This window comes from Urocitellus parryii, chromosome 5 (assembly GCF_045843805.1).
Source record: "Urocitellus parryii isolate mUroPar1 chromosome 5, mUroPar1.hap1, whole genome shotgun sequence".
Classification (NCBI taxonomy): domain Eukaryota; kingdom Metazoa; phylum Chordata; class Mammalia; order Rodentia; family Sciuridae; genus Urocitellus; species Urocitellus parryii.
In genome coordinates this window covers 178,605,219-178,677,307 of record NC_135535.1, presented here as the reverse complement: position 1 = coordinate 178,677,307, position 72,089 = coordinate 178,605,219, and the positions used below count along the sequence as shown (strand labels likewise).

The 72,089-nt window shown below is 38.0% G+C and overlaps 1 protein-coding gene and 1 pseudogene across 5 annotated transcripts in view; both read right to left on the bottom strand.

Moving 5' to 3' along the window:
- The window catches only part of LOC113178387 (cytochrome P450 2C5-like), a 21,997-nt gene extending 5,994 nt beyond the window's left edge, over positions 1-16,003 (bottom strand). The window contains exons 1-7 of one of the 4 annotated variants that reach the window (XM_077798509.1): positions 15,836-16,003; positions 14,686-14,848; positions 14,371-14,520; positions 11,218-11,378; positions 10,021-10,197; positions 3,113-3,254; positions 227-414 (exon numbers count right to left, since the gene is read on the bottom strand). In XM_077798509.1, the coding sequence (XP_077654635.1) occupies positions 227-414; positions 3,113-3,254; positions 10,021-10,197; positions 11,218-11,378; positions 14,371-14,520; positions 14,686-14,848; positions 15,836-16,003 (1,149 nt within the window). The remainder of the gene's footprint in view (positions 1-226; positions 415-3,112; positions 3,255-10,020; positions 10,198-11,217; positions 11,379-14,370; positions 14,521-14,685; positions 14,849-15,835) is intronic. The other 3 variants (XM_077798510.1, XM_077798511.1, XM_077798512.1) reach the window with 3 other exon arrangements.
- Positions 16,004-45,031: 29,028 nt separating this feature from the next.
- LOC144254847 (cytochrome P450 2C5-like) lies at positions 45,032-71,388 on the bottom strand (annotated as a pseudogene). The gene is made up of 9 exons (XR_013343606.1): positions 71,221-71,388; positions 70,089-70,251; positions 69,774-69,923; positions 66,564-66,724; positions 65,303-65,479; positions 59,897-60,038; positions 51,192-51,373; positions 46,929-47,068; positions 45,032-45,487 (listed from the first exon to the last, which is right to left on the bottom strand). The product of XR_013343606.1 is annotated as a cytochrome P450 2C5-like (transcript).
- Positions 71,389-72,089: the final 701 nt, after the last annotated feature.

Sequence of the window (72,089 nt, the reverse complement as noted above, 5' to 3'; positions counted from 1 at the left end):
GGAAAAAACAATGTTTAAAATGTAAAACCAATTTGGAAGTTTCACATGGCCAGATACAGCCACCTCTTAGGAAGCTTTATATCCAAACTAGAATCTATACACAGGTCATTAAGTAGCCGAATGTTTTGCAACTTGTCTCATTCTGTGTGTTAGAGAATTACAATCCTGCTATGGATTTGGGACCAGGAAGAACACTAAGGTGCATCCCAGAAAAAAACAAACTTACCTTGGGAATGAGGTAATTTCTGAATTTAACATCACAAGTCACTGCATGGGGCAGGTTGACTGGAAGGAGATCAATGTATCTCTGGATCTCATACAATACAGCATCTGTGTAGGGCATGCGGCTTCTGTCCTGCATGCAGGGGCTGCGGTGTCTGCCAATCACACACTGAATCTCTTCCTGGACTTTAGCTGGTATGACACAAAAAAGAAATGAGGGGATAGGAGAGAAAGGGCACATTTGTCATAGCAACTGAGTATCATGAGAAGCAGGACAAAGATGTCCCAACAGCATTATGAATATAAATGATATGCCCAGAGGCACACTTACATATATAAACAGAGTGCTACTATTTTATATCTATTTATATATATAAATAGATATGTATATATATGACACTCTTCTATAGACTATATTTTAAAGTAGATAGGAGCAAAGAAAGTAAATAAAATAAAAATAGGACCATACTTATAAATTAGCATCCCACAGAATTAATATAAGTAGAACTAAATAATATTTTTGAAAAATTTAACAGAATATAAACACCTCAAGAATTGATGGTTCTAACAGAAGGAAAATGGGAATCAAATACTAAATTTACATGAAAATAATTTATGTTTAATATAAAGTACAATAGATTGATATATATGTATGAAGGTTTTATGTGAGAGCAATTTGCAGTGGAACTCCCATCATATTCCCACATCTTTTTTTTAATATTTTTTTTAGCTGTTGACGCACCTTTATTTTATTCCTTTATTTATATGTGGTACTGAGAATTAAACCCAGTGCCTCACACATGTCAGGCAACCGCTCTGCCACTGAACCAAAATCCCAGCCCTATCCTCCCACATCTTACCAAAGACTCTCAGCACTCTACCACCTGGTTCTAAAATTTAAAGTCATATTCAAATAATGATTCTCTGTTTCTTGTGTGTGCATTATTACACAACACTTAATGATTTCCAGGTATGTGGAAATGAGAGTTTGTATAACTCAATGATTTAAGCACAAAATTGGAAAAGGACACAGACACACACACACACACACACACACACACACACAAACACACACGATTGCCCACCAGACTCTATTCACGAGGATATATTGGACTGCAATTTTTGCTTATATCAACATCCATAAGGTATGACCTTCTGATAATATACACATACTTTCTGTTATATGAAATTATGATTATGTTACATTGTTGGTGCTTTCTTGGTCTTCTCCCAGTTGCTCTATGTGAGCTCATCATTTTCCAATTTTGAGTTAGCATTATTCAAGGTACTCAGGTAGATGTTTTATACTGCAGGAATCATTGTCCAGCTGTTGGAAACCTCAGACTATTCCTCAAATCACTTTGGTTCCTGAGTTCTCTCCTGTGATCTGCATCATCCACCTTCATACTGAAGGCTGCTTCCTAGGTCCAGCACCCAGCAGTCTCCCCAACACTCTCATTTTACAGGAAAAAATTAATTACTTGTGAGAATTCTGGTGCTGCTCTGGTGTTTCACATAAGTCATGGGATATTTCTCTGAATGTTGTAATGAATACTTCATCCCTTGTGATATGCAATGCTACAACCCTGTGTTTTGGGTAGATGCTTTTATTTCACTCTGACGGATGATTGGAAGAATTTTCTACTAAGATGGGAAATTATGAAAGTCTTTACTCAACAGTTCTTCCCTCCCTTGAGAGCACCTGACTTTTCTGATGTTGAAGGAAGAGGTCAGATTCTCCAAGGCTTCCTTTCAGCCCCACAACTCAATCTTTCTTTGACACTACATAAGGTCCCTAAGGAAATGGATTCTCAGGCTCAGTATGTTCCCTTGCAATTCTTTTCCTGCAAAGAAAATATTTGTCACCTGCTGTGTGCAGATGTGAATAGAATGGTTTAATGCTATTAGGTGACAAGTGATTTGCCTGAGCAGAAAAGCCTCCCTTTTCAACCTCACTCTCCCTTCATTGATTCCTGTTATTTCCAAACAAGAGAATCTTGTTGGAATTTTAAAAACAGAATTTGCTTTTCTCTCTTCATAAATTTTCCTCTTCTAATATTCAGGTTACCAGACCATCCTCCTTTTAGATTCCATCACCATCCTTGAATCTGCCTTCTATGATTAAGAAACTTGGTGAAGAATATATAAAGTGTTTATTGTTCCCGTCCTCTCTTGCTTGAAAGAGAATGAGTCTAACAATTAATTGTGTTGTCATCCTTTTAGTGGAATCCTCACACAAGACACAAAAAAAGTATGCTTATTGCTACTGCAGGAACAAAATTCCTTTAAAGGTGATTTTAAAGTGGTATTGATAAAACATCAAATTTTTGACCACCCCTCAAGAAATGTTCTTAATCCATGAAAGACAAGTTTTATGGAAGCAGTCTGTTGAAATGATGAATTAAAAAATTAGGAACAGATCTGCCAAAATTAAAATACCTTTCTGATATATATATACATGAATAGAATACTTCCAAGTGAGGAATCATCTCAGGAAGCTTCATTACATTCTAAGATTTCCACCAAAGCTTCAAGAAGGAGTTTCCTTTTCCCTACCCCAGAATTAGAATTAGCAGAATGAGGAGAGGCATCTTTAAGACTTTATCTGCTGAACCAAGTGGTATTGGGGGATACAAACAGGAGACATTCCCATGCCCGTGGATGCTGGCTCTGCGACCACAAATCACCTCCAATGAAATGCAGACACTGCACCAGGGTTCCACTGCCTCTCCTACTGCCATGCTCTCTTCACTTTCTCAGCCCTCCTCCTGATCACACTTGGTGGCAGAGAAAACTAAACAGTGAAGCTTCTCTAAGACAAACAAGTGAGGACCAAGCACTTCTTCCCAACATCTCTCTCAGTTCACTTGCTCCTCATCTGTGTTCATACCTGTGACCTGTGGGTGCTTCAGCAGGAGCAGGAGAGCATATCTCAGTGTTGTGCTTGTTGTCTCTGTGCCAGCAGCAAACAAATCAAAGGCAGCAGTTATCAAGTTTTCATATGTATACTCCAACCCTTGATTGTCCTTTTCCTAGGAATGATTTGATACTATTACATGTCAGTCATTTGCCAATGGATGAAAATACAGTGAACCATATTAACTCATAATGTTGTAAAGTTGGCCAACACAGACCCTGAAACATGCATTAACTGGTTGTCATGGCAGAGACTGTATATTCCGTGACCTAAACTTCATTTCCTACACTCTATTTCCTACCTGAGATTCTTTGCAGCATGATCTAAGAGCTGTGTAACATGTTTCTTTCCCAAAAACAGAAGGAGCATGTCGGGTGGCTCTCACCCTGGACAGGAAGGCTTAATCATAAAAGTGAAAGCCCCAATCTTAAATAGGGAGTCAAAAATGAAAGGCTTTTTTATTTGTATTACAGAAAATAGGTGAATGAGTACTACATCGTGGTAGATATTATAAGTCTAAACAGAAGTTTTCAGTTCTTTTAAGTCAAAAATTGAAAAAGTCTCAATAGAACCCACAATTTTTATGAAGTACAAATTATGAGAACAGCATGGCAGCAAATCCAAGAGGTTATCAGAGGGAAAGATTACAGGTACACCAAGACAGGATGGGCCAGAACTAATGTAATGAACAAGGGACAGAACAGATATAATGGTCTAGGGGACAAGAATAAGAATGCATTAATTGAAAAGACACTAAATCATAAAGACAAGAAGTTGAGACATTAATTGTCCAAATGGGATATATGACAGCGAATGGGTAATGAGATGCCAAGGATAAAGTTTTGGACTGAAAAGACTATGAAAATGAATTGAAACATCATAGCTGTTTAAATACTGAATAAAGGGGATCATCATTATAAAAAATACATTATTTGACAGCTAGTTCCAGGGCCAGCATGGTACATTCATAATTTCTATGTGGCTATGTTATGCTTCACAAATGTAATTAACACCATCAAAAAAAAACTAACCTCTTTCAACACACACACTGGGTAACCAACTCAGTATATGTCTTGGAAATACCTACTTCATATTGAGCCTGTCAAGTCAAAGTTCATCAATTAAGTCTCAAGTTGACAGTCATAGACCAATGTTAACCGGTGTGCTCTAAAACCAATGTTAATGTTTCTATCACCTAAGATGAATTTGGAGAGTTACTTTTAATAGGCACATATGCAATCACAATTAGCCTTGTATAAACCATATAGAAAATTGTTTTTAATAATTATTTTCATTTTTTTCTATATCTTTATTTATTTTTATGTGGTGCTGAGGATCTAACCCAGTGCCTCACATGTGCAAGGCCGATGCTCTACCACTGAGCTATAGCTCCAGGCCCTAGAAAATTCTTCTAAAGCTAAATAAATGGGCACACATTCCATGCTACACAATCAAATATTAACATTGTTCTGGAAGCATTACTTAGTGATGTCACAAACATCATAGATCAGAACATCCCGGAACTGGCATTTCCAAGAAAGCAACTGTCAACCTCACGTAACCCATTTAATGAAACTTCTAGGGATCTGTGGAGTCTAGGCAAAGATCTTCACCATCCAGCAGTAATTCATAAGGAAAGTGTCTGAAAAATCACAGTAAATTTCCATTTCAAATAGAAGCTGACACTTTCTATTCCCTAATTCTGGGACAAACAGTTGTGGGCATAGTGTAGTGTGTTTCTGTGCAGCCTGCTTGTTCCTCACCAAAACTAGGAACAGGTTCCTCCAATAATCAGTGTTGCATCTTTTGATTGTTGATGGTCCACACAGAGCCTGGCCACTGCTTCAAACATTATGGGCTCCAGTGACATCCCCACTGGCAATACATGAAGAATTTAAACAATGTTTCCTCTTCTTTACATATTGGATCATGGGACTTAGGGAAATCACCATCAGCCTTCTTTTACTGCTTCTGACATAACAGAAATGTGATTTAATTGTCTCCAGAAATATAGATTTTGCAAAAATTATTTGGAACAACTATCAAGTAAATGAATTTCTGTAGCCTTCATCATGCTATTCAGCAAATTCTATAACAGAAAAATGCTCTTGCTTAATGAATCAACCAATTGCAATGGTAAATTCCAATCCTCAACAATAAATTACACAAATTTTTCATTCACATTCTCTACTGACTTCCTTAATTCACACAGCTGTTTTTCTACATTTTCTTGGTATTGACTGATCATATTATAACCATTCATTTTATTTATTTATTAAATATTTCATCCAATTCAGTTTCTTTGGGGTCAGTAGTTAGTGAATTATGAACTTTATGAGCCATGTGTTACCTTGTATTTTCATATATCTTGTATTCTTGTGTTGTTTTACGCATCTGTTCAAGTGGATTTCTTTACCACTCTTATGTGTAGGCCTTTTTAAGGCACAGTCTTCTCTTGCCAAAGTGTCCTGGACTTCTTGGGATTCAGACCCCCTCACAGTTGGAATATAAACAAACTTTATGGTAATTCACTGCTTTTGCTGTAGCAATGAATTTCTATGATTGGGACCTAAAGGCCCACCATTAGCCGTTCCTACTTAGGGCTATTACTGGTTTTTATCTTCTATTTATTGTAATAAACTAGAGATGAACTCTGGTAATTTATGTGTACAGGAAGGTGCCCTTTTCATCATCAGGTTTAGTTCAGCAGCAGAATTTCTATCCCATGAATTTCTACTTCCCTGTATATTACCATCATCTCACACTAAAGAGGGGAACAAACATAGCAATAATCAAAGCAAAAGCAGACAGTAGGAAAATTGGTGCCTGCTGTCTTTCTGTAGAGTAAATGATGCTGAAGACAGATGCTGAAAAAATGGTCAGTCTTGAAAATACAAACATTGTGAAAGAAAAGAAAAGAAGTAGCCATGACCAGAATATACAAAAACTCTGGAACAACACTAAGAAACCAAATTTAAGAATCATTAGAATTGAAGAGGAGTGAGAACTGTGGGCTAATGGAATTGATAGCCTTTTCAGGTAAATAATAACAGAAATTTTCCAAATGCAGAGAGCAAGATGACCATCAAGACACAGGATACATTCAGAAACCAAAATATACAAGATTGGAAAAAGAAACTCTCCACAAAACATTATAATGAAAATACCTATCACATAGACCAAGGATAGAATGTTAAAACACTCAAGAAAAAAAATTCATGTCACATTTAGAAGAAAGGCAATCAAAGTTACTTTTAATTTCTGAGGTCACACTCTAAAATACAGAAGGACTTGGAGTGATGTATTCCAAGGGACTGAAAGAAAATAACTGTCAACCAATATTGCTACATTTAGCAAAAGGATCCAGCAGAATTTTAGCAGAACAAAAACCTTCTGAGATAAGCAGAAACTAAAAAAATTAATGACTACTAAGCTGTTACTAGTAAAAATACAGAAAGAAATACTATACAAAAAAATCAAAAACAAATCCAAGTCTCACAAAAGAATAAATTTCATTTGAAGAACAGCTAAGCAAATGAGGAAAAGGACCAAATTAAACATTATAAATAAAGCAAAATGCCAGGAATGAATAATCAACTCTATACAATAACATTGAGTGTAAATGGTCTCAACTCCCCTAAATAAAACACATAGGTGGCCAGAAGGGATTTTTCCAGAAAGATCAAATTATATATGATTTGCAAGAGATTCAAATTATAGGCAAAGACATCCACAGGCTGAATGTGAAAAGATGGAAATACCATGCAAATAGAGCATAAAAACATGCAGAAATTGCTATTCATATACAGCATCAGAGAATCGAGTGTCGTGTGTTTTCAGTCATATGCAAAAGCTAGATGGGAAAAAGGAAAACATGTTGTGGTGGGATCTCATGAAAATGGAAGGGATATCAGTATAGTAAAGGAAAGTGTTCATGGGGAGGGAAGAGGGGAGGAAAAGGGGAAATACTGGGGAATGTTATTGGCCAAATCATAATGTTATACCGTGTGCATGTGCATATATGAAAAAATGAATCCCACCATTAAATACAACATTATGCAACAATAAAATATGGGAGGAAATAAAAAGCAAAAGAACACTAGATAATAAACCAAGGCCACATTAAGAAATAATTATCATTATTAATAATAACTACATGGTTTAATAGAAAATATGCTCTGATACTCTTTTATTTGTATGTAGTTTATTTTTAGTTTCTATAATAAAGAAATATGCAAAAAAATACAACTGTTTTTTTTTAACTGGGAACCTATTTAAAGATATAGATTGTGACTAATAACAAGAACAATAAAAGATGAGTTTGCATGAGAGTAAGACTATCTGTATGCAATTTGAAGCTTAGAATCAACTCAACCTGGACTATTAACATTGACCATGTTAAGAGAAAACCACATGATAAATAATAAGAAAAAAATTAAAAACAAAGAAAAAGAGAGGAAATTTAAAAGTTTCAATAGAAAAATGTTGATCAGTTAAGACATTATCAAAGATATGTAATGTTATTGTGCACATGCATATCCATCCATCAATAGAGCTCAACTTGTATGAGGTAAACATTGACAAATGAAGAGAAACTAGAAGAATATGCATTCTTCTCAAGAGAAAATAAACCCTTCTATTCTCCAGGACAGTCCAGGTGGTAGGACATACACAATTCTCGATAAATTTTAAAATCACATGATCATAGATAATATCTACCCTGATCCCAATAAAATGCAACTAGAATTCAAGGAGAGAAGGAAAATCTTCCATTACACAACATGCTCTTCTACAACTAATGGGTTAAAGGGGGAATCACTAGGAAAACTAGATAGGACTGCGATGTAAAGGAAACAAAATACTATACAACAAAACACTGACAGGAAGCAAAAACCAGTTCTTAATGGGAAACTTAGAGGGGTAGAACTTACAAAGGGAAGACAAGAGCTCAAGTACAATGTAACCTCTTAACCTGGGACTAGGAAGATAAGAGCAGGCTGAATGCAAAGCCCACAGAAAGGAAAAACAGAGCTTCATTACCTCTTAGAATGACAATGTGATTGTGAGAGGGAAAAAAAGAAATGAAAAACAGAGTGGGAAAACAGCTGAACACTCACTCAAACCAAATACTGCTTCTCAGAAACTGTAGGCAAATGTCCCAAATCATTAGCTGGACTAAGCACAAATAAATTCACACATGATAGCAGGAAACTATTGATTTTACAGAAATAAAAATGGCAACAAGAGATTACCTTAAATTACGGTACAACAGCGAATAAGATAATCTGAATAACAGGAAAATGTAATAGAAACACAAATTACAAACACGGATTCAAGGTCAGTATGCAAAACATGATCGACTGCAACAACTTAAGATAGACAATTTGTAATCAAACTCCCCCAAAAGAAAGGTGGATTGTGTGATATACTGGTGAATTCTATCAAAAATTTTAAATCATAGTATGTCCACAATAAAAAAGATAAGCACTCAGCCACACAAAAGAGCAAAATGGTGATACTTGCTACAACTTAGATGAGTCGCCAATGCATTATATAGAATAAAAGAAGCCAGAAACAAAAGGTTGCATGTGCCACAAGGTCTTACATTATTTATCCATGATGGGAAGACCCATGCAGACAGAAATCAGAGTACAGGAGTGTGGAAGAGGGGTGTGTTCATTTCATGGTACATATACTTTTGAGAAAAAATGAATAGGTTTTGAAACTGGATACAGATACAATCACAGAACACAGTAAATGCTATAAATACCAATAAAGTTAACTTCAAGAAGTTTCACTGTATGGTATGTGAATTTCATCTCAATTTTCTAAATGACAATGAAGAGATACAAATTTATTGAAATTCATGTCAGAGTTCCACAGTGGGTTTTTGCTGAAACTGACAATCTCATCTTGAAATTGATATGGAAATTCAAGGAACCTAGAATTGCCTAAAAGTCCTGAACACCAACAACACAGTTGGAGAACTCACATTCCTATTGCAAAACATGAAACACAGAAATACTGATAGGGACAAGACGTCAGGATGCTGAACCTCCTGGAATAGGGTGGACGTACTCATCGTGGAGCAGCACAAGAGTCCACATACAAAGCCTCACATTTATAGACAACTGATCTTTGACAGGGTGCCAACGAAATTCAATGGGAATAAATAACCTTTTAACTCATGCTGCAGTGACAGCACATTCCTGCTTACAGGTCCCTGACAGACACCATCTCTAACTCTGTATTATATGTGACTTCATTTAGAGCTGCATTCAACAAGGCTTCTCTCGTCTCTGCAACTATTCTTGCCCACACCACCACCTACAAGACTCAAACCATCTGCAATTTGCTCTTCTGTCCATGCTGCACATGTCAAGGTCTGTTTCAGTCCACAGGACATGCAGGTGGTGTACCTGGGGTAAGCTGCTCCTTTCCATGTCCCCAAAACCTGTGCAGAGATGAACTCCATCCTCATGTCATGGCATGGTATTTTATATGTTCTAACTTGATTGGAAATTGTCTCTTCGGCAGCCACAACCTTCCTTTTGTTTCATTATTAATTGGTGTCATTTCTTCTTTCTTTGAGTCAGTCTAACTGACAATTTGTGTATTTATTAACTCTCTCAGTCACCTAGGTGTGCATTCTTTCTCCTCACATAGATTTTTATCTAAAGAATAGAGTCAGCATATTCTAATTATTTAATAATTGCATGTTTTCCATGATGCTTCCTGGAGATTCATGATACACTGGGTCATCAAAGTGCTTCAGAATCACTCTTGTCCTGATCATGTAACATTTCTACAAATTTAAAGGGGCTCAGAAAACCACAACATGATCAAGGAATCAAAAAACTAGGCTGATGTCAACACTTTACCTGAGCCATTTTTATCAGGAAACAGTCAATGAAGTCTCGAGGATCATTAACATCCAGGGATTCTTCATGTTCTTTTACTTTCTCCATAATATAATTTCTAATATAATCAGTATTTTTGAATAAAGTGTGATGACTCCCTGGAAGACATTCAATGAGAGCAGGGAAATTATTGTAGACCTACAAGAGAAAACAATAATATATTTATAAAAAGTACTTAATGAATACATAGGTGACATGTTGCCAGCTTTCATCAGAACTTATTGCTCTATTTGTAAATAGAATTTGGGTCTATCTTGAGGTGTCATTGTTACTGAAAAATATATAATTCAATCATTATTATAGAATGATTTATGGGAGAATTTTCTTACCAGAGCATCACAAGGGATAATCATTCCTGAAATTTATAAAACTTCTTTATTCTAAAACTTAATTTTATACAACTTCACTTGTTTTCTACATCAGTTTTCCCCAAAACATGAAATATGACAGCAGGAATTAGTGTGATTCACATTTCATAGATAACAAAAGACATATAGGGATATGGGGAACATTGATTTAGAACACAACACTAGTCCCTGCTTTTTTATTTCTGTCAATCAGCTTCAGATGTGGAATGAGGTGGCCCAAAAAAACATGGAGCTCAACTGTCCTCTAGAGCAGTCTCTACTAACCCAGTGATCTTTTTAGCTAGGATAGCAGCTGCACACCAAAACCCCTACCCCACTCAGTGATTCCTCAAAGTTTCATTGTCCCTATTATTCTCTTTACTTCCAGAAACTATACTTTTTCTGAATTGAGATATTCCTGCCACATGTTTGGATGAAAAGTCCTCCAAGTGTTGATAGCTGGGGAGGCCTTGTGAGCAATGGGAGCTTTCAAAAAGTCCTAGGATGTCCACTGAGTGACATGGTCATCCTTTGCGCAGTCACCAAGAGCCTTGCAAAAACAAGGCTTTTGATATGTAAAGAAATATCCACTCACTGGAGTGGGCTCAAAGCCAGCTCTATACATGCACCTTCATATTCCTGCATGCCAAATAAAGAATTCAAACCTTTCCCAGATACTTGCTCCATGGCTCTAATCAAGACAGTACAATCCAAGCAATCACATCACCTCATGCACCATATACTATTTTGGATGTGTCTGAAGAAAAAAAGACTAAAGTTTTCTCTAAGGGAGAATGGATCTTGGCCTCACTTGCGCCCATGCAGAGCTCAGAATCCTGATGTTTTCATTGAACTTGTTCACCAAGGTGAGAAAATCTGGATCTTGGTAGTCAAACCGGTTCTTGAAAATAATGGAGCAGATCACATTGCAAGGAGCACGGCCAAGGATGAAGGTGGGATCATAGGGTGAGCCTAAAGAATTGGAAATGAGTCAAAATACATTCTATGATCAAGTATAACTTAAAAGGACAACTATCAAAAAAATTAAAAATTAATAAAAATATTTCAATAAAAAAGAATTGGAAAGGATTTTAAAATATCTTTAAAATTGGCCGTTACAGCCCCCCTACCTAAATAAATGAGTTTAATATACTCAGCTCATATCCACTGCCTTGACTTATACACTTTATACTGCAGCATTCTTCTATTTGGGAAGATAAAGACTTATCTTTCTGGGGCTGGGGTTATGGCTCTGTGGTAGAGTGTTCGCCTAGCATGTAGGAGGCACTGGGTTCGATTCTCAGCACCACATAAAGATAAAAGAAAGATAGTGTGTCCACATAAAACTAAAAAATAAATATTAAAAAAAATGACTTAACTTTTTACTTAACAAGTCCAGTATCCAGAGCAGAAACACAGGTATATATGATGTACACATTTTAAACAGTATATTGTATACAGAGCAGCTGACAGCAAAATGTTCACATGCATGAAAACAAAGAATTGCCAAGTGAAATGGCACATTCCTGTAATCCCAGAGGTGCTGAAAGATGAGGGAGGAGGATTGCAAGTTTGAGGCCAGCCTAGGCAACTTAGTGAGGCCCTAAGGACATAAAAAGCCCTAAGAATTAGCAAGACCCTGTTTCAAAATAAAAAATAAAAGGGGCTGGAGATATGGCTCACTGGTAAAGTGTCCCAGGTTCAATCTTCAGTACCAAAAAGAATAAAGAATCACTTTTACCTAAAGTAATGCAGTTTACAACACTTAGTTCACATCCACTGCTTTTACTTACACCTCTTTAGCCCTTGGGGTTTTCTGGACTGAGTATTGCACCCAAGGGCACTTTAGCACTGAACTAGGTCCCCAATCCTTTTTTCTTTTATATTTTTAGACAGGGTCTTGCTAAGTTTCTTAGGGTCTCCCTAACTTGCCGCTGGCCTTGAACTAGCCATCATCCTGTCTCAGCCTTTCAAGTCACTGCCATTACAAGCTTGCCCAACCATGCCCAGCCAAGGGCTAATTCTTAAAGGCAAAAGACCATCTTAAACATAATATTTCAAGTATTCAGAACATAATCACATCTGTCTGTAAAGCCTATGGAAAATACAGCAAAGAGATACAGAAGGAGGCTATGCTGTGGGCCTGGAAACTTTTTTATGTCTAATGAATGGAAGAAAGAATTCTGTGTTGGACCAGTGGAGAGGAACTAAAGTGAGATTGTGGGTGAGTTCATGCATATAGAGGAAAAAATGAAAACAGCAAAATGTGTGTGATCTTTGAGAAGAAAAATTAATATCAATAAGTGGATTGAATTTCTTTGTAAAATAAACAACTTTTATTCAAAATATAAACCCCAGGTAAGGCAATCATAAATGTAAAACTAATAGAAACATATTATTTCTCATTTAAAAGTTTAAAAAATGAATTTTACTGTGACTCAGTGGTAGAGCGCTTGCCAAACATGTGTGAGGCACTGGGTTCTATTCTCAGAACTGCACATAAATACATAACACAAAGGTCTATCAACAATTAAAAAAGAAAGAAAGAAAAGAACAGTATATTTTAATCACTTTGAAATCTGTCCATCTCATACATTAAGTATATTATTTTATAGGAAATGAAATCAAAATATAGGAAGTGTTCCTTTTTGTGGGGAATCTGTAAGATAAATTGCTATAATCAAATAATAGGTACCAATTTATATGTATGAGCTCGCAAATTCAAACCTGTGGACCTTAAATAAGGGAGACAAGAATCAAAGCCACTTTGAAAAAATAGGAGGGCCTTTGAAAAATAGGAAAACTTTCTGTTAGATGCTGTGTGCAAGTATTTAAAATATTGCAGGGCTCTAAGCTTTTAGAAATGTGTTATTTTCAGCCATGGAGATGGAAAGTAACTTGCAGAGTCTTGGAAATTTGGAGTGTGTATACATGTGTGTTGTGCACTGGTAAAATTGAATTTTTAATCTTTTCTTCCATTTCATTTGAAACAGAAAATGTGAAAACAAGGTCATTTGGTATCCAAGCTGATAATCACATTCAGGATGACAGACACTTCACTGGTGAGTAGAGTTTGGCAGTAGGAGGAAAATAAGGACGATAATTTCTAATACCAAATCCAACGAACAGGGGAAGAAACAATTGGAAAACTGAAAACAGAGTTAACATTCTATTAGGAGAGACTATGTAAGGAGACACTGACAGTCTTCAAAATCTAGTTAAAGAAACCATTTTATAAATGTCTGTGTACTTTGTAGATTTATATGAAAACAGATATTTAAACAAAGTATGTGAATCAAAAAACACTAAATATGGGTAAGAAGATGTAGTTTGTGATTATTTATAAAAAATCATTCTGCATTTAGAGAGAAAAAATTGATGAGAATTTTATGGAGATAAAGCTAATCAATTAAAAGCATACATTACACCATGACTGGCCAAAGCTGCAGCCTGGACCTGGAAGAAATCCTGAGCCATGTTGGTGAAGCTGCTCACACAAGTACCGTCCAACGTAAGGAAAGCAGATGGCAACGAGCTGGGATTCCGTGAAGGAGTGGTGGGGTCACTGCCTCCCCATCACTTACCAAGATTTTCTACAGGCATGATATGGAATAGGTTGCCCTCATTTACACTAAGGGAAAACACTGCTCCTTAACTCTTTAGGGAATAAAATAACCACTCACATACTAAGTTCATAATTTCTGATTGGAAAGAAAAATAAAAATATTCAGAACAGAAACAGATCAAAAGAACTTTTACTCCCCAACTGCAGGCCAAAGCACATCACTACCCAGACAACACTGATAAACAAACATGTCTGGTCCCTTTTTAAAACCATCCCTGTCCCACATGGGGTCACAACCAAGGCCCATCATGACAGCTCTCATTCAACTGAAATGCTTCCAAGAAAGTCACTAGAGAAGAGGGCACTCTGTTAAGGTCAGTGACACAAACAGGCACCCACCATTGGTTTTCCTCAACTCCTCCACAAGGCAGCGGGCTTCCTCTTGAACACGGTCCTCAATACTTCTCTTCCCCATCCCAAAATTCCTCAGGGTCATGAGGGAGAAGCGTCTTATCTCCTTCCATGTCTTTCCATTGTTAAAAACGATACCTACAAGTAGAGGAAAGAGATTAGAAGGGAGATCCAACAAGGCAGGGGAGCTACTGGGTGACACCACAGGGATGGCCAAGCTCTGCCTCAGGAGCCCTGGTCTCTTTTCTTCATGCTACTAATCCCAATGACCACTGCACAACACACACATGCACGTGCACTTACCAAAGTTTTTCTTACTTCTTTTTAAAATTGGGATAGAGTCTCTTCCAGCAAATTCCTCCCCATGATCAACCAGGGCTTCCTTCACAGCTTCATATCCATGCAACACCACAATGGGCTTCATGCCCAAATACAGAGTAAACACAGGGCCATAGACTTTTGACAACTGGAAATGGGAAAAAAATACAAATATTAGCAAACCAAATCACTACCTAAACCATGCATCATGCTGATTCTGGCTGATATTATCATCATTATTTTATGGTTTTATTCTACCACACAGAGATGGAAATATTTCTGCATTTCATATGTAAATGATTGATAGCTGCCATTGATGGATGGCTTCTGATGTGCCATAAAATATCAAGGCTTTTCATACACAGATTAAAATTAATCCTCACATCAATGCATTCAGCAGTCTTATTTGCCCTGTTTCATTAACAAAGAAAATAAGATCAGAGAATTCCAAATTCATTTCCAGGGTTCTACAGCTAAGATAGGCGAACAAAATTGGAACGTCACTGACTCAATATTTGATGCTCGAGCACTTTATCCCACCCCCTATGCCCACCTTGGAATCAATACCCAAGAGACTGCCCAGGATCACCTTCAAAGCTCATTCCAGAAGATGCTGATAGCCCTATGGTGAACCCTAAAAAGTGGTATTTTTAAGTTAGTTCGCTTGATCCTAATGCCCAGCCATGGTTGGGGTCTGAAGCTTATACACAGAGTACGCACTACAGAGGCAGAACAAAGACATGAGTATCCACTGGAAGAACCATTTCTTCTACCCTTCTCCATTCCAGCCCCAGGCAAAGAATTTCTGCAGCAACCAAACGATTCTGATATCATCAATTGGACACTGACTCATTGTGTCTCTTTCATTCCCTTTGCTATATCTAACCTCATGCTATTGCAGAAATCTTTACGCTATTTCTTTGCTTTCAGGCATAATTGTTGATTCTGCAGAGAAGTTCTATACTCATAGCAATTCTGTATAAAACATGCAGCTAATGTGGCAATTGACATCAAGGTTTACAGGGAGTATTTTCATCTGTTAAAATAGTGCGCCTCCAGAAGTATACTATCTTTAAAAACAGTAGTCAACTGACTTGCCTTCACAAGCCACTAAAGAAGCACAAAGCATACTTACATGCCTTAAGGATTTGCTGATGTCCTTAACATCTATCTGCAGGATATTTCCAATAATTGGGAGAGGAGTTGGGCCAGGAGGGAGCTTCCCCCTCCTTGATCTGTGTCTCAAGACTGAGAGGAGAAACAGACAGGAGACACCAAGGACCAGGGCCACCACTGGATCCATTGGAGTCTTCTCTTCCTACTGAGATAACTGTGACCTTGCTATCCAAACTGTTATGGTCTCCTGCTGATCCAATATGTAACTCTTTGACACATAAACAAACAGTAAGCTGAGTGGACTTTCATCTCTCTAGAGGAGGCTTTCTTCCAATTACAGATAAAACAGAAACTATTGATATTTCTTGTTTTCTAGGAAGCACCCTGGAGATTATGATTTAAATGTACTAGGTTGCTGTCCAGTTACCAGGTAGTAGAAAAAAGAAAGAACAAATATTTTCACGTGCTGCTATGATTGAGAAATACTTAAGCTAATAATTTTGTGCAAGAAAATTACTTGTCATGCTAAATTGACACACTTCAGGCCAATTCGGAATCTATGACTTTGAGGAATTCAGTATATTCCATGACTTGTATGTTTTGAAAACATACAGTTGGAGATGCAGTGTCCAGGATAGGACAAGGACACAGAGACTGCTCGTGGTAGACCTGAGCCTAGGAACTACCATCAGTGCATCTTGCACCCTTCCCCACAAGGAGAAACTCACTTCTTATACACTGGTGGTAGGAATTAAAATTAGTAAGGTCATTATAGACAATAGTATAGAAGTTTCTCAAAACACAAACCCCAAAAAAATACTTGATCTACTGCTGTAAAATGTAGATATCTCACCTGTGAGTAAACATAAAAGGAAATGAAATCAGCATATGAAGAGATGTTTATCACATGCCCGTGTTTATATGGGACTACCTGCATTAGCTAAGAAATCAATTTAGATGCCCACTGTCAGATAACAGATAAGGAAAATATGGCATAGATACACATTCTAATATCATAGACACATAAAACAGAATGAAACAGTGTCCTTTGCAGCACAATAGATGGAAGGAGTGAAGACATTTTATTCAGTGAAATAACTGGACACAGAAAGATAAGGAGTGCATGTTTTCTCATGTGTGGAAGCTAAAGAAAATTGACTGGAAAGTAGGATCATAGTTAATAGAGGCTGCCAAATGAATGGGAGAAGGGTTGATAAGAACAAACTGAATTTAATCAACACACCCTGAATGTGTGCATGGAAATATCACAATGAAACCAATTAAGATGGCCTACCAAAATGCTAATCAAAGAGCAAAAAGAAAAAAGACATTCACTTCTACTGTGTTCACCAACATTTCCTGATTGTGCAACAAGGTTCAGTTTCATGATTCCTCATAATCACTGACTTTCAAAGTAAACATGAATTTTGTTAATAATTATACAAATGATTGACTAAATAGGGATCAAAACAGTTCAGTTTTATAACCTGCAGAACATGGTGTATTCCCAAGTCATGGCAGGGCATGACTACCTGCAAGGCAAAACAAGTAGTAGTCTGTTGCTTGACCCGCAGAGCTCTGAACTCTAAAAAGAATCTAATTGACTTATTTTGGGTAAAAATCACCTCAGTTGCTTTGTCCCAGGAATCACTTTATTCCTAAGAGATATGTGTCCCTGATCACCCCTTCTTCTCTGTTGTCCTGACAATACTGCCTGGCCCTTTCCTTTGATAGATGAAAGAATACAAAATAATTAAAAGATACAAGAGTTTTCTGAGATCAAGTGTGTGAACTTTACTTTTTAGCAATGAGGAACAATCAGTGACCAAGTGAGATGAAGTGGCACTAATGCAGCAGTGCAAGATCTTCTCTCAGAATCCTGGTTTTCCAGCTCCCCAGTCAGAGATTTCCTACTTCCCATGGCACAGAATTCTCATCCCAGTCCAAATACTCAGGAGGGTATCAGCAGGAAGCCCTCAAGATTCATAGTATACAAACCTCAACTTTGCCAGAATTGTGGAGTAGAATGTTGTTCTTTTTAATTAACAAAATTTAACTTCTAAAGAAGTTTAGTAACAGCAAACCTAAATGTAAAGTTCCTAGGCACACCCTGCTCATGTCCACTCACAGCTCCTCCCACAATTAGTGAGCCTCAGGAGGGTGGTTCATTAGATACAGTCAAACCAACATGGACACTCACAGATCATAGACTACTTAGGGTTGACTCTTTGTCCTGCACATTCTGTGGGGTTTGACTAATGTACACTAATATGTAACCACTAGTGTACTGTCATGCAGATTACATTGGCTGTCCTAAAAGTCCTCTTGGCTCTCTCTATTCATCCCTTCCTAGCCTACAAGCTCTTGGCAACAAATGGTCATTTCAGTCTTACCCTAATGTTGCATTTTCCAGAATGTTACATATTTGGAATCCTACAATATGCAGCCTTTTTTGTTTGGATTCTTTCAATTACTAATATGCAAAGAATCCTTCATGGGTTTTTTCATGCTTTCAGAATATATTTCACTTTAACACAAATAAGATTGTATTGTAGATTTACCACCATTTGTTTGTACATCAATCTATTGAAGGACTGCTTGCTGACCTCTAGTTTTTGTCAGTGATGAATCAAAATGCTATATATACACATTTGCAGATTGTTGTGAGAACCCAAGTCTTCAATTCATTTGGATAATTACAGAGAGCACAACTGCTGGATCACATGGTAGATGTGTACTACTAAAATGTCTTTCAAAGTCTCATCACCATGGCTGGAGGAGGTGGGTCACTGGTGATGTGTCCTGGAATCATGAGCTGAGCAACTTTCCTCCATTGGACCCTTCCCCCATCATGTGCTGCCTTGGCAAGACTCAAAGTAGTGCAGTCAGCCATCTATAGACTGGGACATCCAAAATTGTGAGCCCTAAATGAACTTTCCCTCTTCCAATTAGTTCATGTCAGCTATTTTGGTCACAGTGACACAAAAGTTAACTAAAACACACCAACAGTGACTAATAGTCCCCATTAAACCATATCCTTGCCAACTTTTTAGTTTGATCAGTGGTTTGGTTTTAGCCATTCCATGTGGAATCTCATCTTGTTTTCAGTTTGCATAGGGGATGGTGTATGATTGTTAAGCATTTTTTCACATGCTCATTTGCCTTTGAATGTCATCTTCGTTCAGATGTCCCTTCAGATGTTTTGCCCAATTCTACTTGGGTTGTTCAATTCCATAATATTCCATTTAAAGAGTTCTTTGTATATTTAGAATAATGGTCCTTTCTCAGAGATGTCATTTACAAATGTTACTTCTAATGAATGGCTTGTCTTCTCATTTCTTTGGTTATATATTTTGCAAAATAGAAGTGTTCATTAATTAAAAGTAATTAAATAGTTCCTCCTTTTATGGACAGTGTTTCTATTGTGTTTTAAAAACTATTTTCTGAACAAGGGTGTGGTGAGCTGTTTCTGAGGACTATGGTCGCCATGACAAGATGGCGCTGGCTCCGCTGTGGTCTGTGACAAACAACTCCTTATTAGGGAGAGTTGGCACGTTGTTTTGCAACACCCTATGAGAAAGTTCCACGTGGCAGCTTCGCATTGGGGCTTGAGATGCTTTATTAAGGCTGGGAGGGGCATCCGAGAGAGATTAGAAGAAATATCAAGGGCGTGAATAAACTGCTGAAAGAAGATTCCTGAGTTGCGTCTTCCTTGCGGGCAAGGGGTCACGACAAGTGGTGCCAAAACCCGGAAACCAGAACTTTCAGCAGTCAGGGTGGTGCACCGGTAAGTACCAGGTGAGTGGGATCCGCGATTAAAGCGGGGCAGCTCCTCTGTTAATAAAGAGAGAGCGGGAAAAGGTATTTGCTCCTCTGCAAATAAAGAGAGAGCGTTACATTTTATTGCATTTGCACTGCGTACTTTCGCTTCTACTTTCGCTTTTGTTTTCTGTGTTTCTTTTGCTGTGTCATGGGTGCCGCATCTTCAAGTCCGCTTCTCCTGGCCCTAGATGGCCTGTTACGTTCCAAGGGCCTAGAAGTGAAGCGTAGTACTTTAGAGAGATTTTTACAGAAGACAGATATTGCTGCACCGTGGTTTGCATTTTCGGGCAGCCTTACTATACCTAGTTGGGATAAATTAGGCAAAGATCTTGACTTTGCTTCTGAGCAGGGCATATTAGAGGGTGGGGTGATACCCCTTTGGAAGATGGTCCGCAGTTGCCTCACAGATGGCAGATGTCAGGAAGCACTTACTAAAGGACAGGAAGTTCTAGAGCGATTACATGAGGAGAAATCAGAAACGGCAAAGCCAAAAAGTGAGGTATCTCAGGAGGATGGGAGTGTGCAGGGCGTGAAGCAGGAGAGGAGACGATTGTGTCTGGATCTCAGTACGCTGCGTACACCCCCATGCGAAAGTGGGTCAGAGGAAGAAGAGGATGAGGAGGAAGAGCTCGGGAGGCTGTCTCGTCAGCTAGAGAGTTTAGCTATAGAAGGGAACAGAAATAAACAGGGGCTCAAGAAAAGTGATCCTCCAGATCCACCGCCGTATGGTGGGGGTGTTTCGGGGAGAGCTTTCCATGCCCAAACATGGAGGGCTGTTAATGCTGAGATGGGTCTTGCTTATCCAGTTTTTCAGGATGACAATAGGGGAAGATTCCTTGAGCCCTTAGATTTCAAAATTGTGAAGACCCTGGCGGAGTCCGTGCGCACTTATGGGGTGGATGCCGCCTTCACACTAACTCAGGTGGAGAGTCTGTCTAGATACTGCATGACTCCCTCTGATTGGGCTAGCCTTGTTCGGGCTTGTGTTTCCCCAGGTAAATATTTGGACTGGAGAGCATTTGTGCTAGAGGGCGCAGTAGAGCAGGCCGCCCAAAACCATGCGGCGGGACACCCCCATTGGGATAAGGATATGCTTTTGGGGCAGGGTAGATTTGCTAATCAACAGACAGGATTTCCTCTTGAGGCATATGATCAAATTAACAACATTTGCATTCGGGCATGGAAGTCATTTCCAAATAGAGGAGAGGTGTCTGGTAATTTGACCAAGATTATACAAGGCCCTACAGAACCCTTTTCAGATTTTGTAGCAAGGATGGTGGATGCCTCTGGAAAGATTTTTGGGGATCCTGATAGAGCCATGCCCCTTATCAAGCAATTGGTCTTTGAGCAATGCACCAAGGAATGTAAAGCGGCAATCACTCCTTATAAAAACAAGGGCATAGAAGCATGGATGAAGGTGTATAGAGAGATTGGAGGACCTTTAACTAATGCAGGTCTTGCAGCTGCTGTCCTTCGGATTGCAAAAAGGGGCGGTCCTGGTGTCGGAAAATGCTTCTATTGTGGTCAACCCGGTCATTTCAAAAGTGAATGTCCCAAAAAAGACAATTTTACTGGACCTTCTCACGGTGGCCCTTCCAATGGCCCTCGTCAACCGGGGCTGTGTCCAAAATGCAAAAAGGGGAAGCATTGGGCAAATGAGTGTAGATCAGTGAGGGACATCCATGGACAGCCTATTTCAGCTGGGCCAAAAAACGGCCGACGGGGCCCCCGACCCCAGGGCCCACAAATATATGGGGCAGTGGAGAATGTCACACCCGAACCCGAGACATGGCCATCTCTACGCCATCCCATGAGACTCGGAGAGCCACTACAGGTGCCGCGGGATTGGACCTCTGTTCCACCTCCAGACTCGTATTAACACCTAAGATGGGAGTCCAATTGGTAGAAACTGAGTTCAAAGGGCCTTTACCACCTGGCACTGTAGGTTTGCTAATTGGACGTGCATCCTCTATCCTACAAGGTCTTCATGTTTTTCCCGGAGTCATAAGCCCTGATACTGTAGGGGCAGTAAAGGTTATGGTGGAGGCTCCAAGGGGCATTGTGTCTATCTCCCCAGGGGATCGGATTGCTCAATTACTAATTTTGCCTAGCTTACATAATCACTTCCCTGCTGACTCAAGGTCACGGACGGGAAGTGAGATTGGTACCACCGGAGGGAATTGTGCCTATTTGTCACTAGATATGAGCAATCGCCCCACTTTGGAATTAAGCATAGAAGGTAAATCTATTGTGGGATTGCTGGATACAGGAGCAGACCGTAGTATCATAGCCCTTAAGGACTGGTCTAAGGGATGGCCAGTGCAGACCTCTGATCAATCTTTACGAGGACTTGGATATGCCCAAGCCCCTCAAATCAGCTGTAGACATCTATCCTGGAAGGACCCAGAAGGGCACAATGGTACCTTTCAGCCTTATGTACTTGATTTACCTGTTTCTTTATGGGGCCGTGATCTGATGAAAGACATGGGGTTCACTCTTAGTAATGACTATTCCCTAGTGTCTCAACAAATTATGCAAAATATGGGGTATAGGCCAGGTCTAGGACTAGGAAAACATCTACAGGGGCATAGGCATCCTGTACAAGGTCGTCAAAAGCTTGACAGATTTGGTCTGGGTTTTTCATAGGGGCCGCTGGGGCTCAAATACCCATAACATGGCTCACCGAGGAGCCAGTTTGGGTGCCTCAGTGGCCCCTTCCCTCAGCTAAATTGGCAGCAGCCCATGATCTAGTTAAAGAACAACTTGACTTGGGTCACATCTAACCTTCTACTTCTCCATGGAATACTCCCATATTTGTCATTAAGAAAAAATCAGGGAAGTGGTGCCTACTGCATGATCTACGAGCAGTTAATGCTCAAATGCAACTTATGGGGCCCATTCAAAGAGGGCTGCCTCTGCTCTCCTCTGTTTCTCAGGGATGGCACATTATTGCTATTGACATTAAAGACTGTTTATTTTCTATTCCTTTGCATCCTAAAGACTCACAGCGTTTTGCCTTCACCCTTCCCTCGTGTAACCACGAGGAACCAGATCAAAGGTTTGAATGGGTAGTGTTGCCACAGGGAATGGCTAATAGTCATACGATGTGTCAGATGTATGTGGGGAAGACACTCGCACCTCTCAGACAAAAGTATTCCTCCATCAAGATCATTCATTATATGGATGATGTATTATTGGCCGCTAAATTAGAGCAGACAGTTAATGAGGCCTATAAAGACCTAGTGAAGCTGTTAGCTCAATATGGACTGCATATCACACCTGAAAAGGTTCAAACGGGGGATTCTATTAAGTATTTGGGAGCGACAATTGGGTGTGACAAATTAAAACCACAAAAAATCACCATAAGAACTCAAGATCTCCAAACTCTAAATGATTTTCAAAAACTGCTGGGAGATATTAATTGGATAAGAGGATATTTACATGTTTCTAATATTGTGCTCCAGCCTTTGTATGCTACTCTTAAGGGTGATCCAGATCTTGCTTCCCCTAGTAGCCTCACCAAAGAGGCTAGAGCGGCCCTTATAACAGTAGAAGAAGCTATACAACATGCTACTCTATGCAGGCTCCAGAGTGATAAACCTTTCCAGTTATGTGTGCTTGCCACTATGCGGCAGCCTACTGGAGTACTGTGGCAAGATGGGCCTTTATTATGGATCCACCCACATGTATCCCCAGGAAAATCGTTAGAATATTATCCTGATGCTGTTGCAGCATTAGCATTTAAAGGGATTCAACAAAGCATTCAATTTTTCGGACAATCACCTTCTTCTCTTATTATACCCTACACTAAAGCTCAACTTAATGTTTTGTGTGCTACTCTAGACAACTGGGCTATTCTATGTTGCTTGTTTCAAGGGGATATTGATAATCATTACCCTTCTCATCCATTACTCCATTTTGTTAAAGAACATCCCATCATTTTCCCTAAGGTAACTTCATCCAGTCCAATTCCGGGGGCTGTTAACATTTTTACTGATGGTTCCAAGTCTGGAATGGGAGCTTATGTAATTAACGACTCTCCCCCTATCCAGCATCAATTTGCTCCTGGAAATCCACAATGGGTAGAACTACAAATTGTTATTGAGGTTTTTATACAGTGTTCTTTTCCTTTTAATCTCATTTCGGACTCCATCTATGTGGTGCAAGCACTAAAAATCCTGGAGGCTGTGGGAGCTATTAGTGATGCCCATAATGTATCTACTTACTTTAATCAGCTTCAACAGCTTATCCATAGCCGCACTGCCCCTTTTTATCCAATGCACATCCGGGCTCATACCTCTCTTCCTGGTCCGTTATCGCAGGATAATGCCTGTGCAGACTCAGCCACTAGAGGTCAGTTGATATGCTTGGCTTCCTCCTTAGAGGAGGCTAAATTGTTTCACCAGAACTTCCATGTTAATGCATTAACGCTGCGCAGGCGTTTTTCCATTTCAAGAGCAGATGCTCGGCAGATAGTATTACAATGTCCCCATTGTGTCACATTTCTTCATCCCCCTACTTATGGAGTGAACCCACGGGGATTGAAGCCATTGGTTGTCTGGCAAATGGATGTGACACACATACCTTACTTTGGTAACTTCAAGTATGTGCATGTTTCTGTTGATACATGCTCTGGAATTATTCATGCTTCTGCTTTATAGGGAGAAAAGGCACGTAATGTCATTACTCATTGCCTGGAAGCATGGGCAGCATGGGGTGCACCTACATCCCTTAAGACTGATAATGGACCTGCTTATACTGGCAGACAATTTACATCTTTTTGTTCTACTATGGGAGTGCAACTTACTCATGGTCTGCCTTACAATCCTCAAGGACAAGGCATTGTTGAGCGTGCTCATCGCAACTTAAAGGAAACTTTACAAAAACAAAAAGGGGGAATAGGAGCTGAACACACTCCTAAAGAACGCCTGTCCTTAGCTCTCTTTACCATTAATTTTTTGAATTTGGATATTCATGGTCGCTCTGCGGCCGATAGACATGTGTCCCCTCATCCCTCTGTGATTGGCTATGTTAAGTGGAAGGATATTCTTACGGGCCAATGGAACAGCCCCCACCCCGTGCTGACATGGGCGCGAGGATCTGTATGTTTTTCCCCAGGATCGCACGGAACCGTTGTGGGTCCCTGAATGCCTGACAAGAAGAGTCTTGACGTCAACTAACCAGCAACAAGAGATACCACAGCAATCCCGTGATGAGGATCTTCATTCTGCTAAGTGCTCTGGCTCTGGTGCTGGTGCCGATGGCACAGGCGACACCAATGCAGTGGTGGGCAGTGGCACGGGCATGGCCAATGCCGATGCCGGTTCATGGTAATTCTAGTGTCCTCCCCACTCTTTTTTCTACCTCATGTGAGATGTCTGCTCCCTGTGCCTCTCCTAGAGGGGACATGGAGAGCATTTTTAATCAATCTCAAGTTAATCTCACAGGAGTTTTTTGTTTCAGCCTTGGGAACGCTAATTGCATTAGCCTTAAGACCAAAAATTTGACTAACTGGGAGGACCCATTGCGGTCCAGTCGGGTCTCAGGGAGCATTCTCAGTGCTGTATTGAGCCAAGTAGTTTCAGGGAAGCAATCAGGCTCAGGAACCCCCGCAAATAGCTCTGTTTTAAACATAACCACCTTGGCTATTATCTCCGAGGTACTAATCCCAGTGCCTCCTTCTTCTAATAATACTTATAATGCCACTCATTTCAAGGCCTCTCCTTACTGTACCCCTAATCTTGGTTTCCCCCCAACATTTACGCCTTGTCAGGATCATTCTTGGGAGAAACATCAAGTTGCTAAAGGTTTCTCCCTTTCCCCCTCTCTTAAGAGGTATGTTTATAACTTTAACAACAGTGCCAACTCCTCTACAGGAGTAGGTTGGTCCTGGTTTCAATGGCTGATTTCCAATGAGAAGGGGGCTTCGGCCGATATTTCTGCATTGGCTCAATTGCTGGGAGCCAAAAGTTGGCTGGCTAATGTTTCTGGCACTGTTAGGGAGAGTGAACGAGGTAATAGACTTACATCTGTTTCGTTCAACTCTCTGCTATATAATGCCACATTGCCCCCTGCAATGGTCTGTGTCCAATCCCCGTTCTTGCTCCTTTTGGCTAATGACACCTCGTCGGGGATGCTGGATTGTTCTCATATTACCTGTCTCTTATCTGAGTGTTGGAATGGTTCTTGGACTGTAGCAGTGATTATGAAAATTCCAACTTTTGTCCCAATCCCAGTCACTTCGGATCTGGATAAATTCCCTATTGTTGAGCTACTTAGAGTCCGCAGGGATTTTGGAATCACAGCAGCTATAGTGGCAGCCGTGGCGGTATCTGCTGCTGCAGCAGTTACAGCCAGAGTGGCCATGGCCAGTCAAGTACAGACTGCTGCCACCATTAATCAAGTTGTTCAACAAACTTCCACCATACTTGAATCCCAAAATACAATTAATCAACATATTTTGTCAGGAATTTTAGCTGCCAACCAAAGAATAGATTTACTCAAAGCTCAGGTAGAAGAATTGGCTGACTTGGTGCTTTTGGGTTGCGTTGACCAACGTGCACATTTATGCATAACCTCTGTCAGATTTAATGATTCCAGGAATGCCTCCCGCATCATTGGCGAATATTTGGCCGGAAATTGGTCCATGGAAGCGGAAGACATGATCCAGTCTCAACTAACCCAGATAGCTGTCTTGAACAGTACCCATGTCGATCCCGTGACTTTGGGTCAATTCACCGATTGGATATCTTCTGCTTTTTCCTTTTTTAAAGAGTGGGTGGGAGTAGGCATTTTTGGTGCAATGTGTTGCTTCAGTATGTTCCTCTGTTTGTGGTTTCTCTGTCGCCTCAAGGCCCGCAGTGCTCACGATAAGGCTATGATCATACAAGCTCTAGCAGCTTTAGAAAATGGCAACTCACCTCAAGTCTGGCTTGCGCATCTTAAACAGTAAATCTTTGACATGGTCGTCGCACCCCAAGTTATTATAACATTGCACTGGGATCAACATGTCTTTCCTCGTTATTCTCTTAGTGTTGGAAAGCCCTTGCACTCTGCCGGTCTTGCTGCCATTGCACGCAGATGGGTTTCCACACTGGTGCTTTTCTATCGCCTTAAAATCCGTGCCTTTCTTTCAGGGTGCTGCCAACTTGTTTGTCGTTGTATTTCTAAACAGCCACAGTTCAGCCTCAGCTATCCCCCTTCGTCCACCATCGTCACGATACAGGATGTGAGGCAAGGCACTGCACTTGAGTGATCCTTGAAGTGGACCTCAAGGAGAGTATGTCCTATTGCATGCGGGTTGGACGTCCACGCCCCGCCCCATGAAAAAAGGTGTCGGCTGATATGGCCTCAGATTTGGGGAAGGCGCCTCCTTAGGGATGAGCCATACTATGCAGCCACTTCTGCACAGTGGGATAGGACCTCTACTCTAGCCTGTTTTGTTTTAAGAAAGCAAAAGGGGGAACTGTGGTGAGCCGTTTCTGCGGACTATGGTCGCCATGACAAGATGGCGCTGGCTCCGCTGTGGTCTGTGACAAACAACTCCTTATTAGGGAGAGTTGGCGCGTTGTTTTGCAACACCCTATGAGAAAGTTCCACGTGGCAGCTTCGCATTGGGGCTTGAGATGCTTTATTAAGGCTGGGAGGGGCATCCGAGAGAGATTAGAAGAAATATCAAGGGCCTGAATAAACTGCTGAAAGAAGATTCCTGAGTTGTGTCTTCCTTGCGGGCAAGGGGTCTCGACACAAGGGCATCTCGATTTTTTCCACATTTTATAGTTTTGTGCCTTATGTGTAGATTTACTATCCATCTATGGTGACTTATCCTTCCTGGTGGCTGTAAGGTCTCCATCTAGATTCACCATTTTATATGTGAATGTCCAGTTGTTCCAGCCACCCTTATTGAAAAAAATCTGTCTTCTTCATTAAATTGCCTTTGGGGTTTTTTGTTTGTTTTGTTTTGGTTTTTTGTTTGTTTGTTTGTTTTTGTGAAACCTCAGTTGATTGTATTTATATATCTTAAGCCTTCTGTTCTGTAAATCAATTGTCTACTCTTACACCAATATCATACTGTTGGGTCTCTGTGGGATCTGCACCCAACTTTCTTTCCTTTTCCTCTCTTGCTTCCACATATGAAAGAAAACATACAACATTTAACCTCCTGACTTTGACTCATTCTCATAATGATCTCTAGTTCCATCGACTTTCCTTCAAATGACATAATTTCAGTTTTCTTTATGACTGAATAAAAGTCCATTGTATATAATATACATATCATATACATATGTATATAAAATGCCACATTTTCTTTATCCATTCATCCACTGATGAACACCTGTGCTTGTTCTATAGTTTGACTATTATAAATTTTGTTGCTATAAACATGGGTATGCATATATAACTGTAGTATTATGACCTTAATTCTTCAGCATAAATACTGAGAAATGGTTTAGCTGGGTCATATGATTGTTCCATGTCTAGCCTTTTGAGAAAACACTACATGGATTTCCACAGTGGTTGTACTAATGATCTGTGTACTAATGATCTGTTGTACTATGATCTGTGGGGCTATTTTAAACAATATATATATATATATATATATATATATATATATATATATATATATATATAATAGATAGATAGATATACATTTCTATTCATTCTTTTTTTAAGAGAGAGAGAATTTTTTAATATTTATTTTTTAGTTTTTCGGTGGACACAACATCTTTATTTTTTATGTGGTGCAGAGGATTGAACCCAGTGCCCCGCACATGCCAGGCAAGCGTGCTACCACTTGAGCCACATCCCCAGCCCTGCTATTCATTCTTTTTGCAACGGATTGCATTTCTGTTCAGTATATACCTATGAGAAAATGCTAACTAGATACATGTTCCCTTTCAGTAAATTATGCCTGAGAAATGTAAAAATGGTTGAATCAACTTATAATTTTTTCTGACAATGCCACTTCCTTCAAATTCTGGTCAACATTTTGTGTGTGTGTTTAAATTTTAATCATTCTGTTAGCTTATAACAATTATATCTTATAGAAATTTTAATTTGTATTTTCCTAAACCCTAATGATGCTTAGCACTTTTTGAGATGTCCTTTGGCAATATCAACTCTTTTTTGTGAAAGACTATTGTATTTATATTTATAAATATCCACATTAGTTTCCTTTGATGTGTGTTTGGAGGGGGGGTCTTGGGATTGAAGCCAAGGCCTTGTGCAGGCGAGACAATCACTCTAACATCTGAGCTCTATTCCCAGCCTGGTTTCCTTGTTTTTTTAACTTTATTTAGTTAATTATTTTTATGAGGTGCTGAGGATTGAACCCAGGGCTTCACACATGCTAGGCAAGCACTCTACCACTAAGCCACAACTTCATCATCCCCGGTTTCCTTTTTTAACAACCACATGTATTTATAAAATGTTCTGGTATGTACAGAATTGTTTTACTTTGAAACATTTGAAATGGAAAAAGTGTCATTATATGGATTTTTCTGGCAGAAATGCATAAGCTGAATTGAATAATTAGGCAACATCCAACAAGCTCAAAGGAAGGGGTGTTTTATAAACATTCGGTCTATGCTCTTAGATAGTCAGGTCATGGTAAATTGGAAATATTTTAGTATGTATTTCCTAAAAACAAGACAATTTTTCTATATAACAATAATCAAGCCATCAGAATTAAAAAATTAATATTGATGAACTGAGACTCTCTAAACCTTATTCTCTTTGGTGTTTTATCAATAAATCCCAGATTTTTTTATATCCAATGAAAGTTCATTTCAGAATCCAAAATCACATGGTACAACTGTGTGTCATGTCTCTTTAGTTAACTTCAGTCTAGAACAATTCCTCAATCTTTCCTTGACTCCCATGACCTTGACAATCTAAGAGCCTAGACCCAATGTTTATAAAAGGCCCTTCCTTTGAGCTTGTTGGATGTTACCTATCATTCAATTCAGCTTATGCATTTCTGCCACAAAGGTCCACATAATGCCACTTTTTCTTCCCCTCTATAGGTGACAATTTTGATTAGTTTCATTACAAATGATGTTCATCTGATTACTAAGGACAGAGAGGGAGATCCAAGATGGTGAACTTGAGGGAGGCTGCAATCCTTGTTGCTCCATGACTGGGGTTTAAGCAGAGGAAATACTGCTTCTCTGCAAGGCAGCCATTGCAGCCCACTGATTCCCGACTGTTTGCCCCCCATTCATCTACGCAATTGGCCACCCTCTGCAAGCATGTTGCCTGCCTTTTGAGCACAAATCCTGACTGACCACTGCCTATCATCAGCCGTTTGCCCACCTCTTGCCTGCTGATCACACAACAACTGATATCCACTCAGAGATCGCCTGCCACTAGCCTACAGATTGTCTGCTCCCCACTACCTCCTGATGCCTGGAAGTCCATTGTCACAGTACCCACAGGTTTGGATACATGTGTCTCCTGCCATCTTGGGATACCCACAAAGGCCTGAAGATTTGCGGCCACCACTGCCACCATCCCAGGGTGTTGGGGTTTAAGTGTGCAGAGTTTAGCTCCCTCAGCCTGACACTTTGAAAGAAGCTGTGGCTGTGATTTAGGTCAGCTGAAGGCATGCCACAGCTAGGAGGAGGAAAAGTCCTCTTTCCCTTATCACAAGACACAAGCTTCTGCATGGTTTGGCCTAGAGGAAGAAGCTTCCTGCATACTGGACCTGGGAACAGTACATTCTGGGATTAGATAATGTCTACAAAGAACTTTGGGAGGGTACTTATCAAAAAGAACAGGAACAACTTGAATTTAGCTCTGTGTACCCGCTGAGGCATGATACTTGGGCTATGTGGGTAAAGTGTTACTGAAGAATGGCTTGCTTTGTTAGAAGAAGAATATAAAAGAAACATGCAAATAAAGCTCAGCATGCAGCTGCAATTGCTGCCTTGGCTCTGCATCCCCTGTGTCCCAGTGATTTTGCGACCCTTACCCAGGGACCCGAATGCACTAGACGTTCACACCAGGGCATGGCCACCTCAGTTTAGGGACACCAGCCAGGGCCTGGAGATATATTCTTGGGGTACCTGCTGGTCTGGTTGCACCTGAGATTTTTCTGCTGGTTGTGCTAGTGGCTGACATCTGGCTGCCTCTTTGCAGGGTCCCTCCTTTGTGTGAGCACATCCCTGGTGGTCTCTCGGCAAGTTGAAAATGCATTGAGATCTTGGGACCACAGCAAATCAGAGCCTAGGGAATCTGAAGCCCAAGTTCATCAGATTGCATCTGGGTTTGTGTGGGCCAGTCTGGTTCTAGCAAGCCCGTAGGATGCCAAAGACTAGGAGCAGTTCCCCCAAGGAGAGCACAGGTTGTTGAAACTGGAAAAAAACTGGGCTGTCTCCAGCTCAGTGAGTACTGAAGTGCACAGGGATGGGACATTCTACAATGGGTTAGAAAACTGGAAGAGTGTGTGAGATAATCTTGCTATCAGCTCACTCAACCAACTGGTCTGGCAGCCACCAGACTGGAGCTACCATCAAACTTCACACAACCCAGGGGAGAAGGGAAGCTGAGAAAATTTTTGAAAGCCAATGGAAGCTACCTTTCAATTTTCTATTGAGACGTTCCTTTTTGTTTCTTTTCCCCTCTCACAACTCTACCATCTTTGACTCCAAATATTTTTATGCATCAATTTATTGAAGAGTTTGATATCTGAATAGTATATTGCAGTTTTGTTGTGATCCTTTTTTTCTTTTTTCATTTTTTTAATCTGCACAGTAAAGTTACATGGGAATGCACAAACCCTTCCTGAACATGCTCTAGTCCCACGTTGCTGGAGAAGGTCACAATTAGAAGGGTGCTTCCCAGAACACTAGCCAGAACAAAAACCAACAATAGTCCCTTTAATCAACACAGAAACTTATTCAATTCATATCTTCTTTAGGGCCACAGGGCTGAAACTCACACCAACCAATGTGAGGAAGATAAAATGTAGAACACCTACGTTCTAGAAGAGATTACTTGCAAAACCCTGGACACTTGAGACACCAAGTTTTCTGGGATTCGAATGCAATCTCAGTCCCTATCTTGAAGAATTATTTTCCTTAGAGCAAAGGAACATCTAGTCATTAAATGCGAGAGCCATCTGCCTTCTAACAAGTGTGGACTTTTAGAAATAAAGCTCGTTTTTATTATAATAATCAGCAAATATTAATTGTATAAAATAGTGGGTTTCCAACATACATATAAGGTACTTTGATAATATTTACCCTCCATATTTCCTTCTTCTTCCCAGTTGTGTCCTTTCCCTTCCCTAATAACACCCCATAACTTCCATGTCATCTTTTTATTTTTTATAGATTCCACATACAAGAGAAGACATGTAATATGTGTCTTTCTAAAGTCTGGATCATTTTATTCAAAATAAGATTCTCCAGTTCTATCATTTTTTTCCAAATGTATGGAAGTCGATGGTTTCTATCTTCTTTTTGACTGAATAATTATCCATTGTGTTTTTATACCACATTTTCTTTATCTATTCATAATAGCTATTGCAACTAGTTCCCCAATAAATGTGGGTATGCAAGTATCTCTATAGCATGCTGACTTTGACTCCTTTGATACACAGTCACACTGGCACCTACATTAGATCCACTTTCAAATTTTTAAGGAATATCCATACTGTTTTCCACATTGGCTGGACTTATTTATATTCCTACCATCAGTTTATAAACTTTCATTTTTCTCTGCATCCTTTGCAAGATTGTTTTTCCTTGATAATAACCATTCTACCGGGGTGAGATGAACTCTCAAATTTGTTTTTATTTCCTTTTCTCCAGTGCTTAAAGATGCTGAACCTTTTTAAAAAATATGCATATTGGATATTTATACTTCTTTTGTAAAGAGATTGCTCAGCTCTTTTCATTCATTAATGAATTAGTTATTTTCATTATGTTTTTGATTTCAATGATTATTCGGCAAGTATTCCTCCCTCAGATGAAAAAGCTGGCTAATGTCTTCTCCCAGGGCTGGGGTTATGGCTCAGAGGTAGCATGCATGAGGCTAGGTTCAATCCACAGCGGCTAGGTTTCATCACATAAAAATATGCAAATAAAATAAAGGCATTCTGTCCATCTACAACTACAAAAAATTTTTTAAAATATTTCTTCTCCCATGTGTAAATTGTCTCTCCACTTTCTTGATTGTTTTCTTTGCTTCCAGAATCTTTTGAATTTGATGTAAAACCGTTACTTAAGCCTTAGTATAATTTATTAAGCTATTGGAGTATTTGGCAGGAAATTGTGACATCTTCCCATATATTAATGTATTTCCACTACATTTTACTCAAGTAATTTAAAGTTTCAGGTCTTCCATTAAGGTCTTTGAATCCTATTTAGCTGACTTTTCTGCAGGGTGAGAGATAGGGATCCAGTTTCAATCTTTTCTATTTGAAGTCTGTCTGCCACAGCAAAATTTCCTGAAGAGGCTGTCATTTCTCCAATGTATAATATTAGCTGCTTTGTAGAAAATAAGATAACTGTAGTTGAGAGAGGTTATTCCTCATTCCTCTGTTGTATTCTATAGGTCTATGTGTACAGTTTTATGTCAATACCATGATGTCTTATCACAGTGTTTCTACAGTGTAATTTGAAGTCATGTATTTTGGTGCTTCAAACATTCCTCCTTTTTCCCAGAATTCCATTGGCAATTTGGGGTATTTTATACTTCCATATAAATTTTTTAGTTCTGTGAAAAATACCATTAGCATTTTAATTGATATTGCAGTGAATCCATAGATTGCTTTTGGAAGTGTGACTATTTTAATAACCAAGTCTGTGAGAACAGAACAGAGAATTAAGAGCAAAGAAATAAGTCCTAAGAGATTCCAAGCAGCATGTTTTATCATGTTTTATGAAGGAAACCATTCAGGACATTTAACAGGATTTTCTATAAAACTGGCAGGAAATAACTTGGGAATCTTACTTTTTGTATGACTTGGATGTAATGTTGAATTTTTAAGAGATATAATCTAACATTCTTATGATCCCAAATTCCTAACAGATGCATGTCTATGCATGTCTATCTTTTCCCAGTTCGATTAGGATCTATGTCATGGAAGAGGTGTTACACAAATAAACTGGCAAGTGACATGGCATTGTAATTGTTGTCTGATCTAAAGACTTTGTATCTGATCATCCAAGCCAACTATAGTAGCCTGTAAGGCATTCAACTTAGCTTCAAGTTTATTATCAATAGACTCCTGATCTCAGAGGGCTTTTAAAGTATTTTGTGCCAAAGTGTTAGTGATAGGGAGCACTATATACCCATTTCCTTCCCTTTTTAAATATAAAAAATCAGTTACTTGTCCTTTGTCCCAGTCTCATTCTCACTTCTGAGTAGGAAACTCTTAGTGCTATAAGGGGAAATGAGGAATGACTACTTTGGCTGCTTCATGCTGAGAGGAGGTAAAGTGGGGCAGACATTTGGGTTTTCCTTTTAGGAATGTTTTGGCCAGTCCAGGGGTATATGGTGAAGTGTGGTTCAGAAAAGAAAAACAGGCTGTAAAGTCATCTGGGAGGTGAGTGCTTCTAGGAGAGAAACAGGAAGACATGAGTACTAGATTGAGATAAATACAAAATAAATAAATATAACGGGGACAAAGGGACCAGCAATTTTTTACCAGGATGGGCAAGAGCTAAGAAATTATACTTCTGGGAGGCACTAACAGAAAATAGTCATAAAGTTTGCAATGATAATACAAATGAAATTAACAAGATAAAACTCATATTGAATTTTTATAATAACTATGACCCAAGAAATATAACTTTTATGTTTCCAAATCTTTAAACTTTAGTTTGAAGAAAACCAGAGTGGAAAAATGTCCCTTTAAGAACTTTATCATAAAAGATTTGTATACTTGGAAGATATGAATGCATTTAGTATACAAAGAGGCCAGTAACAACACCACAATTACACTGGTGTTTTTAAATTTACCAAGTTTAGCTTTTAAAGAAAAATTTAGACTCCAAGCCAACTATGGTAGCCTGTAAGGCATTCAACTTATCTTCAAATTTATTATCAATAGACTCCTGATCTCAGAGGGCTCTTAAAGTATTTTGTGCCAAAGTGTTAGTGATGGGGAGCCCATAATAGAGTATAATACTCTAAAATAACAGTTGTTGTTTAACTAGAATTGTACAAACCCTAATTCCCTTAAGACTAGTTTTTCTAAATCATAAAACTTCACAGACATAAGAAATTATCTTGCAATTTCCCTTCTCTCTCTCTTTCCCTCCCCCTTCTCATCCCTGTTTAGTGGTGATCTTCTCATGCTCTTCCTCTCTATTCTGTTCTTAGTTGCTCTCCTTATATCAAAGAAGACATTTGGCATTTATTTTTTAGGGACTGGCTAACTTCACTTAGCATAATCTGCTCTAATGCCATCCACTTCCCTGCAAATTCCATGATTTTGTCATTTTTTAGTGCAGAGTAATACTCCATTGTGTATAAATCCCACATTTTTTTTATCCATTCATCTATTGAAGGGCATCTAGGTTGGTTCCACAGTCTGGCTATTGTGAATTGTGCTGCTATGAACATTGTTGTAGCTGTGTCCCTATAGCACGCTCTTTTAAGGTTTTTTTGTGGTTTTTTTTAACAAGCTAGAATCTTTTTTATTATTATTATTTTAATCTGGGAACAAAGCGGGTGTTGCAAAGTATCTTTGTTACTTGTGACAACAATCAACATACATAGAAGCTTTGTACAACCTAGAGTGTTTCCAATGACTGTTGCTTCTTTCAAGGTGAAACAGAACTTATTGCACCCTATGAAAAAGACAACTACTTAGCCTAATTGGGTGGGTGAGGGTACTCTCTGTTTCATGGTAACCATAAGCACATATGTGGGCAGATAGACAAGGTCTGCAGGTCTACTTAGGGACCTGTTTTACATGCCTTCCAACCTTATGCCCATTTTTTTTGTTTTTGTTTTGAATGTATTTTTTAAAAAGAAAAACAAAAGCTAAGGTTGTAGAATGAAAAATTTCTCCAACCTTAGATCCCCTCACTTGGACTTATTTTAGACTTTAGGATAAAAAAAAATGTTTTTGCCAAGTTGTGCCTTTCCTTCTGAAATTGTAAATAAGTTGCTGCTTATTTAAAGACAGTCCATTTGAAGGTCCAAGACTAACAACCACTCCCCACGAGTCCAGATGCCTTCATCTTCCCCAACACCAGAAGAGGTAGCACCTGTTGGGGGATTCTCAGGTGACTTGATGTAATTTGCCAGTGTCTACTCTATTGAAGTACTGCATTTTCATTCTTTTTTTATTGTTGGTTGTTCAAAACATTACACAGTTCTTGATATATCATATTTCACACTTTGATTCAAGTGGGTTATGAACTCCCATTTTTACCCCGTATACAGATTGCAGAATCAAATCGGTTACACATCCACTGATTTACATATTGTCATACTAGTGTCTGTTGTATTCTGCTGCCTTCCTTATCCTCTACTATCTCCCCACCCCTCCCCTCCCCTCCCCTCCCATCTTCTCTCTCTACCCCCTCTACTGTAATTCATTTCTTCCCCTTGTATTATTTTTCCCTTTCCCCTCACTTCCTCTTGTATGTAATTTTGTATAACCCTGAGGGTCTCCTTCAATTTCCATGCAATTTCCCTTCTCTCTCCCTTTCCCTCCCACCTCTCATCCCTGTTTAATGTTAATCTTCTTCTCATGCTCTTCATCCCTACTCTGTTCTTAGTTACTCTCCCTATATCAAAGAAGACATTTGGCATTTGTTTTTTTAGGGATTGGCTGGCTTCACTTAGAATAATCTGCTCTAATGCCATCCATTTCCCTCCAAATTCTCTGATTTTGTCATTTTTTAATGCAGAGTAATACTCCATTGTGTATAAATGCCACATATTTTTTATCCACTCGTCTATTGAAGGGCATCTAGGTTGGTTCCACAGTCTTGCTATTGTGAATTGTGCTGCTATGAACATCGATGTAGCAGTGTCCCTGTAGCATGCTCTTTTTAGGTCTTTAGGGAATAGACCGAGAAGGGGAATAGCTGGGTCAAATTTGGTGGATCCATTCCCAGCTTTCCAAGAAATCTCCATACTGCTTTCCAAATTGGCTGCACCAATTTGCAGTCCCACCAACAATGAACAAGTGTACCCTTTTCCCCACATCCTCACCAGCACTTGTTTTTATTTGACTTCCTAATGGCTGCCAATCTTACTGGAGTGAGATGGTATCTTAGGGTGGTTTTGATTTGCATTTCTCTGACTGCTAGCAATGGTGAGCATTTTTTCGTGTACTTGTTGATTGATTGTATGTCCTCCTCTGAGAAGTGTCTGTTCAGGTCCTTGGCCCATTTGTTGATTGGGTTATTTGTTATCTTATTGTCTAGTTTTTTGAGTTCTTTGTATACTCTGGATATTAGGGCTCTATCTGAAGTGTGAGGAGTAAAGATTTGTTCCCAGGATGTAGGCTCCCTATTTACCTCTCTTATTGTTTCTTTTGCTGAGAAAAACTTTTTAGTTTGAGTAAGTCCCATTTGTTGATTCTATTTATTAACTCTTGTGTTATGGGTGTCCTATTGAGGAATTTGGAGCCCGACCCCACAGTATGTATATCATAACAAACTTTTTCTTCTATCAGATGCCGTGTCTCTGATTTGATATCAAGCTCCTTGATCCATTTTGAGTTAACTTTTGTGCATGGCGAGAGAAAGGGATTCAGTTTCATTTTGTTGCATATGGATTTCCAGTTTTCCCAGCACCATTTGTTGAAGATGCTATCCTTCCTCCATTGCATGCTTTAGCCCCTTTATCAAATATAAGATAGTTGTAGTTTTGTGGATTGGTTTCTGTGTCCTCTATTCTGTACCATTGGTCCACCCGCCTGTTTTGGTACCAGTACCATGCTGTTTTTGTTACTATTGCTCTGTAGTATAGTTTGAAGTCTGGTATCACTATACCACCTGATTCACAATTCCTGCTTAGCATTGTTTTTGCTATTCTGGGTCTTTTATGTTTCCATATGAATTTTATGATTGCTTTATCTATTTCTACAAGAAATGCTGTTGGGATTTTGATTGGCATTGCATTAAACCTATAGAGAACTTCTGGTAATATCACCATTTTGATGATGTTAGTTCTGCCTATCCATGAACAGGGTATATTTTTCCATCTTCTAAGATCTTCTTCTATTTCTCTCTTTAGGGTTCTGTGGTTTTCATTGTATAAGTCTTTCACCTCTTTTGTTAGGTTGATTCCCAAGTATTTTTTTTTTTTGAGGATATTGTGAATGGAGTGCTTGTCCTCAATTCCATTTCAGAGGATTTGTCGCTGATATACAGGAATGCCTTTGATTTATGTGTGTTGATTTTATATCCTGCCACTTTGCTGAATTCATTTATTAGCTCTAATAGTTTCTTTGTAGACCCTTTTGGGTCTGCTAGGTTTAGAATCATTTCATCTGCAAATAGTGATAATTTGAGTTCTTCTTTTCCTATTTTTATGCCTTTAATTTCTTTCATCTATCTAATTGCTCTGGCCAGTTTTTCCAGAACTATGTTGAACAGAAGTGGTAAGAGAGGGCATCCCTGTCTTGTTCCAGATTTTAGAGGGAATGCCTTCAATTTTTCTCCATTCAGAATGATGCTAGCCTGAGGCTTCGCATAGATTGCTTTTACAATGTTGAGGTATGTTCCTGTTATCCCTAGTTTTTCAAGAGTTTTGAACATAAAGGGATGCTGTACTTTGTTGAATGCTTTTTCTGCATCTATCGAGATGATCATATGGTTCTTATTTTTAAGTCTATTGATGTGGTGAATAATATTTATTGATTTGTGTATATTGAACCAGCCTTGCATCCCAGGGATGAATCCTACTTGATCATGGTGCACAATTTTTTTGGTATGTTTTTGAATCCGATTTGCCAGAATTTTATTGAGGATTTTTGCTTCTAGGTTCATTAGAGATATCGGTCTGTAGTTTTCTTTCTTTGAAGTGTCTGTGTCTGGTTTAGGAATGAGGGTGATGTTGGCCTCGTAGAATGAATTTGGAAGTTCTCCCTCTTTTTCTATTTCCTGAAATAGCTTGAAAAGTATTGGTATTAGTTCCTCTTTAAAGGTTTTGTAAAACTTTGCTGTATACCCATCCGGTCCTGGGCTTTTATTAGTTGGTATTCTTTTGATGGTTTCTTCTATTTCCTCCATTGATATTGGTCTGTTTAGGTTGTCTATATCCTCCTGACTCAATCTGGGCAGATCATATGACTTAAGAAATTTATCGATGCCTTCACTATCTTCTATTTTATTGGAGAATAAGGATTCAAAATAATTTCTGATTACCTTCTGTATTTCTGAAGTGTCTGTTGTGATCTTGCCTTTTTCATCCTGTATGCTAGTAATTTGAGTTCTCTCTCTTCTTCTCTTCGTTAGCATGACTAAGGGTCTATTGATTTTATCTATTTTTTCAAAGAACCAACTTTTAGTTTTCTCAATTTTTTCAATTGTTTCTTTTGTTTCGATTTCATTAATTTCAGCTCTGATTTTAATTATTTCTTGCCTTCTACTTCTTTTGCTGTTGTTTTGCTCTTCTTTTTCTAGGATTTTGAGATGAAGTATGAGATCATTTATTTGTTGTTTTTTCTAATTTTAAGGAATGAACTCCAAGCAATGAATTTTCCTCTTAGAACTGCTTTCAATGTGTCCCATAGATTCTGATATGTTGTGTCTGTGTTTTCATTTATCTCTAAGAACTTTTTAATTTCCTCCTTGATGTCTTCTATAACCCATTGATCATTCAGTAACCTATTGTTCATTCTCCAAGTGATGCATGATTTTTCCTTCCATCTTTTATCATTCATTTTCAGTTTCATTCCATTATGATCAGATAAGATGCATGGTATTATCTCTACTCCTTTATATTGTTTAAGAGTTGTCCTGTGACATAATATATGATCTATGCTTGAGAAGGATCCATGTGCTGCTGAGAAAAAAGTGTAACTGCTTGATGTTGGGTGGTATATTCTATATATGTCAATTAAGTCTAGGTTATTAATTGTGTTATTGTGTTCTATAGTTTCCTTATTCAACTTTTGTTTGGAAGATCTGTCCAGTGGTGAGAGAGGTGTGTTGAAGTCTCCCATGATTATTGTATGGTGGTCTATTAGACTCTTGAACTTGAGAAGAGTTTGCTTGATGAACATAGCTACACTATTGTTTGGGGCATATATATTTATGATTGTTATGTCTTGTTGGTGTATGGTTCCCTTGAGCAGTATGACGTGTCCCTCTTTATCCCTTTTGATTAACTTTGGCTTAAAATCTATTTTATTTGATATGAGTATGGACACTCCTGCTTGTTTCCAAAGTCCATATGAGTGATATGATTTTTCCCAACCTTTCACCTTCAGTCTATGTATATCTTTTCCTATCAAATGCGTCTCCTGTAGGCAGCATATTGTTGGGTCTTGTTTTGTGATCCATTCTACTAGCCTGTGTCTCTTAATTGGTGAGTTTAAGCCACTAACATTTAGAGTTATTATTGAGATATGGTTTGTTCTTCCGGCCACATTTCTTTATTTATGTTACTAAACATGGTTTGTTTTCCTCTTTATTTCCCCCCCTTTACTGTCCTACCTCGACTGTTGGTTTTCATTGTTATTTTCCATTTCGTCTTCCTGTAATGTTTTGCCAAGGATGTTTTGAAGAGATGGTATTCTAGCTGCAAATTCTTTTAACTTTTGTTTATCGTGGAAGGTTTTAATTTCATCTTCCATCCTGAAGCTTTTTTAAGGTCTTTAGGGAATAGTTCAAGAAGGGGAATAGCCAGGTCAAATGCTGGTTCCATTCCCACCTTTCCAAGGAATCTCCCTCATTGTTACACAAAATTACATATATGAGGAAATGAGGGGAAAGGTGGGAAAAAAACAAGAGAGGGAAGTGAATTACAGTACATGGGTTAGGGAGAGAAGATGGGAAGGGAACGGATGGGAGGGGAGGGAAGGGGAGGAGAGAGGGATAGTAGAGGTTAGGAAAGGCAGCAGAATAAAACCTACACTAGTATGGCAGTAGGTAAAAAAGTGGATGTGTAACCGATGTGCATCTGCATTATGTATATAGGGTAAAAATGGGAGTTCATAATCCGCTTGAATCAAATGTATGAAATATGATATGTCAAGAAATTTGTAATGTTTTGAACAACTAATAAAAAAATGAAAAAAATATTATCTTGATAGATAAAAGCAGATTAATGTTTTAAAAAATCCTTATGACTTTAACACACAGAGGATTAAACTTGGTTTATATCAATACATTAATATTAGACCTTGGGAAAAACCTTGGATAACTTTAACTGATTGTGCTATTTATATATAACCAATTTAGTTGCACACAAACCTTTTGAAATTTACGCTCTACAAATGTTACGTAAAGTACTTAGACATTTTACAACTTTTTACTTTAATTTTTACTTTACCACACAAAAGACTTTCTTATCCAGAAACATTTCTTTTTCCTTCTACTTTCCATATTAAAAATTTTTCTACACCTAGAGCTTTCCTTATATCTCTTTTCTAGCTGTTGACCACTCTTTTAAATTTACATTTTAAAACAGTCCTTATGAAACTTCTGAGTTTAGACAAATTAGTTTAATAAGATGGAATATGTTGTTTTTATGGTACTTTCATTAAAACCTAATTGAAATCTTTTCTACTCTTTGTATATAAAATTATACCTGATAGAATCTTAATTCTTAGTACACTTGTTTTACTGAAGACACAGAAACAAATCAATCTCAAACCTTTTTTAACTTACTGATTTATGAAAACTCATATACTGTTTAAATATATTAACTTATGAAATTTGCAGATGTCTCCTATTTAAAAAACACATGTATAAAGTTGATTCCATATACTGTAATCTAATTTACTAATTTTAACTGTAAAAACCAGGATATCAGACCAGTCTAGTTAACAGTATAAGCCATCTCTTCACTATTGAAGAAAAAACCTAGGAACAATCAATATTACATTTTAGACATTTTACAGAAATCAACACTTTATTCTCTGACCAGTTAGAAAAACTTCAGTTAGGATTTTAAAAACATCTTTACTCTCATCTGTTTACCTAATTTAAATTGAACTTCTTTTTAAGTCACATGAACCAAAAGGTATTTGGATCATTTTCTTATTTAAATTTTAATTTATGAGTGCTCATTTATCTATATGCCAATTTTGATACCATGTGCATGATAAATGGACACAAGCACATATGTAGAAACAACAATACAATACACAGGTGTACACACATTCGCAAAACAGAAAGGAAACAAATATCTTGTAGCTTTTTGTAGGTAGATTCCCACAGGTAGGAGGCAACAGGTAGATCTCCACCAGTAGGAGCTTTATTAAACCCTCTATTAGATTTAACCTTTTAGAAATTAAAAGGGAGCCTATTACTTTTACATTATGACTTAAATATAGGGCAATCCTGTATAGTTGGAAATATTAGGTTTAAAGCCTGACAGCCATGCCAGACACAGAAATCAAATGTTCAGATGGCCACTTGTCTCCAGTAGCTATCAGACATATTCCCAACACCACCACATCAATTACCATTTAGGATTTAGCAAAAAGAGATTTCCCAATGTATTTAAGAATCAACTCTTGAAAAGTTGGCCTCTGAACAAAGACAGACTGCAATATCCTTTATAGTTAGATACAGGACTGATTGGGAAAATATACTAATTTAGGCATGAAGGATCAAATGTGAATTCACCATAAAACCATGAGCTCAAAAATGTGGAATTTTAAAAAAACAAATGTTTTTTTTAAAAAAAAAAAAAAAAAAAGATGGCACAGCCATTAATTATTCTAGTAAAGGAAGATGCAGAACATCTTTATCAGATCAGAGTGTATTTTGGCATCAGATTATAGTCAATCCTGATATTTAAAGAATGTGAAACAAATAAAATCCTCAAGTAAAGAAGACTTGTATATATGAGATCTTCCCATTTTTGTCCCTGTGATATAGTATTTATGGAGGAATTCATTAAGAAAAAAAGAGTGGTAGAGAGTGAGAGGAGATAGAGCCAGCCATTTAGGCCGCACAGCACCTTGAATCTAAAAGTGACACTTTTTTTTCTTTGGCCTTAAAGTGGTTTTGAATCATTGCCTCTACAATTTACATTTCAAATGCAATCCCAGGAGAGATGGAGATCTGGAAGAAGCTAAGAAGTAAGGAGAGCTGCTATCTTGAGCTTGAGAGGCAAAAACTCATGCATAGAGCATTTTAGCCATTTTTTTCTTTTGCAAAACCAATATCTTAAGGTGTGGTGCTATAGTTTATATTTTCTCTGGAGACACCTTTTTGCTTCTTTTTTTTCATTCCTTGATTTAAACATTATTTAAGCATTTGTACACAAAGTTTCCTCTCTTTGGAACCTGTAGGTATGGCTATATACTTGCAATCCTTACCTTTCTTTAACTGATGTGATTCCTCAGGAGTGTCCCCTCACTTAATCCTTAAAGTTCCCCCTGTGTCCTGCTCATGAGCCAACTGCCAAAACCTGCATGGCTGAATTAGACTTTGGCAAAGGGCAATGGGAGATGAAGAAAGACAAACAGACACTTAGAGAGAAATCTAGAAACACATGGGACACCATAATATGATGGAGAACCAATGACCCATACCTAGCTCAACACATTTATTATATAGGTTTTATCATCAAAAGGCTCTCTGTGGAAACGTTTCCTCAAAGGAGGCAGGCTTAAAGGTCAATGCACTTACAATCAATTATAATTATCTTGCTATGCTTATGATTCTCTATCTCTGGCAGCAGGTGTCTGAAATTAGAGTCAAGACTCATAGTCCCATGCCTTGCAAAGAACTTCCTCAGGCAAGGCATCACCATAGCAACTGGGCAAACTTGTCCTGTTTCATCACACAGAAATTTCCTAGAGCAGTGTAGCTATAGCCCAGAGGCAGTCAAAGTTCATGATCAAAGTCACTGTTATCCTTCTGTATTTAGGTTTTTGTTGTGAATGTATGCAAAATTTTTTAAAAATATACATTTTTTAGTTGGTGATAGATCTTTTTTTTATTCATTTAATTGTACGTGGTGCTGAGAATTTAACCCAGTGTTGCACCCTTATGAGGCAAGCACTCCACCATTAAGCTATAACCCCAGCCCCTGTATGCAGGATTTTATTGATGGAATTTACTGCATCACTGAATTAATCATGAGATTTTTACCCTTGATTCAATTTATGTGGTGTATTACATTTATCGATTTGCCAAGGTTAGCAAAACATATGTCCCTGGAATGAAGTCAACATGATCATGGTACATGATTTTTTAATATAATGTTGAATTGGACATATAAGTATTGTAATGACGACACTGGTCTCTATGTTCCTCAAGGATATTGGTTTACACTTTGTGCATTTTTATACAAAGTGTGCTTGTGTTTATGTGCACACAAGCCATCACATTTGATGAGAGAATAATACTAGATTTATAGAATGAGTTTGGAAGCATTCCTTCATTTTCTCTTTAAGGAATAGATTTAGGACAATTGTACTTCTTTTAAAGCCTAGGAAAACTGGGTTGTGAGTCTATCTGCATTTATTACTTCTTCAACATCATTGCTTTTTATTGATATATTTAGGCTTCTTAAAATTTCTTGGTTCCACTTTGGTAGGTCTTATGATTAGAACTTTCCACATTATCCAATCTACGGACCTATAATCTGTCAAAACATTCCATCATGATCCTCCAGATTTCAGTGGTATCTGTTATAATATGCCTTAATTACATCTGATGTAGTAAAATTGGATATCCCCTTTATTTTGGTTAGTTTGGCTAAAGGTTCCTCAATTTTGTCTATCTGTTCAGAAAAGAATCCTTTATTACATTAATCCTTCATACTCTGTTTTCAATCTCAATTACATTTATTCCTTGTCAAATCTTATTATTCCTTTTCTTATGCTCACTTTGGAATTGGGTTTCTCCTTGTTTTTCTAATTCGTGATGTACTTCATTATGTTATTTACTAGAGATCTGTTTTTCTAGTTTAGGCACTTACAACTATAACCCTCCCTATTAAGCCTCCTTTTGATGTGTCCCAAGGGTTCTGATAGATTCTGTTTCCATATTCATTTGTTTCTATGAATTTTTAAATCTCCCCTGCTTTCTTCAATGACCACTGCCTCACTGTGCCTACCATTATGAGAACCAAATTGGATCTTGGGTCTCTATTTTCTTACCAATACTGCACAAAAGAAGAGAAATTTGAGAACTGACCCAGAAATCAATTATGTATTTTATTAAGAACATGCATGGGATAGATGGTTCTGAAAGATCATATTCTAAATGACCATGATGTTTGACAGTGATAATGTATCAATAATTCAGCATTAGATCCATGTGATTACTTGGGGTGATCAATACAAGTATTACAGAACACAAGAAAGAACGGATATATCTGTACAATGAACAGAAAGAAAAAAAACTCTATAAAGGAAGATGTGTGCTCCCTTACTCTCTAGAATGGGGAGATGCAGAGGAGAGGTCAAGAATGCATCACAGATGGCGAAAGGATGTGGATGATGCCCTGAGGGAAGGGACTGCAGACAAGAGCACAGCAGCAGCCACATGGTCTGCTCTGTTTCACACAGGAATGAAGCAGATCTTGTATAAGGGAGGAAGAGAGGCTAATCCATTGACTATTGGGGTGGTATTGAGTTCCTTTGGGTCAACCTGAGATTTCAGATGAAAGTGCTGTAAAATGGTAGTCAGAAATAAAAACAGCTCCATGCGGGCCAGGCTCTCTCCCACACACATCCGTTTTCCTGTGACAAACAAAAAACACAATATGCTTATGTGTCATTTGGACAGTGACAAGCACTGTGCTTCTTATGTAAAAATGAGAATATAAATAAACATTTAATGAATGGTTGAATGTTTGGATGGACAAATGGAAAAAGAGCAGACACTTTTTGTCCATCTTAACAAATATTTCATTCAAACAGTATTTTTGGAAGTATCAGTTTTGTGACAAACACTTTATTTAGAATCCCTAAAATGGAATGATACTTTTGAATTTGAAGTTTCTAAGTATATTTTTTTAAATAACTCTGTTACTTGTATTTTCTATTCCCATTCTGATGTTGCATGACCTTGCCTTCATTCTTCAACCCTCTAATCTCACCTCTAACAGAATCTTTTGAATCTCCAAAGAACCATGAAAGTTCATCTTTTACATCATGCTAATCTTCTTATATAAGACACCATTTCCCTTCATTCCATTCAGGACACAAGTGGAAATTCATGTCCTCTTTACACTCTTTAGGATGCCCTCAAGCACTAAAATCGTGCCCTCTTTGATATCCTCAACATAATACTCATGCTCTTTTGGAACCATGAAACACCTGGAATCATAGTTTTCCATGTCCATCTTAATTTTCTAACCTGTTGAAATGTGAGACTTGAAGAGTGGTTCCTTGACTTATCATCATGGGATATACAGTGCAAGATATAAGGCAGACATCTAGAATCATGGAATCAAGGAAGGAGAGTCCATGAGCAAAGAATCAGTAAACACATTGCAGATTCAATAGCCAAGACACATAACCATAACTGGAGGAAGAGCAGGATGATCTGTGGTCATTGTATGGTCTCTTCCTTCATCCCCAATTCTTCCATAATCTCCTGGTTATCAGGCAATTTCTGACATCCCTGACTGAGAACAAAATTTCTTCTGTGGTGGTGCATTGCTTCCTTAAAAATGTCCTGCCTTTTCTTTTCTCCATATATGTGACTCTTTTGAGTCAGCTCACACATCATTAATTATGAAGACACAAACTCCATTATAAACCTCAAGTGGAGTATTATAGTCCAACATCCTGGAAGCCTATCCTGGTAAGCCAGTCAGCCCAGAAATCTTCCCTACCTCAGCGCACTAATCACACCAGAGTACAATCAGTTATTCACTAAGCAGCTTCCCTAGAGGCCCTTTAGTATGTGATCTCATGCTTGTGAGACTACCATCATCACAGCGGAGCAAGAGGGGTGTTGAACAACAACATTTAGAAACCAATCAACATCATGGAGTGAGATGCATTTCACGTAGTGGGTGAGGAATATTTAAAAGAGATTCACCTTATAGAAGGAAAGCTTAGCAGGGAGAGTATATTGGTATCACAATGGTGCTCTGCTCATGTAAAAAACAAATGTTCTAACACCAGATGAGGCACCAGGTAAGAAGTAGCTGATCCCAATTATTTCTCTTACCTGCTGAGAAAGGCATGAAGTAGTCACTTTTCTTCAAGTTGCCATGCTCATCCAGAAAGTGCCCAGGGTCGAATATCTCTGGGGGGGAATTCTTTGTTGTCATGGAGCACTGATGTCAGTGAGGTCCATATGGCTGTGCCCTGGAAATAACAAAGACAAATCAATTAAAGCAGGAATTCAGGAGCTGAAAGGCACAATGGAAATTACTTAGCTCAATCTGCTGGTCTGAACAAATGGAAACTGTGTCCCAAAACAAGCAGTGACATTTTCAGAGAGAGTAACCATATGACAAAACTACATAAAGCAAAAGGGAATAAAATCAGCAATATCATTTTACAATGCCTTCTGTCTGATATCAGTTCAAGCAAGGAGCACCAGTCAAAGCTAGAACAGTTAGGTGAGTGATTTCATAAGCAGGGTGTTTACATAGTCCTGAAGGACCATGATGTAATGTCTATCTCTTACTTATAAGAGCAGAAGCTCTGTAATGGAGAGATCTGTTGAATACCACATTCTTTCCTGAGAAAATTAGCATAAGCTATATTGAATAAGTGACACGATGTGTTCCCACCTCACCATGTGATGCAGTGACACTTTCATTAACATTTATGTAGTGTTCTTCCCAAATTCATGATGAGAATCTAATCCATAGAAAACTACCATACAAAGCCAGCCTCAGGAATGTTTGACTTCTGTCCTGGGTTCCTTGGTAAGGTGAACACAATGAAAGGAAACAAACAAGTACAGGAAAGGGAACTACTACCCCTGATTACAGGAGAGTAAATAGAAAAGATAATCACATTACATGTCTGTTCTTTAATTGGACACTAAATTGTACAAGAAAAATCTACAAGAAGATTGTAAAATTAATGGGCTAATTTAAGCATAGGCTTCTGTTAGTTTTATAGTGTGAATGATGTCTGAGTATAAATGCAATGACTACTGTGTAGGAGAAAATTATCATTCTTGAAATGACTTGAGGCACCAGTCTATAAGTAAATAGGTTAATGGACAGTATATATAAGTACATAAATATACTTCTAAATTTTATTTAGATTCCAATTTTTAAAAAAAATATACCAGTGGGAAAAATTCAATCCCCTGATATAAAAGCATTTCACTCGCATACACAAGGCCCTGGATTCAATCCCCAGCACCAAATAAATAAATAAATAAATAAAATCATGTATCAATTTGATTTTAAAATTCTTCCTTTAAGTATAATTAAGTTGTGATATATGACAAGGTTTCCTTAAGATGATGGTGGATATATGTTTAGAAAAAGTTGTTTGAACATATGGAAATTCACAAATAAAAAAATGAAGCAGAACAATACCACCATAAGCAAAAGGTAAAAGAAAAATTGATCAATTAACGAAGAGCTAAAACAACACAACTTTTACAAAAAGACAAGGGCAAATCTTTGAGAACTGGTTTTTGCAAATTCTCTTCAGATAGGACAGAAATCCACAAATTGACCTCATATGATTATAGAAAGTCTACTGGAACAGTGTGTCTCATAAGAGGGTTGAACAACAAAGTCCAAAAATTGCAGCCTACCATGTGTTTTCATATAACCAGTGAGCAAAGAATGTTTAAATTGAAAGAAAAAGAATACTTTTACATGAAAAAATATTTGTGAATTTATTATTTCAGTTTCCATAACATTGAACTTGGTCATTTTCTATAGAATGCTCTATACATTGTCTGTAACTGGTTCCATGTTGCAATGGCAGAGTTCAGAAATGTCAACAGAATCCTAGTATCCTGCAAAGTCCATATTGGCTGTAGACAATTACAAAAGAAGTTAGTGAACTCCTATTAGATTTTCATCTCCACTGACATCAGTGATTTCAGCCTATGGAAGAAAAATAATTTATCTAATTGGAAAATGGCAACCAAGGATTGAAAAATTCTATATCAGACTGTTCCAAGAAGAGAATAAATGGATCATTCTCTTGAGGCTACAGTTCTATAAACTTCAAAGATACCAGCCATATCATAACCTGCCATTCAGTGAGCTGAATGGGATCATCAATGAGGCCCACAAAGCAGATGCATTGGATAAAGAGGACTGACAATGCCTGATTCTTCAGTCTATTTCCCATTTAGTTACACATAAGGAGGCAATCAACCTTCATTAATTTTATCCTCTTATCCCAATAAGAAATAAACACCATCTCCTCTTTGTTCCTCTGCTAGAAAGAGAGTAAGTTCAGGTCCTAATCCTTACACTAAATACAAGAGCAAGCCCCATGACCTTCCTTCCCCTGAAGCCATCAGTCTTCTCCCTAGGACAGCCTTTATAGGTGCAACCTAATGAATCTTACCAGATTTTTCCAATGAAAAGACAATTCTTATTTGTATTATTTTAAATATAATAGTGATAGTTTCTGATATCAAATTTTAAAATCTACTCTGTAACAGCAAGTAGGTTTTCTGGATGAACACAGAAAATGTGGTAGAAAGAATGTTAGCGCTTCACAGATAAAAATCATCTCAAGACTTCAGATATGGATGCTGGAAATGAGGCCCAGTGGTAGAACGTTGCCTGGTGTGTGCAAGGTTCTTATTTGATCCCCTGTGTGGGTGGATGGATGGATGGATAGATAGATAGATAGATAGATAGATGATAGATAGAAGGATGGATTCCATAAATGGGAGAGAGAGGAAAAGAATAGCACAATTTGATTATGTTCACATGCTGTCCTACTAAAGATGAGGGAAGGAAGTGTTACAACCTTCTTTCCATTTATGGGAAAGAAATCAACCCTTTCTGGAAGAATATAAGCTCTGAAATTTTACATTTTTCCCCATGTGATACCTGGTTCCTCACCAAAACAGATTTGGCATTTCAAGCATATGACAAAGTGGCCCATCAGAAGGAAGAAACATACCTACATCAAGGAACATTTCTCACATATTTTTAGGCAGCTAGGACCATGTTGATATCTAATATCTAAGAAATTTTTGAAGGAAAAATTATTGAAAAAAATCTGTTATAAGCACTGAAGTCATGAAAACATGTGATAGGTCAAATCCAGCTCTGTGTATGTATTTGCAATTTGTATATTTACTGCAGAAAATCCATCCAATATCATATAATGTATCCCCGAGATGCTGAAAATCAATTTGTGTACACACATTTTTGACCAAAGTTTATATGAAATTAAGAGAAGAAAATTTCCCTTATTTGAAAAAGAACATCTACCACATTGTATGTAAAACAACCTTCTCTCCAATGAGATAGTAAGCCTCTAACCATTCCTGCAGCTAAGAAATAAAACAAGAATGACTGCAATCATGTGTTCTGTTCAATGTGATGGAGAAATCCTATAAAGGGCAGTAATGCAATAAAGAGAAATTAATGATATAAAAACAGGAAATACATCAAATTGACTCAGATAAGAGGATAAAAAACACTGACAATTCAAATGTGTCTCAGACAAACCATTGGCAATTACTAGGAAAGTTATTAAGTTTACTAGATGTAACATCATCACAATGATAAAATCAAATATAATCCCACACACCATTTAGAAAGAAGAGCCAATGATGTGTTTAAACGACAGAGCAAGAACAAAAATATTCATTTTACAGGAAAAAATAACAAAATATTTATGAGCCACTGAACTGAAAAAAACATGACTGAGAATATTAAATGAAGCAAAAATAAATTGAGAACATTATCATGAATTTAAAGAATCAACATGTCAAGATATCAATTCTTACTTAATTTGTCTATAGGTTTATTGTTCTCATGAGGAAAACCTAAGAAATCACTTGGGGAATTAACAAACTAGTTTTTTAATTAGAAATTGAATGTAGCACTACTTATCTACTGAGCTACATCCCCAGCCATTTTTTATTTTATATTTTGAGTCAGGGTCTATCTAACTTACTTAGAGCCTTGCTAAATTGCCAAGACTGGCTTAGAACCTGCACTCCTCCTGCCTCAACCTCCTAAGCTACACGAGCCACCACACCCTTTAACACGAAATTTTTAACCTTGGTATGGAAATGTAGACATTTAATAATGGCAAAAACAATGTTTAAAATGTAAAACCAATTTGGAAGGCTCAAATGGCCAGATACAGCCACCTCTTAGAAAGCTTTATACCCAAACTAGAAACTACACACAGGTCATTAAGTAGCCAAATGTTTTGCAACTTGTCTCATCCTGTATGTTAGAGAATTACAATCCTGCTATGGATTTGGGACCAGGAAGAACACTGAGGCGCAGCCCAGAAGAAACAAGCTTACCTTGGGAATGAGGTAATTTCTGAATTTAACATCACAAGTCACTGCATGGGGCAGGTTGACTGGAAGGAGATCCCTCTGGATCTCATACAACACAGCATCTGTGTAGGGCATGCGGCTTCTGTCCTGCATGCAGGGGCTGCGGTGTCTGCCAATCACACACTGAATCTCTTCCTGGACTTTAGCTGGTAAGACACAAGAAAGAAGGTGCCCCACACATCTGTAAGTTAGGCGGAACTCTGACCACCTGCACATCAGGCCCAGCGGCCTGCTGAGGGGCGGAGCCGCCCCCTTCCCCCGCACCTGCAAGGTAGGCGGACCTGCGACCCACCGGGAGGTTAGGCCCAGCAACCTGCGGAGTGACAGAGGTGCCCCACGCGCCTGCAAGTTAGGCAGAACTCTGACCACCGGCACATCAGGCCCAGCAGCCTGCTGAGGGGCAGGCCCGCCCACTGCCTCCGTGCCTGCAAGTTAGGTGGAACTCTGACCACCGGCACATCAGGCACAGCGGCCTGCTGAGGGGCGGAGCTGCCCCCTCCCCTGCACTTGCAAGATAGGCGGACCTGCTACCCACCAGGAGGTTAGGCCCAGCAACCTGTGGAGTGACAGAGGTGCCCCACACACCTGCTGGGTAGGCGGACCTTCGACCGACCAGCAGAGCAGACCTAGCGGCCCGCCAGCATAGTAGACAGACCACCCCAATTGGAGGAGGATCACAGCCACTACCTGCCCTGTTAGGGAGATTTTTTCAACTATACAAGAGCAATATAAATAAATAGAGGGAAAATTTCAAAAACACAACAGTTTCACCAAGCAGAAAGAAACACCACCAGTATGAAAAGATAAGGAAAGAAAGGACCACAAGCAATGTAGGTCAACTCAACTTTATAAGAGGTAATAGCTGCAACAGATGGAATGTCAGATAAAGAGTTCAGGATATACATGCTTCAGATGTTCTGGAGTCTCAAGGAAGACATGAGACAGCAAAATCAGACAATGAAAGATCACATTGACAAGGAACTACATACACAAATCCAGGAAGTAAAAGATCAATTTCACAGGGAGTTAGAGGTAATAAAAAACAAACAAATAGAAATCCTAGAAATGCAGGAAGCAATAAACCAACTTAAAAACTCAATTGAGAATACTACCAGCAGAGTAGATCACTTAGAAGATAGAACATCAGACAATGAAGACAAAGTATTTCAACTTGAAAAGAACATAGACAGCTCAGCAAGTCTGCTAAGAAACCATGAGCAGAACATCCAAGAATTATGGGATAATATTAAAAGACCAAACTTAAGAGTCATTGGGATACAGGAAGGCACAGAGGTCCAAACCAAAGGAATAAACAATCTATTCAGTGAAATAATATGAGAAACCTTCCCAGACTTGAAGAATGAGACAGAATCCCAAATCCTAGAAGCCTACAGGACGCCGAATGTTCAAAATCATAAGAGATCCACACCTAGACACATTATAATGAAGATGTCCAACATACAGAATAAGGAGAGAATTTTAAAAGCTACAAGAGAAAGGAAGCAGATTACATTTAGGGGTAAACCAATCAGGATAACAGCTGATCTCTCAACACAGACTCTGAAAGCTTGAAGATCCTGGAATAACATATTTCAAACACTAAAAGAAAATGGGTTCCAACCAAGAATCATGTATCCGGCAAAATTAAGCTTCAGGATGGAAGATGAAATTAAAACCTTCCACGATAAACAAAAGTTAAAAGAATTTGCAGCTAGAAAACCATCTCTTCAAAAAATCCTTGGCAAAACACTACAGGAAGAGGAAATGGAAACAACAATGAAAACCAACAGTGGGAGGTAAGACAGTAAAGGGGGGAAAATAATCAAAGAGGAAAACAAATCAGGTTTAGTAGCATTAATAAACAAATATGGCTGGAAGAACAAACCATATCTCAATAATAACCCTAAATGTTAATGGCTTAAACTCACCAATTAAGAGACACAGGCTAGTAGAATGGATCACAAAACAAGACCCAACAATATGCTGCCTACAGGAGACACATTTGATAGGGAAAGATATACATAGTCTGAAGGTGAAAGGTTGGGAAAAATCATATCACTCATATGGAGTGCGGGAACAAGCAGGAGTGTCCATACTCGTATCAAATAAAATAGATTTCAAGCCAAAGTTAATCAAAAGGGATAAAGAGGGACATGTCATACTGCTCAACGGAACCATACACCAACAAGACATAACAATCATAAATATATATGCCCCAAACAATAGTGCAGCTATGTTCATCAAGCAAACTCTTCTCAAGTTCAAGAGTCTAATAGACCACCATACAATAATCATGGGAGACTTCAACACACCTCTCTCACCACTGGACAGATCTTCCAAACAAAAGTTGAATAAGGAAACTATAGAACTCAATAACACAATTAACAACCTAGATTTAATTGACACATATAGAATATACCACCCAACATCAAGCAGTTACACTTTTTTCTCAGCAGCACATGGATCCTTCTCAAACATAGATCATATATTATGTCACAGGGCAACTCTTAGACAATATAAAGGAGTAGAGATAATTCCATGCATCTTATCTGATCATAATGGAATGAAACTGAAAATCAACGATAAAAGAAGGAAAAATCATGCATCACTTGGAGAATGAACAATAGGTTACTGAATGATCAATGGGTTATAGAAGACATCAAGGAGGAAATTTAAAAATTCTTAGAGTTAAATGAAAACACAGTCACAACATATCAGAATCTATGGGACACATTGAAAGCAGTTCTAAGAGGAAAATTCATTGCTTGGAGTTCATTCCTTAAAAAAAGAAAAAACCAACAAATAAATGATCTCATACTTCATCTCAAAATCTTAGAAAAAGAAGAGCAAAACAACAGCAAAAGAAGTAGAAGGCAAGAAATAATTAAAATCAGAGCTGAAATTAATGAAATCGAAACAAAAGAAACAATTGAAAAAATTGAGAAAACTAAAAGTTGGTTCTTTGAAAAAATAAATAAAATCGACAGACCCTTAGACATGCTAGCGAAGAGAAGAAGAGAGAGAACTCAAATTACTAGCATACAGGATGAAAAAGGCAAGATCACAACAGACACTTCAGAAATACAGAAGATAATCAGAAATTATTTTGAATCCTTATACTCCAATAAAATAGAAGATAGTGAAGGCATCGATAAATTTCTTAAGTCTTATAATCTGCCCAGATTGAGTCAGGAGGATATAGACAACCTAAACAGACCAATATCAATCTAGGAAATAGAAGAAACCATCAAAAGATTACCATCTAAGAAAAGCCCAGGACCGGATGGGTATACAGCAAAGTTTTACAAAACCTTTAAAGAGGAACTAATACCAATACTTTTCAAGCTATTTCAGGAAATAGAAAAAGAGGGAGAACTTCCAAATTCATTCTACGAGGCCAACATCACCCTCATTCCTAAACCAGACAAACACACTTCAAAGAAAGAAAACTACAGACCAATATCTCTAATGAACTTTGATGCAAAAATCCTCAATAAAATTCTGGTGAATCGGATACAAAAACATATGAAAAAAATTGTGCACTATGATCAAGTAGGATTCATCCCTGGTATGCAAGGCTGGTTCAATATACAGAAATCAATAAATGTTATTTACCACATCAATAGACTTAAAAATAAGAACCATATGATCATCTCGATAGATGCAGAAAAAGCATTCAACAAAGTACAGTATCCCTTTATGTTCAAAACTCTTGAAAAACTAGGGATAACAGGAACATACCTCAACATTGTAAAAGCAATCTATGCGAAGCCTCAGGCTAGCATCATTCTGAATGGAGAAAAATTGAAGGCATTCCCTCTAAAATCTGGAACAAGACAGGGATGCCCTCTCTCACCACTTCTGTTCAACATAGTTCTGGAAAAACTGGCCAGAGCAATTAGATAGACGAAAGAAATTAAAGGCATAAAAATAGGAAAAGAAGAATTTAATTATCACTATTTGCTGCGGACATGATTCTATACCTAGCAGACCCAAAAGGGTCTACAAAGAAACTATTAGAGCTAGTAAATGAATTCAGCAAAGTGGCAGGATATAAAATCAACACACATAAATCAAAGGCATTCCTGTATATCAGCAACAAATCCTCTGAAATGGAAATGAGGACAAGCACTCCATTCACAATATCCTCAAAAATAATAAAATACTTGGGAATCAACCTAACAAAAGCGGTGAAAGACTTATACAATGAAAACTACAGAACCCTAAAGAGAGAAATAGAAGAAGATCTTAGAAGATGGAAAAATATACCCTGTTCATGGATAGGCAGAACTAACATCATCAAAATGGTGATATTACCAAAAGTTCTCTATAGGTTTAATGCAATGCCAATCAAAATCCCAACAGTATATCTTGTAGAAATAGATAAAGCAATCATGAAATTCATATGGAATAATAAAAGACCCAGAACAGCAAAAACAATACTAAGCAGGAAGTGTGAATCAGGTGGTAGAGGGATACCAGATTTCAAACTATACTACAGAGCGATAGTAACAAAAACAGCATGGTACTGGTACCAAAACAGGCGGGTGGACCAATGGTACAGAATAGAGGACACAGAAACCAATCCACAAAACTACAACTTTCTTATATTTGAAAAAGGGGCTAAAAGCATGCAATGGAGGAAGGATAGCATCTTCAACAAATCGTGCTGGGAAAACTGGAAATCCATTTGCAACAAAATGAAACTGAATCCCTTTCTCTCGCCATACACAAAAGTTAACTCAAAATGGATCAAGGAGCTTGATATCAAATCAGAGACACTGCATCTGATAGAAGAAAAAGTTGGCTACGACCTACATACTGTGGGGTCGGGCTCCAAATGCCTCAATAGGACACCGATAGCACAAGAGTTAACATCTAGAATCAACAAATGGGACTTACTCAAACTAAAAAGTTTTTTCTCAGCAAAAGAAACAATAAGAGAGGTAAATAGGGAGCCTACATCATGGGAACAAATCTTTACTCCTCACACTTCAGATAGAGCCCTAATATCCAGAGTATACAAAGAACTCAAAAAATTAGACAATAAGATAACAAAAAACCCAATCAACAAATGAGCCAAGGACCTGAACAGAAACTTCTCAGAAGAGGACATACAATCAATCAACAAGTACATGGAAAAATGCTCACCATCTCTAGCAGTCAGAGAAACGCAAATCAAAACCACACTAAGATACCATCTCACTCCAGTAAGATTGGCAGCCATTCTGAAGTCAAACAACAAATGTTAGTTCTGCCTATCCATGAACAGGGTATATTTTTCCATCGCAGTTGCTGGCGAGGATGTATGGAAAAGGGTACACTTGTACATTGTTGGTGGGACTGCAAATTGGTGCAGCCAATTTGGAAAGCAGTATGGAGATTTCTTGGAAAGCTGGGAATGGAACCACCATTTGACCCAGCTATTCCCCTTCTCGGTCTATTCCCTAAAGACCTAAAAAGAGCATGCTACAGGGACACTGCTACATCGATGTTCATACCAGCACAATTCACAATAGCAAGATTGTGGAATCAGCCTAGATGCCCTTCAATAGATGAATGGATAAAAAAAAATGTGGCATTTATACACAATGGAATATTACTCTGCATTAAAAAATGACAAAATCATAGAATTTGGAGGGAAATGGATGGCATTAGAGCAGAATATGCTAAGTGAAGCTAGCCAAGCCCTAGAAAACAAATGCCAAATGTCTTCTTTGATATAAGGCGAGTAACTAAGAACAGACTAGGGAAGAAGAGCACGAGAAGAAGACCAACATTAAACAAGGATGAGAGGTGGGAGGGAAAGGGAGAGAGAAGGAAAATTGCATGGAAATAAAAAAAAGACACAAGAAACAAATGAGGGGATAGGAGAGAAAGGGCACATTTGTCATAGCAACTGAGTATCATGAGAAGCAGGACAAAGATGTCCCAACAGCATTATGAATGTAAATGATATGCCCAGAGGCACACTTACATATATAAACAGAGTGCTACTATTTTATATATATTTATATATACATATAAATATATATTTATATATATGACACTCTTCTATAAACTACATTTTAAAGCAGATAGGAAAAAAGAAAGTAAATAAAATAAAAATAGGACCATACTTATAAATTAGCATCCCACAGAATTAATATAAGTAGAACTAAATAATATTTTCGAAAAATTTAACATAATATAAACACATCAAGAATTGATGGTTCTAACAGAAGGAAAATGGGAATCAAATACTAAATTTACATGAAAATAATTTATGTTTAATATAAAGTACAATAGATTGATATACATGTATGAAGGTTTTATGTGAGAGCAATTTGCAGTGGAACTCCCATCATATTCCCACATCTTTTTTTTAATATTTTTTTTAGCTGTTGACGCACCTTTATTTTATTCCTTTATTTATACGTGGTGCAGAGAATCAAACCCAGTGCCTCACACATGTCAGGCAAGTGCTCTACAAATGAGCCAAATCCCAGCTCTATCCTCCCACATCTTAGCCACAGACACTCAGCACTCTACCACCTTGTTCTAAAACTTAAAGTCATATTCAAATAATGATTCTCTGTTTCTTGTGTGTGCATTATTACACAACACTTAATGATTTCCAGGTATGTGGAAATGAGAGTTTGTATAACTCAATGAGTTAAGCACAAAATTGGAAAAGGACACACACACACACACACACACACATACACACACACACACACACGATTGCCCACCAGACTCTATTCACGAGGATATATTAGACTGTAGTTTTTGCTTATATCAACATCCATGAGGTACGACCTTCTGATAGTATACACATAATATCTGTTATATGAAATTATGATTATGTTACATTGTTGGTGCTTTCTTGGTCTTCTCCCAGTTGCTCTATGTGAGCTCATCACTTTCCAGTTTTGAGTTAGGATTATTCAAGATGCTCAGGTAGATGTTTTATACTGCAGGAATCATTGTCCAGCTGTAGGAAACCTCAAACTATTCCTCACATCCCTTTTGCTCCTGAGTTCTCTCCTCTCATCTGCATCATCCACCTTCATACTGAAGGCTGCTTCCTAGGTCCAGCACCCAGCAGTCTCCCCAACACTCTCATCCCATTCCTGGAGCCCATGGCTTCCTGACTTATAGACATTTAGATGCAACATTCTCCAGTAATTTTCTGAGATATAGGGGTAATGGTATAATATTTTCGCAAATGTGCAGATCTGAAATACACCTATTCTATGAAATAACAAGATATTAGTTACTTGTAAGAATTCTGGTGCTGCTCTGGTGTTTCGCATAAGTCATGGGATATTTCTCTGAATGTTGTAATGAATTTTTCATCCCCTGTGATATGCAATGCTACAACCCTGTGTTTTGGGTGGATGCTTTTATTTCACTCTCTCTGATGGATGATTGGAAGAATTTCCTACTAAGATGCAAAATATGAAAGTCTTTACGCCACAGTTCTTCCCTCCCTTGAGAGCACATGACTTTTCTGATGTTGAAGGAAGAGCTGATTCTCCAAAGCTTCCTTTCAGCCCCACACCTCAATCTTTCTTTGCCACTACATAAGGTCCCTTAGGAAATGGATTCTCAGGCTCAGTATGTTCCCTTGCAATTCTTTGCCTGCAAAGAAAATATTTGTCACCTCATAAGTGAAGATGTGAAAAAAAAATGGTTTAATGCTATTAGCTGACAAGGTATTTGCCTGAGCAGAAAAGCCTCCCTTTTCAATCTCACTCTCCCTTCATTGATTCCTGTTATTTCCAAACAAGATAATCTTGTTGGAATTTTAAGAACAGAGTTTGCTTTTCTTTCTTCATAAGTTTTCCTCTTCTAATATTCAGGTTACCAGACCATCCTCCTTTTAGATTCCATCACCGTCCTTGAATCTGCCTTCTATGATTAAGAAACTTGGTGAAGAATATATAAAGTGTTTATTGTTCCCATCCTCTGTTGCTTGAAAGAGAATGAGTCTAACAATTAATTGTGTTGCCATCCTTTTAGTGGAATCCTCACACAAGACTCAAAAAAAAAGTATGCTTATTGCTACTGCAGGAACAAAATTCCTTTAAAGGTGATTTTTAAGTGGTATTGATAAAACATAAAATTTTTGACCATCTCTCAAGAAAGTTCTTACTCCATGAAACACAAGTTTTATGGAAGCAGTCTGTTGAAATGATGAATTAAAAAATTAGGAACAGATCTGCCAAAATTAAAATACCTTTCTGACATATATACATGAATAGAATACTTCCAAGTGAGGAATCATCTCAGGAAGCTTCATTACATTCTAGGATTTCCACCAAGGCTTCAAGAAGGAGTTTCCTTTTCCCTACCTCAGAATTAGAATTAGCAGAATGAGGAGAGGCATCTTCAAGTCTTTATCTGCTGAACCAAGTGGTATTGGGGGATACAAACAGGAGACATTCCCATGCCCGTGGATGCGGCTCTGTCACCACAAATTACCTCCAATGAAATGCACACACTGCACCAAGATTCCACTGCCTCTCCTACTGCCATGCTCTCTTCACTTTCTCAGCCCTCCTCCTGATCACACTTGGTGGCAGAGAAAACTAAACAGTGAAGCTTCTCTAAGACAAACAAGTGAGGACCAAGCACTTCTTCCCAACATCTCTCTCAGTTCACTTGCTCCTCATCTGTGTTCATACCTGTGACCTGTGGGTGCTTCAGCAGGAGCAGGAGAGCATATCTCAGTGTTGTACTTGTTGACTCTGTGCCAGCATTAAACAAATCAGAGGCAGCATATACCAAGTTTTCATACGTATACTCTAACCCTTGATTGTCCTTTTCCTAGGAATGATTTGATACTGTTACATGTCATGTCACTTGCCAATGGATGAAAATACAGTGAACCACATTAACTCATAATGTTGTAAAGTTGGCCAACACAGACACTGAAACATGCAATAACTGTTTGTCGTGGCAGGGACGGTATATTCCTTGACCCAAACTTCATTTCCTACACTCTATTTCCTACCTGAGATTCTTTGCAGTGTGATCGATGAGCTGTATAACATGTTTCTTTCCCCAAAACAGAAGTAGCATGTCAGGTGGCTCTCACTCTGGACGTGAAGGCTTAATCATAAAAGTGAAAGTCCCAATCTTAAATAGGGAGTCAAAAATGAAAGGTTTTTTATTTGTATTACAGAAAGTAGGTGAATGAGTACTACATCGTGGAAGATGTTATAAGTCTGAACAGGAGTTTTCAGTTCTTTTCTGTCAAAAATTGAAAAAGTCTCAATAGAACCCACAATTTTTATGAAGTACAATTATGAGAACATCATGGCAGCAAATCCAAGAGGTTATCAGAGGGAAAGAGAACAGGTTCATCTAGACAGGATTGGCCAGCACTAATGTAATGAACAAGAGAGAGAACAGATGTAATGCTCTAGGGGACAAGAATAAGAATGCATTAATTGAAAAGACACCTAACCATAAAGACAAGAAGTTGAGACATTAATTGTCCAAATGATATAAGATATATGACAGCGCAGGGGTAATGAGATTCCAAGGATAAAGTTTTGGACTGAAAAGACTATGAAAATGAATTGAAAACATCATAGCTGTTTAAATACTGAGTAAAGGGGATCATCATTATAAAAAATACATTATTTGACAGCTAGTTTCAGGACCACCATGGTACATTCATAATCTCTATGCGGCTGTGTTATGCTTCATATATGTAATTAACACCATCAAAACAAACTAATCTCTTTCAACACACACACTGGGTAACCAAGTTCAGTATATGTCTTGGAAATACCTACTTCATATTGAGCCTGTCAAGTCAAAGTTCATCAAGTAAGTCTCAAGTTCTCAGTCATAGACCAATGTTAACTGGTGTGCTCTAAAACCAATGTTAATGTTTCTATCACCTAAGATGAATTTGGAGAGTTACTTTTTATAGGCACATATGAAATCACAATTAGCCTTGTTTATATAAACAATATACAAAATTGTTTTATAATACTTATTTTCATTTTTTTTCTGCATCTTTATTTATTTTTATATAGTGCTGAGGATCTTTATTTATTTTTATATGGTGCCTCACATGTACAAGGCAGACTCTACCGCTGAGCTATATCTCCAGTCCCTAGAAAATTCTTTTAAAACTAAATAAATGGCCACACAATCCATGCTACTCAATAAAATATTAACATTGTTTTGGAAGCATTACTTAGTGATGTCACAAACATCATAGATCAGAACATCCCGGAACTGGCATTTCCAAGAAAGCAACTGTCAACCTCACGTAACACATTTAATGAAACTTCTAGGGAGCTGTGGAGTCTAGGCAAAGATCTTCACCATCCAGCAATAGTTGATAAGGAAAGTGTCTGAAAAATTACAGTAAATTTCCATTTCAAATAGAAGCTGACACTCCCTATTCCCCAATTCTGGGACAAACAGTTGTGGGCATAGTGTAGTGTGTTTCTGTGCAGCCTGCTTGTTCCTCTCCAAAACTAGGAACAGGTTCCTCCAATAATCAGTGTTGCATCTTTGGATTGTTGATGGTCCACACAGAGCCTGGCCACTGCTTCAAACATTATGGGCTCCAGTGACATCCCCACTGGCAATACATGAAGAATTAAACAATGATATACAAAAAAATCAAAAACAAATCCAAGTCTCACAAAAGAATAAATTTCATTTGAAGAACAGCTAAGCAAATGAGGAAAAGGACCAAATTAAACATTATAAATAAAGCAAAATGCCAGGAATGTATAATCAACTCTATACAATAACATTGAGTGTAAATGGTCTCAACTCCCCTAAATAAAACACATAGGTGGCCAGAAGGGATTTTTCCAGAAAGATCAAATTATATATGATTTGCAAGAGATTCAAATTATAGGCAAAGACATCCACAGGCTGAATGTGAAAAGATGGAAATACCATGCAAATAGAGCCTGAAAACATGCAGAAATTGCTTTCTCATATACAGCATCAGAGAATCGAGTATCATGTGTTTTCAGTCATATGTGAAAGCTAGATGGTAAAATGGAAAAAAATGTTGGGGTGGGATCTCATGAAAATGGAAGGGATATCAGTAGAGTAAAGGAAAGTGATCATGGGGAGGGAAGAGGGGAGGAAAAGGGGAAATACTGGGAAATGTTATTAGCCAAATCATAATGTTATACCGTGTGCATGTGCATATATGAAAAAATGAATCCCACCATTAAATACAACATTATGCAACAATAAAATATGGGAGACAATAAAAAGCAAAAGAACACTAGATAATAAACCAAGGTCATATTAAGAAATAATTATCATTATTAATAATAACTACATGGTTTAATAGAAAATATGCTCTGATACTCTTTTATTTCTATGTAGTTCTTTGAATTTCTATAATAGAGAAATATGCAAAAAAAATGTGTTTTAAAACTGGGAACCTATATAAAGATATAGATTGTGACTAATAACAACAAAAAAAGAGATGAGTTTGCATGAGAGTAGACTATCTCTATGCAATTTGAAGCTTAGAATCAACTCAACCTGGACTATTAACATTGACCATGTTAAGAGAAAACCACATGGTAAATAATAAGAAAAAAATAAAAACAAAGAAAAAGAGAGGAAATTTAAAAGTTTCAATAGAAAAATGTTGATCAGTTAAGACATTATCAAAAATATGTAATACTATTGTGCACATGCATATCCATCCATCAATAGAGCTCAACATGTATGAGGTAAACATTGACAAATGAAGAGAAATTAGAAAAATATGCATTCTTCTCAAGAGAACATAAACCCTTCTATTCTCCAGGACAGTCCAGGTGGTAGGACTTACACAATTCTCCATAAATTTTAAAAACACAAAATCATAGAAAGTATCTTCCCTGATCACAATGGAATGCAACTAGAATTCAAGGAGAGAAGGGAAATCTTCCATTACACAATATGCTCTTCTACAACTAATGGGTTAAGGAGGGAATCACTAGGAAAACTAGATAGGACTGAGATGCAAAGGAAACAAAATACTATACAGCAAAACCCTGACAGGAAGCAAAAAAAAAAAAACAATTCTTAGTGGGAAACTTAGAGGGGCAGAACTTACAATGAAAGGAAAGACAAGAGCTCAAGTACAATGTAACTTCTCAACCTGGGACTAGGAAGATAAGAGCAGGCTGAATGCAAAGCCCACAGAAATGTAAAACACAGCTTCATAACCTCTTAGAAAGGCAATGTGATTGTGAGAGGAGAAAAAAAAAAAGAAATGAAAAACAGAGTGGGAAAACAGCTGAACACTCACTCAAACCAAATACTGCTTCTCAGAAACTGTAGGCAAAGGTCCCAAATCATTAGCTGGACTAAGCACAAATAAAGAGAAGACACCAACCACTAAATTCAGACATGACAGCAGGAAACAACTGATTTTACACAAATACATATGGCAACAAGAGATTACGTTAAATTACTGTACAACAGCGAATAAGATAATCTGAATAACAGGAAAATGTAATAGAAACACAAATTACAGAATTACAGACACTGATTCAAGGTCAGTATGCAAAACATGATCGACTGCAACAACTTAAGATAGACAGTTTGTAATCAAACGCCCCCAAGAAGAAAGGTGGATTTTTGTGATATACTGGTGAATTCTATCAAAAATTTTAAATCATAGTATGTACACCAATAAAAAACAAAAGCACTCAGCCACACAAAAGAGCAAAATGGTGATACTTGCTACAACTTAGATGAGTCTCCAATGTATTATATAGAATAAAAGAAGCCAGAAACAAAAGGTTGCATTGCCACAAGGTCTTTCATTATTTATCCACGGTAGGCATATCCATGCAGACAGAAATCAGAGTACAGGGGTGTGGAAGAGGGGTGTGTTCATTTCATGGTGCATATACTTTTGAGAAAAAAATGAATAGTTTTTGAAACTGGAGACATATAGGATCACAGAACACAGTAAATGCTATAAATACCAATAAAGTTAACTTCAAGAAGGTTCACTGTATGGTATGTGAATTTCGTCTCAATTTTCTAAATGACAATGAAGAGATACAAATTTATTGAAATTCATTTCAGAATGCCACACTGGGTTTTTGCTGAAACTGACTATCTCATCTTGAAATTGATATGAAAATTCAAGGGACCTAGATTGCCTAAAAGTCCTGAACACCAACAACACAGTTGGAGAACTCACATTCCTATTGCAAAACATGAAACACAGAAACACCAAAGAGGACAAGATGTCAGGATGGTGAACCTCCTGGAATAGGGTGGACATACCCATCGTGGAGCAGCATGAGAATCCGCATACAAAGCCTCACATTTATAGACAACTGATCGTTGACAGGGTGTCAAGGAAATTCAATGGGAATAAATAACCTTTTAACACATGCTGCAGTGACAACCCATTCCTACTTGCAGGGTCCCTGACAGACACCATCTGTAACTCTGTGTTCTATGTGACTTCATTTAAAGCTGCATTCAACAAGGCTTCTCTCGTCTCTGCACCTACTCTTGCCCACACCACCACCTACAAGACTCAACCCATCTGCAATTTGCTCTGCTGTCCATGCTGCACATGTCAAGGTCTGTTTCAGTCCACAGGACATGCAGGTGGTGTACCTGGGGTAAGCTGCTCCTTTCCATGTCCCAAAACCTGTGCAGAGATGAACTCCATCCTCATGTCATGGCATGGTATTTTATATGTTATAACTTGATTGGAAATTGTCTCTTTGGCAGCCACAACCTTCCTTTTGTTTCATTATTAATTTGTGTCATCTCTTCTTTCTTTGAGTCAGTCTAACTAACAATTTGTGTATTTATTAACTCTCTTAAACACCTAGGTGTGCATTCTTTCTCCTCACATAGATTTTTATCTAAAGAATAGAGTCAGCATATTCTAATTATTTAATAATTGCATGTCTTCCATGATGCTTCATGGAGATTCATGATACACTGGGTCATCAAAGTGCTTCAGAATCATTATTGTCCTACTCATGTAACATTTCTACAAATTTAAAGCGGTTCAGAAAACCACAACATGATCAAGGAATCAAAAAACTAGGCTGATGGCAACACTGTACCTGAGCCATTTTTATCAGGAAACAGTCAATGAAGTCTCGAGGATCATTAACATCCAGGGATTCTTCATGTTCTTTTACTTTCTCCAAAATATAATTTATAATATAATCAATATTTTTGAATAAAATGTGATGACTTCCTGGCAGATAATCAATGAGAGCAGGGAAATTATTGTATACCTATAAGAGAAAACTATAATATATTTATAAAAAGAACTTAATTAACACATAGGTGACATGTTGCCGGTTCTCATAAGAACTTTTTTTTTTAACTTCATCTTATTTTATTCTGGTTGTGATTACTTCCAGAAGTGTCAAGATCAGGTTCATAAGAACTTATTGATCTATTTGTAAATAAAATTCGGGTCTATCTTGAGGTGTCATTGTTACTGAAAATTATATAATTCAATCATTCTTATAGAATGATTTATGGGAGAATTTTCTTACTGGAGCATCACAAGGGATAATCATTCCTGAAATTTAAAAACTTCTTTATTCTAAAACTTAATTTTATACAACTTCTCTTCTTTACTACATCAATTTTCCCCAAAACATGAAATATGACAGCATGAATTAATGTGATTCACATTTCATAGATAACAAAAGACATTAAAGGATATAAGGAACATTGATTTAGAACACAACACTAGGTCCTGCTTTTTATTTCTGTCAACCAGCTTCAGATGTGGAATGAGGTGGCCCAAAAATACATGGAGCTCAACTGTCCTCTAGACCAGTCTCCTCTAACCTTTTTAGCTAGGATAGCAGCTGCACATCAAAACCCCTACCCCACTCAGTGATTCCTCAAAGTTTCATTGTCCCTATTATTCTCTTTACTTGAAGAAAATATGCTTTTTCTGAATTGAGATATTCCTGCTACATGTTTGGATGAAAAGTCCTCCAAGTGTTGATAGCTGGGCAGGCCTTGTGGGCAATGGGAGCTTTCAAAAAGTCCTAGGATGTCAACTGAGTGACATTGTCATCCTTTGGGCAGTCACCAAGAGCCTTACAAAAACAAGGCTTTTGATATGTAAAGAAATATCCACTCACTGGAGTGGGCTAAAAGCCAGCCCTATACGTGCACCTTCATATTCCTGCATGCCAAATAAAGAATTCAAAACCTTTCCCAGATATTTGCTCCATGGCTCTAGGCAAGACAGTACAATCCAGGCAATCACATCACCTCAAGCACCATATACTATTTTGGATGTGTCTGAAGAAAAAGACTAAAGTGTTTCTAAGGGAGAATGGATCTTGGCCTCACTTGCGCCCATGCAGAGCTCAGAATCCTGACATTTTCATTGAACTTGTTCACCAAGGTGAGAAAATCTGGATCTTGGTAGTCAAACCAGTTCTTGAAAATAATGGAGCAGATCACATTGCAAGGAGCACAGCCCAGGATGAAGGTGGGATCACAGGGTGAGCCTAAAGAATTGGAAATGAATCAACATACATTCTATGATCGTGTATAACTTAAAAGGACAACTATCAAAATAATTAAAAATTAATAAAAATATTTCAATCAAAAAGAATTGGAAAGGATTTTAAAATATCTTTAAAATTGGCCGTGATAGCCTCCCTAGCTAAATAAATGAGTTTAATATACTCAGCTCATATCCACTGCCTTGACTTATACACTTTATACTGCAGCATTCTGCTATTTGGGAAGATAAAGACTTATCTTCCTGGGGCTGGGGTTATGGCTCCATGGTAGAGTGTTCGCTTAGTATTTAGGAGGCACTGGGTTCAATGCTCAGCACCACATAAAGATAAAATAAAGATATTGTGTCCACATAAAACTAAAAAATAAATATTAAAAAAGACTTAACTTTCTACTTAACAAGTCCAGTATCCAGAGCAGAAACCCAGGTATATACAATGTACACATTTTAAACAATATATTATATATAGAGCAATTGACAGCAAAATGTTCACATGCATGAAAACAAAGAATTGCCAAGTGCAATGGCACTTGCCTGTGATCCCAGAGCTGTTGAAAGATGAGGGAGGAGGATTGCAAGTTTGAGGCCAGCCTCAGCAACTTAGTGAGGCTCTAAGGACTTAACAAGGCCCTAAGAATTAGCAAGATCCTGTTTCAAAGTAAAACATGAAAGGGGCTGGAGATATGGCTCACTGGTAAAGTGCCCCAAGTTCAATCTTCAGTACAAAAAAGAACAAAGAATCACTTTTACCCAACTCTGAGAAGGCCCTGAAAACCTAACATGTTAAATAATGGAGTTTACAATACTTAGTTCACATCCACTGCTTTTCCTTACACCTCTTTAGCCCTTGGGGTTTTCTGGACTGAGTATTGCACCCAAGGGCACTTTAGCACTGAACTACGTCCCCAACCCTTTTTTCTTTTATATTTTTAGACAGGGTCTTGCTAAGTTTCTTAGGGTCTCCCTAACTTGCTGAGGCTGGCCTTGAACTAGCCATCATCCTGTCTCAGCCTTTCAAGTCACTGCCCTACCATACCCAAGGGCTAATCTTCAAAGGCAAAAGACCATCTTAAACATAATAATTCAAGTATTGAGAACATAATCACATCTGTCTGTAAAGCCTATGGAAAACACAGCAATGAGATACAGAAGGAGGCTATGCTGTGAGACTGGAAACTTTTTTATGTTTAATGAATGGAAGAAAGTATTCTGTGTCGAACCAGTGAAGAGGAACTAAAGTGAGATTGTGGGTGAGTTCAGGCATATAGAGGAAAAAATGAGAAAAGCAAAATGTGTGTGATCTTTGAGAAGAAAGAGTCATATCAATAAGTGGATTAGATTTCTTCGATAAAATAAAAAACTTTTATTTAAAATATAAGCTCCAGGTAAGGCAATCAAAAATGCAAAACTAATAGACACATATTATTTCTCATTTAAAAGTTTAAAAAATGAATTTTACTGTGGCTCAGTGGTAGAGTGCTTACCTAGCATGTGTGAGGCACTGGGTTCTATTCTCAGAACTGCACATAAATACATAAAATAAAGGTCTATCAAAATTTAAAAAGAAAGAAAGAAAAGAATGGTATAATTTAATCATTTTGAAATCTGTCCATCTCATACATTAAGTATATTATTTTACAGGAAATGAAATCAAAAGTATAGGAAGTGTTCCTTTATGTGGGGAATCTTTAAGATAAATTGCTATAATCAAATAATAGGTACCAATTTATATGTATGAGCTCACAAATTCATACCTGTGGACCTTAAATAAGGGAACAAGAATCAAAGCCACTTTGAAAAAATAGGATGGCATTTGAAAAATAGTAAAACTTTCTGTTAGATGCTGTGTGCAAGTATTTAAAATATTGCAGGGCTCTAAGCTTTTAGAAATGTGATATTTTCAGCCATGGAGGTGGAAGGTAACTTGCAGAGTCTTGGAAATTTGGAGTGTGTATACATGTGTGTTGTGCACTGGTAAAATTGAATTTTTAATCTTTTCTTCCATTTCATTTGAAACAGAAAATGAGAAAACAAGGTCATTTGGTATCCAAGCTGATAATCACATTCAGGATGACAGACACTTCACAGGTGACTAGAGTTGGCAGTAGGAGGAAAATAAGGACCATAATTTCTAACACCAAATCCAACGAACAGGGGAAGGAACAAATGGAAAACTGAAAACAGAGTAAACATTCTATTAGGAGAGACTATGTAAGGAGACACTGATAGTCTTCAAAATCTAGTTGAAGAAACCATTTTATAAATGTCTGTGTAATTTGTAGATTTATATGAAAACAGATATTTAACCAAAGTATGTGAATCAAAACACTAAATATGGGTAAGAAGATGTAGTTTGTGATTATTTATATAAAAAATCATTCTGCATTTAGAATGAGAATTTTATGGAGATAAAGCTAATCAATTAAATAATTGAGAGAAATAATTGATGAGAATTTTATGGAGATAAAGCTAATCAATTAAAAGCATACATTACACCATGACTGGCCAAAGCTGCAGCCTGGACCTGGAAGAAATCCTGAGCCATGTTGGTGAAGCTGCTCACACAAGTACCGTCCAACTTAAGGAAAGCAGATGGCAAAGAGCTGGGATTCCGTGAAGGAGTGGTGGAGTCACTGCCTCCCCATCACTAACCAAGGTTTTCTACTGGCATGATAAGGAATAGGTTGCCCTCATTTACACTAAGGGAAAACACTGCTCCTTAACTCTTTAGGGAATAAAAAAACCACTCACATACTAAGTTCATAATTTCTGATTGGAAAGAAAAATAAAAATATTCAGAACAGAAACAGATCAAAAGAACTTTTACTCCCCAACTGCAGGCCAAAGCACATCACTACCCAGGCAACACGGATAAACAAACATGTCCTGTCCCTTTTTAAAACCATCCCTGTCCCACATGGGGTCACAACCAAGGCCCATCATGACAGCTCTCATTCAACTGAAATGTTTCCAAGAAAGTCACTAGAGAAGAGGGCACTCTGTTAAAGTCAGGGACACAAACAGGCACCCACCATTGGTTTTCCTCAACTCCTCCACAAGGCAGCGGGCTTCCTCTTGAACACGGTCCTCAATGCTTCTCTTCCCCATCCCAAAATTCCTCAGGGTCATTAGAGAGAAGCGTCTTATCTCTTTCCATGTCTTTCCATTGCTAAAAACGATACCTACAAGTGGAGGAAAGAGATTAGAAGGGAAACCCAACAAGGCAGGGAAGCTACTAGGGGACACCATAGGGATGGCCAAGCTCTGCCTCAGGAGCCCTGGTCTCTGTTCTTCATGCTGCTCATCCCAATGACCACTGCACAACACACACATGCACGTGCACTTACCAAAGTTTTTCTTTCTTCTTTTTAAAATTGGGATAGGGTATCTTCCAGCAAATTCCTCCCCATGATCAACCAGGGCTTCCTTCACAGCTTCATATCCATGCAACACCACAATGGGCTTCATGCCCAAATACAGAGTGAACACAGGGCCATAGACTTTTGACAACTGGAAATGGGGAAGAAAATGCAAATATTAGCAAATCAACTCACTACCTGAACCAGATATCATGCTGATTCTGGCTAATATTATTTTTATGGTTTTATTCTATCACACGGAGATGGACATATTTCTGAATTTCATGTATAAATCATCCTGATAGCTGCCACTGATGGATGGCTTCTGATGTGCCATACAATTTCAAGGCTTTTCCTACATGGATTAAAATCAATCTTCACATAATGCATTCAGCAGTCTTATTTGCCATGTTTCATTAACAAAGAAAAGGAGATCAGTGAATTCCAAATTCATTTCCAGGGTTCCATAGCTAAGAAAAGAAAACAAAATTGGATCGTCACTGAATCAACATTTGATGCTCCAGCACTTGATCACACCCCAGTGCCCACCTTCAAAGCTATACCCAGCAGACTGCTCCCAATCTCCTGCACAGCTCTTTCCAGAGAGATGCTGACAGACCTAAGGTCTCTAAGACCACTAGAAAGTGGTGTTTTTCAATCACCACACTTGATCCTAATGCCCAGCCATGTTTGGAGTCCTCGGCTGTTACCAAAACAAAGTAGGCACTGCAGAGGCAGAACCATGACATGAACATCCACTGGAAAAACCATTTCTTCCATCCTTCTATATTTCCAAGCCCAGGCAAAGAATTTCTGCAGCAACCAAAAGATTCTGATATCATCAATTGGACACTGATTCATTGTGTTATTTTCATTCCTTTTGCTGTATCCAATCTCATGCTATTGCAGAAATCCTTATGCTATTTCTTTGCTTTCAGGCATAAGTTGTTGAGTCTGCAGAGAAGTTCTATATTCAGGACAATTCTGAATAAAACACTGCATTAATGTGGCACATGACATCAAGGTAAAATAGTGTGCCTCCATAAATATACTATCTTTTAAAACAGCAGTCAACTGACTTGCCTTCACAAGCCACTGAAGAAGCACAAAGCATACTTACATGCCTTAAGGATTTGCTGATGTCCTTAACATCTATCTGCAGGATATTTCCAATAATTGGGAGAGGAGTTGGGTCAGGAGGGAGCTTCCCCCTCCGTGATCTGTGTCTCCAGACTGAGAGGAGAAACAGACAGGAGACACCAAGGACCAGGGCCACCACTGGATCCATTGGAGTCTTCTCTTCCTACTGAGATAACTGTGACCTTGCTATCCAAACTTTTATGGTCTCCTGCTAATCCAATATGTAACTCTTTGACACATAAACAAACAGTAAGCTGAGTGGACTTTCATCTCTCTTGAGGAGGCTTTCTTCCAACAACAGATAAAACAGAAAATATTGATATTTCTTGTTTTCTAGGAAGCACCCTGGAGATTATGATTTAAATGTAGTAGGTTGCTGTCCAGTTACCAGGTAGTAGAAAAAAGAAAGAACAAATATTTTCACGTGCTGCTATGATTGAGAAATACTTAAGCTAATAATTTTGTGCAAGAAAATTACTTGTCATGCTAAATTGACACACTCAAGCCAATTGGGAATCTATGATTTGAGGAATTAAGTATATTCCATGACTTGTCAGTTTTGAAAACATACAGTTGGAGATGCAGTGTCCAGGATAGGACAAGGATACAGAGACTGCTTGTGGTACACCTGAGCCTAGGAACTACCTTCCCTGCATCTTGTACCCTTCCCCACAAGGAGACATTCACTTCTTATACACTGATGATTAAGTGTATAAGAATTAAAATTAGTAAGTTCATTATAGAGAACAGTATAGAGGTTTCTCAAAACACAAACCAAAAAAAATTGATCTACTGCTGTAAAATGTACTGCTGTAAAATTTCACCTTTAAGTAAATATCAAAGGAAATA